The 72,089-nt window shown below is 38.6% G+C and overlaps 1 protein-coding gene across 2 annotated transcripts; it reads right to left on the bottom strand.

The window, feature by feature from the left end:
• Positions 1 to 14,600: 14,600 nt before the first annotated feature.
• ST8SIA4 (ST8 alpha-N-acetyl-neuraminide alpha-2,8-sialyltransferase 4) lies at positions 14,601 to 67,643 on the bottom strand. 2 transcript variants are annotated; one of them, XM_062628505.1, is made up of 5 exons: positions 67,163 to 67,643; positions 62,719 to 62,850; positions 53,109 to 53,366; positions 45,077 to 45,370; positions 14,601 to 18,577 (listed from the first exon to the last, which is right to left on the bottom strand). In XM_062628505.1, the coding sequence occupies exons 1-5, from the start codon at positions 67,273 to 67,275 to the stop codon at positions 18,298 to 18,300; spliced, it is 1,077 nt and encodes a 358-aa protein (XP_062484489.1). In that variant the 5' UTR covers positions 67,276 to 67,643; the 3' UTR covers positions 14,601 to 18,297. The 2 variants fall into 2 exon arrangements, with proteins under 2 accessions (XP_062484489.1, XP_062484490.1); XM_062628506.1 differs by lacking the exon at positions 67,163 to 67,643 and adding an exon at positions 66,942 to 66,991.
• Positions 67,644 to 72,089: the final 4,446 nt, after the last annotated feature.

Here is a 72,089-nt window from a genome sequence, read left to right as displayed (position 1 = left end):
TTTGTTAGCTAGAGCTAATAGCTGAGACAACTTGTGAAGCTTCTGATGTCCCAGGTTGCCTGGGCTCTTTTTTCAGGGATACAGTCACATATATCTTCTCTGATTTACCTCTCTGGCTGAATCACTATTGGGTATGTACATCTGGAATTGCATCACAGACCAGGTCAGACACCCATCCAAGCTGTGTCCTGTTAGGCAATGCAAGTTGCTCCAAAGCTCCAAAGCAGTAACCAGATGCTTTAGAACACCAGTCCCTAACTTCCAGTAACTTCTTCACAATAACAATGGTTATATAAAATATATATATATATCTTCACAATAACAATGGTTACATATATAAAATATGCCGTATTATTTAGTAAATCTAGCCTAAATCCATGTAATTTCATGATGACAGATCATTGCTGGAGGACTTTGGGTAACTGTTTTAAAAGAAAGGCCAAAACTGGGACACTGAAAAATAACAGAATTACCACCCATTTCTTCTTTATACATCAGACATGGTTGACAAAAAAGCACCACCAACAGAACCACCTTGTACCCTCACGTATACAGGGTGCAAAGGACGAACTGAGTTAAGTATGCTTCCTGAGAACTCTACAATGATGCTCAAGCCTTGTGCAAACAACTTTAAAAACTAGTCTGTGGTCCTAGCAGTTGTGGCATCCCTAATTAATGAATGCTACTTCTGTTCATTTGTGGCTCCATTGTTTTTCTTTTACCCCTTTATCTTTAACCTGCCTTTTATCTTCAATTGTCATCTTAAGTGGTTGTTCAACCAAAAATGGCATGTTTCATTATTACAAGTATTTTATGAAGTCAAGAGCATTTATTCTGTTCTCTCTTAAACAATGATTAATGCAACAAGAGAAATGTAAAAAGTAACCATCAACATCCTAACACCTTTGGTCAAAATTTTTTCTTGATACAGATTTATTGGAAATTTCCCACTAAATTAAAACACTGTACTTCCTTCCCTTACTCACCCCATGTTGATTTCAACAAGTACAACTTTGAAAGGCATTCAGATGTCTTGCTTTTTGCAATTCTAAGGTGAAATTTCTGTGGGAAAAAAAAAAAGGAGGAAGAGAAAACATTTCACAAATGTTAGGTCAGTGATGCTTTAGAGGCAAGATACCATAGGCTGCTGTTAAGCTCATAGCCATGCTGACTCCCAGTCGTGTGTGTAACCGTGTAGCCTGTGAAACCCTATTGCCATTGTTAGTAACAGGCCATACATTTCATACTGGGTCTGCAAGGCCATGGGACTGAGGCTTGACACAGGTTGGTCTGCACCTGAGTTTTCTTGACTTGCCTGAAGCTTTGTTTTGCCTGGTTTAGCAATTCCTCTAACTGACAAGCTATCTATGGCTAATTTGTTTTATTGTATTTCTTTATATGGCACCACAACATTTTTCATATTAATAGTAACAAGCAGTGATTCTTTGTAGCATGCTACTGTGCTGGCACATTGTGTAGAGAAGCACAGGTCTGGTACAACAGTGGAAACTTTGCAAAGCAGAGGCACAGGATGTTGTTACAGGAGACTGGGATGAGAGATGAGGCACAGGCTTGGTCCTGGAAACCCCACAACAATAAATAACCCTCCAGTAGCCTGTTAAAAATTGCAGACTTGTCACTGGAAATAAAATCTGATTTTAGGTAGCAAAGAAATGTTGTGTAACACACACAAAGACATCCGAACTAGGCATACGGTAAATTTGGGTGCAACATGGGGCTGCAGACTAATGAAAAAGAAAAATGTAAAGATTTGTTAGCAGACATAAAAATGACCCCAAGAGGATCCTAGAGTGAGAAAGAAATGACCAACATGAGCATCACATTTCTCTTGGGAAAAGACACTGGATATTGACAATTCTCTATAACTCACCATAAGCCATGAGAATGACCACATTGACATTAGGACTGAAAGAAGCAGACAAAGGATGAGATAGGACCAGTAAAAACCACAGAAACTAAGTCATTGTATTATGATTTCAATTCTATTGATACTTTTACCAAGCCTTTTTTAGCCCTGTATTCTAATTATTATTATTATACTGTAATGGTTAAATCTAAACCAATAATGGTTTTTAAATTACATTGTCCAGATTTTGATGATACTAACAATAAATTCTTGTATTTATATGTAAACTTTGTTTCTTCTTTGCCCAATTATAAGATTTTGAATGCAACTTACGTATTATGCTGACATTGTGCACCACAGCTGGGTGAAAATTAAGGAAATTCAGTCAGCAATGTAAGTGTCCCCAGGAGATTAGAAATGTTAGAACAATGAAATGGCAGCTACACAGGCAAACAAAAGAAAACAAAATTGTGGGAATCTCCAACTATGGCTAAGCCTTATTTTTTATTTCAATTTTCCTGTTTCTATATATACTGTGAGTTTTTTTTTTTTTCATACTATCAAGAAACATTTGAGTTTATGCTAAAAGGACCTTCTCAGAGCTGATAAATCAAAATTATGACTGTCATATGTTCTAGTTACGAGCACTAATAGGGGTTTACTGTCTCCTCAAACTCATAATCTGATCATAAAATTAATCTGAGCACTGAAATAGGCTTTTTTTTCTTTCTTTTTTTTTTTTTTTCTTGTGGGAATAAAATACAGACAATCAGAATGGAGAGCTGATGAAACAATCACCACAATCTAATTCAGTGCTTATTCTACACCATTGGCAAACAGCCTGACTGATAAATGGAGATTTAACATGTTGGCATCTAAAGTAGGTTAATGTGGACCGAAATATGTTTTAATGCTCTTCCTTTTTCAAGTATGTCCAAATCTGTAGCCCTCTAATTAAGTTCTTTTTTTCCTTTTTCTCTTCCCCAATACTTACAGCAAAAAATGCCATTGCTATCAGGTAAAAAATTTTTGTCACTGAGCTGACTATACTATATATATAATTATATGTATACTTTCTCTATATTTCAACATATCCACTATTAAAAAGGTACCTGGAGAATGAAGACTGATTTTTGTACCATTCACTTCGTGTCAGACTGATACGGACTACCAAACTATCCACAAGAAAACCTGAGCTCCTTTCCACCTCAAAGCTTTTGGCGGTACTGTGGTAATGTAAACCAGCTTCAGCATCATCTCTTGTACTTTAAGTCTGTGTATGAAATTATGTCATACAGTTTCATGCTGTGTTTCACAGAGCATGCAAGACTAGAAGTGGTTTTGGTTACCAGTTTTCTGATTTATTTCTATATTGTGGTCAATAGTGTTTTATTATTTAAAAATAATACCTGAGAAAGACCACAAGAAAGGGAGAAGCTGAACTTATGCTAGAACTTTTAGAGTCAAAGACAATGGTGCTCATGTTTAAAGAATTTTTTTTCTTGTACTTGAATTTTGCTTACACTAGTGTCCAGAAACATGGTAAAAATGAACTAAAATTACTGGTGCTGAACAAACTGCTTTTCCCCTCCCAGTAAGCATACATTCATTGGCTTAAAACAATTCAGGGTAGATAAATGGGCTAAGAGACATTTCCAGATAACACACAGTTCCAATATCCGAAAGCTCCTGTTTTTTCTTTAGAGACTCCTTCCTTAGTGAGGTGTTTGGTAGGTGCCTTGGTGGTACATGTTTACCCTCCTGCCAGAACAGCTTCTAATCATAGAATCACAGAATAGTTAGGGTTGGAAAGGATCATGGGGTCCTTTAATCATGGGGTAACTGTCAGGCAGCACTGACTGAACTGCTGGTACACTTGAGTGCAGTTTGCAGGCACTCCTGCACAGGTCCTGTCAAGGGTGGGAGCAGCACTGAAGGCTTACCTGGTTCTCTTTTGACCCATTCCAACTTCATGGCTCCTTTACCAAACTAAAGATACCTAACGCATCTCTTAATGAGCTCATGTGTTCATACGACACCGCAACAAAGCACTTTTTCCTCTTTAAAATATGGCAGTTTTGGACTAATTTCTGAAAAGTGGAAGAAGAGTAAAAGCAAAGGTCTTGTGACAGGCCTTTAGACCCTGCTTTAGTTCTTCTTCTCTCCCTACTAGATTCAGGAGGGTAGTTCCTCCTGAGAGGTCTTGCTCTTCACAGCTACCATGTTTATCCATCCGTAAGTGTATGTCAGACTACTTAAACATACTAAAATGGTATCAGTTATTTCCTTCTGGAATTCATCTTGCTTCAGTTCTGGTCACTGTTACCTCTCAAAAATGTTTTTCCACCTTAAGCTCTTGGCACTTTTCTAATGTATATGTATATATATACACAAGATGTTACCTCTTGTCCTGGGTTCAGCAGTAGCAGTCATGTTTCTCCTTCTTGGTAGCTGGTGCAGTGCTGTGTTTTGACTTTTGGCTCCGGAACAGAGCTGATAACAAGGATGTTTTGGTTTGGCCAAGGACTTTGTGAGCCTCATGCTTTGCTAGGGAGGAGGGGAAGCCAGGAGGAAGCAGAGACAGGACACCTGACCCAAACTGACCAAAGAGGTATTCCATACCACAGCACGTCATGCCCAGGATGGAACTGGGAGTTAGCCGGAAGGGGCTGGGAGACTGCAGGGTTGGAGGAGGTATGGGTCGGTGCTTGGTCGGGCCTGGGGAGTGAGTTATCGGTTGGCTGGTGGTGAGGTGTTGTATTCTCTTCCCTTGTTATTTCCTTTATCATTATTATTATTGGTGGTAGCAGTAGTGGTTTGTGTTATACCTTAGTTACTAAACTGTTCTTATCTCAACCCGTGGGAGTTGCATTCTTTTCGATTCTCCTCTCCGTCCCTGCAGGAGTAGGGGGAGGGAAAGAAGAGGGGGGAGTGAGTGAACGAGTTACCTGACTGGGTTTAAACCACGACACCTCTTAATTATTTCTGCGTCCTTCTGGGTTTTCATACTGGTAGGAGAAAACACAAGTACTCCTTTCCTTTTTCTCTGTTTAGCACATATAGCATCAGAAAACAATCTATCTCTTCCTGGCTTTGCTGTAGGAAAGCTTTTAAAGCAAGAGGAGAGCCTGACAGCAACTAGCAGTGACACAGAGGTAGCTGCTCACTTGCTTAAAGGTAGGTTTTGTTGAAAAAAAAAGAACAAACAACCAATTCCTGACAACATGTGGTAATACATGTAATATCTCATTAGAATCACCACTGTGCTTTGTCAGTGCTAGCTAATGCACAGACAAGTGTTTTCCTTGTTCTTTCATTTCAATACATCTGCATAACATTATGAGTTATAATTAGTGTAAGTGTTCAAGGACCAGTAAACTGAAGACAAAACCAGGAATCTTTATAAAGCTTCTGCAAGATGAATCTCATTTAAACAGCTTAAGATTCAGCCTGAGTATCTTAAATAAGATGAATGAGTATATTGTGCTGCTCTGGAGCACTCTCACCTGGATGGTATATTCTAGAAGCACTTTAAAAAGCCACTTGTCTTCACGCACCCCTGTGCCCTGCAATACCCTCAGATGAAAACGGAACAGCCCTGTCCCTTGCCTCACAGCCGCAAAGAGGCTCATGCAGCAGGGCTGTCCCAACTGCTTGAAGGGGACAATTGCACAGCTGATCACACTCCTGCTTACATACCATCAGCAACAGGGTCACAGCATTAACATCAGCTTTCTAAGCACACACTGCCTCTCCCTCTTATTATATTTAACAATGCTCATAATTTGTCCATTACCTCACTATTACTGATTGCTTTCCTGCACTAGGTTTCCTTTCATGTACTTATTTCTGCCAGTGGTTTCAGTCTTTATTCCAGAATGCCTTTCCTTAGGCAACAAAATCTCTATTCTTCAATTAAGAAAAAAATTGCAGGTATTACTACTCACAACACTGCATCCGTTTCCCATCCATACTCTAGCCTGACTGCAGCAAAGCAGCCACAGCAGTGAACATGTTCTAATTTCACTGTCTCTGGATAATAAATTCCTGCTGGAAGGAAATATTTCAGTTTACCCTACATACCACCAGAGACAAGCTGTATGTATACTGTTGGCCCAAACCAAATTTGGAAACAAAGTATGTTTTTCAAATATCCACACCTAGTGATGGGGGGGGTTGTGAGTGAAACAATACACTGAAAACTACTTTGATTAAGTGCTGAGGAAAACCTGGTTTTATCAAACACAATGCATTTTCAAACAGCTAAAATCTAAACTACTTCTCTGTACATATTTTACATGTTGTATTGAAGTATAAGCCAAGATGGTGACTTGGGTGGCCCTGAGGACTTAATCTTAAGTCAAGCAACAGAAGTCTAAGAGTCTTCAATACTACCTGAGCAAAAGAAATTGCGGGACAGCAATCTTGCCTACACAGTTATCAGAAAGTAACCTGGTCTTATGCAAATGCTGGTAGTATAAAGTAATCACACCTAGTGAGATTTTTGCTCTGCTGTCAGTGTAATATAGTATATTTTCTACCTGTCCTCCTTTTCACTTTAGATTGTATCTCCTTCATAAAAGAAGGAAAAGAAAAGCATTCGTTGCCAGCTGCATCATCAGCCACTTCAACAGCAAGGTCAGCAGGGAAAAAAAATCCATAGTTCTGAAAAAAAACCTTGTTAATGAGCTCAGTCTAAAGTCACATGTAGTATGGCTCTGTGCTGATTTACAGTGCAGTCTGCATTCAAAATTAACAAGTAAAAAGTAATTTATACCTTTTGCAAATAGAAGTTTGCTTAAAAAGTTTACCGATCAACTTTATTGCACCAAATGCATTTAAGTAATTTGGACGGTCAGCAATACTTCTATATTTCATAAATTAAGTAAACATCTACTTGTATGTTTTATCTATCCTACTCTGTAAAGTATTTGCTGGGGTTTTTAAGCAATTCAAGAAGAATGGGCTTGAATTAAAACCTGTATGCTTCTCTTCAACAGCTAAGCAGAAGAGTGCTACTGCAAAACAGATATTTTCAGAGCCTCAGTCCTCCCCATAATGTATTCTGCATAGGGTACTGTCATACCCTGTGAAGTCCAAAAGCTGATATAAACAACACCAAGTAATTTTCTGTAGATCTTCTACTATTTCTTTCATACAGCTTGCATATCTAACCTTTCTTTCTACGATTTTGACCTGAAAATAAGAAACTATGTCTAAATGGTCACTAATGGTTCATTGCTCACGGTTAATGGTTTCTTGCCACCATGCTACAGAATTTTCAAAGTGCTATGCTCCACCTCCCTAGGAAGGTGCAGCTGAGGACCTGAAGAGGTGACCTGTGAAGGACCAAGGGTTGTCTGCACAGGTGTTTTCCCAGTTTACAAGGCTTCTGCTCATTTCCCCTTCATGTTGGTGGGTATATATAGGATATAGAGCTTTTAGATTCTGTAGCAACTATCAGAGAAGCAGGTAAACAAGAACACTCTTAGAAGGAAACATCTTCCTTAAAACAGTGTTTTCTTAGGTAAAAAAAAAGATTAAAAAAGGACCCAAATCAACCAAACCAATGAACCACAAAACAACGAAAGAAAGAAACAAAACCCCAACAGAAACAAAAACCCACACAAGAAACTAAGAGCACCATCTTCAAAGTTTCCATGACAAATTTTAATCCGCTAGCAGTATTTCTATATGAGGTTAAATCCTCTGCTTAATGACCAACACAGCATTTAGATGTGCACTATATAAAATCAGGACATTCATTTTAACTTCATTACTTCTTTTCTGTCTGTTGACTTTCATTATGGGAGCAACTGAACTGAAAATGAAATTTATCAATGCTTTGCTGTATATTAGTTAAAAAAAAAAAAAGAAGTCAAGCAATTGCTAAGAAATACATTTTATACAAACTGTTTCCATGCCAAATAATTATAAACACATACTCTGCTGCTACATGCTAGTCAAACAAACCCCAAAATAAACAGGATACCGAGATGAAAAATCTTTCCTACTTTTAGAGAACTACTGGCTTTCAAAACACAAAGTTCTCTTTTTTGTGTAACTGGTTTCAACAGGAAGTTGGAGAAAATCCAAATCATTATCTTTTTTTAATGTAAGTGCCTGCCTGTAAGCCAGCTTCCAGATGTATTGGTCTACTTAGCTCTAAAAATAAAGATCAAAATGAAGGCATATGTTTCCAGCAGATTTTCCATTAACTATCACTTTTCCAAAATATGAGAGTAACCAATACACAAGTGTCTCTGGAATCACCTGCTTCATCACAGTCACCTAAAGATCTGCTTAAACCAGAAGCCATGTTAAGGATATATAAGTATAATATGGTCTAGTGAATCACAAGAATCTAGGAACAAAATTATCCTGGGCTTCATGGTAACTCTCTTATAGTTCTTCAAAAGCAAGTTACTTTTACTATTATGAATTCCACATAATCTTTCCAAAGTTTGTCATATGCTTCAGAGAAGCTACTCAAAATGAAAGGGAGACAATATTGTCTAAATTTCTACTCAAACTGCCTTTGTGTCACAACCGATACCCCCAGTGAGGGGGCTTGAAATACTAGCATTAGTAGTAAAGAGTGGGAACTAGGGTTTACATTAATTGAGAAAATAAATACACTAATTCTCTTCAGGTATTTTTTCAGTCCTATATACAGTCACATATTTCTGTGACTTACGGCTCACTTATAGTTCACTTCAGCCTGGTTTGTTAAGGCAGTAATGTTTCTATGCTGCTAATACTTGTCAGTTCATTCTAATAACTTAGCAAATGAGTACAACACAGGTCCATGAGGAAGTTTAAAGGACCAAAGGATATTTCATATGAGGCAAGGTGGAATGAGCTGGGGCTGTTTAACCTGGAGAAGGCTCAGGGAGGTCTAATCATCCTGATGGCTGTGAATGAAGAAAGGGAACAAGGCTCTTTTCAGTAATTCACACTGACAGGACAAGAGGCAATGAGCACAACTGAAAAAATGGAAATTGCATATGGACACGATAAAATGTTTTTTTTTTTTACTGTAAGAGTGGTCTAATACCTGACCAGGCTGCCCAGAGAAGTTGTGGAATCTCCATCATTGGAGACTTTAAAAACCCAGCATGGTCCTGGACAAAATGCTCTAGCTGACCCAGCTTGAGTAGGAGGATTTGGGCTGGATGATCTCAACGGGCCCTTTCCAAGCTAAGCAATTCTGTACTAACCCCTTGATCAAATTCAGCCATATTTGCTACAAGAGTAGCTATCTGATATATTTTGAATTTCTTCAAACCTTTTGGAAATAAGTTACAAGGAAAGGGAGAGTGAACAGCACTTTTGCTGTTGCAGGAAAAACAAGTAGCACTCTGCAGTCCCTCAGCAGCAATGTATCCACTCCCTAACATTATCTGTTAGCACGACCATATTAGCCCTTCCATAGCTGCAAACTGGCATCATAGGCTCGTTTACTTGCCTGGGTTGTGAGCATCTCCTGTCTTTGCAAAACAGGTCCTCTGTCCCACACTGCAAAGGTGAGTACTGGAAGGATGTAGGATTATTGAAGAGGAAGCAGCTCAGTGAGAGAGCTCTGGAAGACGCTGGAAGTGGAAAAGTGGAAGGTGGAAAAGCAGTGATGTAACTGTCATGGGAGGAGCTGTGGTTACTTCAGGACATAACTTGTGTAAAACCAGGCTTTACACATTGTACTACTCACAGGGTGACTTCTTTGATGAACAGAGTTAGACCTAGTACAGCGCTGAATGCTGCTCATGTTTCACATAGCATTCTTCTAGCGCTATATAATCAGAGCCAAAAGCATTGCCATGATGCGCAGCTCAGGCTTTGCTATCCTTCTTCTAAAAGAAGCAATTCATCTATGTGGAGTACCATATCGCAATAGCTATTCTTCTTCCAGGCTGGTGCATTGCTAAATGACACTACCTCAAGTTTCAAATAGTCTCTCCTCACACACAGATACAGGAATCAGCTTGCACTTGCCAATGTTGCAGGAGCAGTAAGAACAGACAGTTTGGAGAGCAAATGGACAACCACGGAGAGGAAAGGGAGAATGCCATACAGCTGGGGATTCAGGAGGTGGAAACTTGAAAGCACCTGCTCATATTTTGTTACTGATTGGATTTTTTCTTGCTATCTTTATACTATCACAATGTCATTACCTCTCACTTTGATTCTAGTTTTTCTGCAGTCAGAGGACTATGTAGGAAAACAATGTGGGAACTGGCCGCTTAGGCAGCTGTTCTTGAAGTTATCAGACCTGAAGCTGTTTCTTGTTAGTGCAACAAAGCAATGGATGGACACAAGGACTTGAATTCTCCAGAACAGCTGCTGAGTCATGAAAGTGGGTCTAAGAAACCTGATAGAAAAACCAGACAGTTTAGTCATATTTAATGGCAGCTGTCAATCTGCTAAAGAAACAGAAGCTACTGTGAACAGTTTTCATGAGATAACAGGGAAGCAAAAGGAACTTAAGAAAAAACTACTTGGAGAACACACCTAGCTCATCAAGAAGGGGTTTCTTGTTAAGGTACTATTGATTTGAATACAGGTGTGCACCAGTAAACACAGAGATGCTACCATCCAGTGAAACAGCCTGTTCCAGACCTTCTGTATTAGCAAAACACTTTGAGAGCATGATTTCCCTTTGCCAGGATTTCAGAAATTGATGGATTACTTAACTTCAGGCAAGACTAACTATAAAACACATACATCTTCTTAAAGCATTTGTTACACATTAATATTAAAGATGATGGTGACTATTTGGAAAGATTCCTTCTATGCATTGAGCATATCTTCAGACAGTCAGGCCTTGACTGACTCTTCATGCCTGTTCTGACACTGGAAATAATTACTTTCACAGCTTTACAGTGGTATGGAGCTTAATTCCTGGGTAGTATGCCAGAGATTTAATAGGCTTTCTTTTGGCAAGGGGATCCCCAGGAATGCTTTTGACTGTCCATTAGAAGAGGATTGTGTTTAAAGGCAGGAGCTTAACTTAACTTCATCAGACTTATAATTGTTTTGTATATGTTATCTGCACATTGACATAAGAGTAACACTTAAAGATGTTCAACCACAATAAAGAAAAAAAAATAAATAATAATGACCTACAAAATAGTCTAGTCCTAAGGAGAAATACAACAGTTCCATTTAAGCTATTCTGGAAGAACTGGATCATTGTTTTGTGGAACACATGAGTTCAGTGACAGACACACAATCAAAAATGCTATGGCTTAGGCAAAAATACTACTTTGTTAATTATTTTTCTCTGGAGAAAATAAAGAGCTGAGAAATTGGAAAAAAAAGAAAAAAGATTACACTATATTTGGAATTGTCTATATGTGTAGTTTTGGTATTTTGAGTCTTAGCACAGCAGCTTGCTGTTCCTGACTGGAAATGTTTTGGGGTTTAATGTTTGTCTGAGCTTTATAGGAGTTGTATTTTGGGCAGGTATCTGCCTCTCAGAATGGAGAAAAGTTATGAGATGCCTCCTGGCTCTTCAACAGAGGATACTCCTTGGTGCACCATAGAGTTGCTAGCCCATAAAAGAGAAAGGAGACAAAACTTCCCATCTAACTCTAGATGGTAGCACTTTAATAGCAAAAGACTGAAGCCTGTTTTTCTTCTCTGAATCTTCGATGTACAGGTAATATCTGAGATGTGCTTAGAGACATGTTTTTCCTCACTCTTTCAAAAGACTAAATACTATTTAATTTTAAAGACATTCTGCACTAAATGGAATCAATTCCACTCTTTCCACTCAAATTCTGACAATGCAAAATCAGTGGTAAAGATGAGAATACCTCAAGTATGTCTACAACAGCATAGAGACAATATAATGATGTGAGAAGACCTGAGTCCCAACTTTAATAAACAAGACATATTTTAAGGGGAGATGTTTCCTGGTTGCTCTAAAACAATTGAAGAGCACTAAGACTCAAACAGTGATGTCTCCTTTAGAGGAGGCCTGTCTCGTTTCATGTTTGCCGTTTTATGTTTCTCATTTCACTTCCTTTGGAATATATTTTAGCCCCCAGGAAAAAAGTTGGCTAGCTCTGTTATCACCTCAATGACATAACTAAACTGTGGAAATTACATTTCCTTTGGCTGTACTCCTTCCTTTGAGAAACTGTCTTTCATATTGATAATCATATTTTGTAAAGCTTAGAGGCAGCACTTGAATCACATCAAATATCTTTACAGTTTTGCAGCAAGAAAACGGTGAAAACATCTCCTTCACTTATAAATGTATTTATTTTGGGACATAAAAAAACCAGAAGGTAAGAAGGTATAAACTGAATACAGAAAGGCAGAGCTCACAAGGTCATTGTTAAAGGCTACAAGAGAAAGCACATATGAATACTGCCAATGCAAGCAGGTCTTCATCACAGTGCAGGATTTTTTCATGGACAAAGTAATTGATTATCAATTACATGGTTACGTTTTTGCTGTAGTAAGTAACAAAACCCACTTTTCCAATAAAAATGAAGAGTCATACAGAGTTATAAGCAAGATTCAGCAAAATATGGCCTCTTGCACCTGTGCCATGAAAAAGAACACAGCTCAGCAAATCACTGACTGCCAGACCAGTTTCAAATACACACAAACTTAAGACCAAATCTGCCATTAAAGAATAAAAATATCAAATTCATTATGAAAAAGGTTGGGAATTTTTTCTAGTTTCTATAGCCAGCATGGAGTTGTGCATTAGCCTTTGCAGCATGGCCAGTAAAGGTTTAGAAATCTGTTATTCCTCGAAACATGATACTGATTGATCTAATAGGCTTTAAAGTACTGTGTATGAGTTCTACAAGCTATTTTTTTCATATTATTTTGAATTCTGAAGTGCATACTTCAGAATGAAGATTAATTCTGGCCATCATTGAGTATGTTTTGCACATATGTAAACCACTTCAAACATTTGAAAACAAATCGTATTAATGGGACATTATAAGCTGCTGTGTCCTCCAGCTGCTCCAGCCCAGGCCCTCTTCTGCCCAGCCTGATTCCTGGCTCAGGGATGAGGGTGACATTTTCCCATTTGCAGAAGTGAAGCTGAGCCAGCGTCCCTGTGACACACAGCAGAAGACACTGACACAGCTGGCACAAAGGATTCTCTGCCTCCTCAGCACCCCAGAGAGGTCTTGCACAGCCACAGGGCAGACAGCCCAGACCCTCCTCCTCTGGGCATGGCACAGGCAGAAGGTCACCAGTGCAGTGCACACGGGGCAGACACTCTCCAAGGTCACAAGCACACGGATGTTCACAGATCCCCTGAGTACCAGCACAGACCCTCTGCTGCCCGGCACCCTGCCCCTAGCCAGGGTCTCCTGCTTGCTGGTTGGTCCAGATTGGAGTTCACTGGTGATTTCACATGCTCACCCCATATGATCCAGGTTTGGGAAGGAAACACACACCCACCCCTTAGCAGTGACACCAGGCAGCACATGGACTGTGACCTGTGGTCCTGTGCTAGTCACCAGCCCTGAGCCCCTCACTTGTCTCACACTCATGCTGGTGACTGGTGACTTCCAGAATGGCAGTTTTGGGAACATATATCCTTCCCAGCCTAGAGTGGGAAGCTCAAAGTTAAAGACCAGCTTCATCGGCTGGCACTGAATCACTGAGTCAGAAAATCATTTAGGTTGCAGAAGATCTTTAAGATCCAACTGTTAAGTCCAACTGTTACTCTGGAACTGCCAAGTCCACCACTAAACCATGTCACTAAGTGCCATACCTACATTTTTTAAGACCTGAAGGTCCTTTAAATATCTTCAGGGATGGTGTCTCAAATACTGATCTGGGCAGCCTGCTCCAGTGCTTAGTAACTGTTTTAGCCAAGAAACACTCCTAATATCCAAACTAAAACTTCCCTGGCACAACTTCAGGCTGTTTCTTCTCATTCTGTCACATGTAATTTGGAAGAAGTGTTCCAACACCTCACTACAACCTCCTTTCAGGTAGTTATAGAGCAACTGAGACCTCTGACTCATGCCAACAGCAGACCTCACAGACCAGTGGTACTCACAGCCTGGTCTGACTTTGGCCTCCTCTCCTCTCACAATCGTCCCCAGCAGCTAGCACGGAGTCCTTGCAGAACTCACACATGTAGTACAGAGTGAGATTATGCAGACAGCTAGTTAAAAAAAGGGAGTTAGGACAGACTGTGTCAATCAGGCGCAGGGCTCAGCCAGACAAGCGTTCTTACCAGCCACAGTTTACACGAAACTGACCCCTTTTCTGTCTATTCCTCTTTTCTTTCTCACCTGAACATTGCTTCATCAACTTGCACAGGTCCACCAATACCCCTGCAGCCCTCAAGACCTCAAGGTTTGGAGATGTCAGGTCTGTGTCTTAGTATACTTTGTCCTTTCCCCTCTTCCTCAGTATTCCCTTTGACAAGCTCCTTGATCAGATAATCTTATGGGAATAAACATTCCTACACTTCACATACCTTTACCAGTTAGTGCGACTGACCAGCTTCATCTCATCAGTGATGACTGATCTCATCACTGCCTCCCTCATAATTTCTTGGACAGTTTTGTGTCTGTGTTCTCGTTTATGGCCTCCTCCTTTTCTTAATATCCCCTTTTGTGCTGAGAAAGTCCTTGACCACACAACTTAAAGGAGCAGACATTCTCCTTCCATATTATCTTTCCAATTAGCACATAACTGAAAAATATTATCACAACTGTGTTACAAAGGAATATAGTTCAGAATATAGCAGAAAAATGAAAAAAAAAAACCTTTATTTTACAGTTATACAAATAAAAAACAATCCCCATAGCTGTACTTGAAATAATATTAACAGTGTCAACCATGAAAATCCTTACAGAATACATATCAATACTTTAAAGCACAAAAAACTGTATTACATACGCTCAGTAGCAATAGTACTGTGCAAGAATGAAGCTCTCTGTAAACGCTCTTCCTTTATTTTATTTACAACAATTGTGCTTTTCGCTACACAAAGTAACAGTGCTCTTAAAAATAAATAATGTGCAATTTCAGGGTTATATCCTGAAATATGCTAATCTGGATCCCCATCTACATCCTGGACATGTCTTACCCAGGAAAGTCGTTGTAAAGAGTGCTCAGCACTTTGCTAGATTAAACACAAAAAAAAAGGTTACTGAACCCACACTTGTTTTTCTTCAAATTGTAGTCAATTAGAGAAAAAGTGATGATCTCAAGCACATGTTGTTTATATTATTTAAGAAAAAAAATGGTAGAGTCTTTATTACACATTAGATTGTGTTAACCAGACAAGGTTTGAAAGGTTCAGTAGATCTTATGTCTGGAGAGCAGATCAGAGCTCTGGGAGACAGAACTGTCCCAAAGCTGAAAACTTAACAATCAAATATAAGCATCTATTATTTTATGTAATATGAAAGACTCTCTCTGCAGAAACATTAACATGTACACTAATAAACAATTCACAATAAATTGATCAGAATTAAATGATGTTGTTCAGTATAAAGCTGCCATAAGAACTGGAAAAATATACACTGCTGTCTTGATAGTAGCTCCCAGTTCTTATTTGTAAGATGAGTTTTGGAAATTCAGCTGGCAATTGATATGACTGATACGAGGATCAATTTGAGGAAGACTGAACTGATGGGCACTCCTCAGATGGGCACTCCTCACCAGGGCAGATATCATCATGACATTAAGGATCCTTCTTTTTATCCTATCTAGCTCGGTATTACTTGTTGAGACTATTAGATGATAAAAGTGGTAATTGTAATAAATCCTGCTTATCTGATCTGTGCTGCAGGCAACACGGGAGGTGTGAATATATTTAAACAACAGAAACTATCCAAGGCAGCTATGAAGGTTTAAGATGTTGCCCACTGAAGAGCCACAAGGTGACATTTATTCCACTGCAAAGTACCTATACAGCAGCTAAGCCTTTGGTGCTATGCTCCAGGTCACCTTTAGGGAAAAAGAGTCACATGGTGGAAGTATTCTGGTTTTTCATTCATGACTTGGGGTGCCTCAACAAAAATACACAAATTGCCCAGGGCAATACAAAGCCAGGAGGTATACATGAAAGGGTGAAAAAGATCACCTGTCAGTTAATATTTCAGTCTACTTGAATTTGCTTCCTGTTGATGGCCTGACACTAGAGAGAAGAAAAGACATTCCCAGAAGAAAAGATAAAAGCTAAACAGATGCTCCTTTGAGCTACTGTGAGACTGGCATTTGTGAATTCTTTATCTCAATAGAAATTCTGTCGATGTATATGAAATAAGTTCTGAAAGATAATAGCAGCAAAACCCTAACAGAAAGAACAGGAACATTCTCACCTTTCATCAAGGAAATAACCTTGTCCTAAGCTCTTAAGTATACACAGTGTACAAATAACACACTCTGGCTTACCAAAATCCAACTAAACACATTCAAATCTGTATTGCTGTTCAGACTCTCATGATGCCTTGGTTTCAGTGGTGATCATGTTAGGGTCACAGCCTACACCTTAGCATATAGCCAAAGTAAACTGTCCTGGGTGAGAAAGATTGGTGAATTAGGAAAGATGCTACTGTGTTTTAGATACAGCAAAATAACTTTCTGTTTCCCAAAACCTTTTTGAAAAACTGTCTGCAAGGCAGTAATTTAGCTACTACATTTACATAATCAGAGAACTTTAGTCATGCATACGAAATACAGGTGAACTTTAGTGGAAAACTGGGTAATAAATGGCACTTTTAGCTAGTCAATGCTTGAGAGTGTTGTGCTACATATGAAATTGCTCAAGTTATTTCAAAATTCAACAGGTATAGGGAAGATCATATTTGGAGATGAGGGCCTATCGTAGAGCTAAGAACATAAAAGAAAACACCCATACATTTTACCTGCATGCTTTCTCCTTAGCCTAGCCTGACATGAAAATAGTGGAATCATGGTGTTCTTCATTTGCCAGCTCCATTAGGACTAAAACATATCATATGCAGACAGGTTTTTTATGTTAGTATATGCTGCATTGACACTTTACCCTCTCTCACCTTCCTGTAATTTCTTATTCTCTTTTTTGAAATAAGAGAGTGGTTTCATGGATAAACAGGAATGATGCTCAGAAAAATCACTGTGAGATAATGCAGCTCTGTTATTTCAATTACACATCAGAACATCAAGTTGATACAAACAAGTAGTACCTTCAACACTTTTAGAAATCTAAGTTTTAAAAGAACTGTTTGATCTACATTTCTTTTCTTTTCCATTTAATTGGCTAGGTCTCCTATATTTGTTTTCTTTAGACATGTTCTGATGTCACCCGAGTTCCTTTAGACTTTGTATTTTCCTTTAAAATCAGGAACAAAAATTGTGAATGTATATATGTATTTGAATGTATGAAATAATTTCTTTACTCCTGCAGATTTTTTTGAAGAATAAAATTCTATATGCAAAGCCAGAAAAGAAGCTTTGCTTTGAGATGCTTAATGAAAAAATTTAAACAACAAAAAGAATATGCTCCCTTCAGCAGCAAAGAAACATCATAATAAATCTACACTCTTTCTTCAAGGAAAAGAAATAATGTGCATAAAAGTAATCTTTGGTACCAAAAATAAGGGCACCTTCTCATATGTTTTCATATCTGAACACAACAGAAAAACTACTCTTTAAAAATGGATCAAAATGACCTCTGACTGGCTCCATGTAGTGGGCATTGACAGTGGTAGCCAGGAAAACAATTGGGATGTTACAGGTTGTGTGACAGCAAGATGCATCACAATAACGATAAAATATTTGATTTTTGATTGACATTTCCCTCCACCCTCCCACCCTTATGATTTTTTTTTTCCTAAGACAATTCCATAAGATACATACTTACATTCTCAAAATCCTTTAAGGGCTCAAATACTTAAAAGCAACAAAACCCAACCAACAGCAGTAAGAAAAACAGCAACAAAAGCTGAGATTATACTACAAGATCATAAGCAGTCCCATGACTGAAGGCATTTACCGATTTGTTTGATCTTATGGACTTCACTCTACTCAATTCCATCATGATCTTTTTGCTAATGTCTCATTTAATTGCTTAAGAAATATTCCATTCACTGGGGATTTCTTCTGAGGGCTGCCTGACCACAGAAGCAAGTCAGCAGTAAACAGGTTGTATTTTGCTTCTTTAGTTCATGATCAACGTGTCACTGCAATCTGTAAACACTACTGAGCATACACTCAAGCTTTGTTCTTAGTGAAAGTGGCACTTACTTGAACCCTTGCAGTCAAGATAGCTTAGTTATATAGCACTTTACAGGTATAATAGCTGGTTATGTACTTCTGGTAAAATTCCTTTTTCTGATGGCTTAGTGGGTATTGAAATGTATCTTCACTGGGATCTGATTGCCATTCCACAACATCTTTATGACAAGGTGTGCATACTGTACTTCTTGTTGTACTTTACATGAGCTTTATTACTGTATGCATTTCCCTGTTGTTAATTTAAGTGCTCCTCTGTTATGTAATACATACAATGTCTTAAACTCTAATGGCATCCTATGAGGACTGGCATTAGAAAAGTACCGGTACTTCAGATCATCATAATAATGGTACTTGACTGGTTTCCCATGTAAATCCTTTGGGAATGGCCAAAATCCATACAGGTGAATTTCATCACAAAATCTGGTGGCAAGCGTATACATGAGAAGACCAGTGCTGGGTCGTTTAATGTGGACCTTGTTTGTCAGCCAATAGCTGCAAAGAAAGAAAAAGTACATTAAGAAACTCTCATACAACTTCATGTGAATAAATCCTGTAAACTTATTTTACCTGTAATGCATTTATTTTACACTATAATAGAAGCAAAAGTTTCATTCTTCTCTCTAAACTGAAATTATAGATGACAACACCGGTTTGGCACACCTTCATTCCACCTAGAAGAAGAGAAGTGAAACTTGACACCAAGCTGAAGAAAACCTGGCCAACTAAGGTTCTTAATTCAAGCTTTAACCCTAACAAGAAATCACAATGCCTGCAAATGCTAGAAAACTGTAGCTAAAATCCTCAACCAGATCAGGGAACAGACTCTTGCTATAAATTTTGACCTCTTGCTATAAACTTTGACCTCTTGCAGCATCCAATTCACCTTATCAAGTCAGTCCTACATGGAATATCTGATTGTGATTACTTACAGGTTGCTTGCTAAATAGAAAGTAAACGGAAATAATACATGTAACACTTTAAGAATGTGATTTTCAGAAGTAAACAGAAGTGAAGCTTCAATTACTTTGTGATTAAGTACTCAAAGCTTCCTGCCTGCTAACAGCAGTCTCCAGAAAAGCAAAAGCTGGTGCTAATAATTTTGAAAAGGTTTTGTTTTGTACTCAACAGTGCACAGATCTCATTGAAGCTATAGGACAGTTTTCCTAAGCAGGTAACAACATGTCTGGTTTGTCTCTTCAAAACATTGAATGGCATGAAATGGCAGTCAAATGGATCTGTGGGAAGTTACTTCCCCCACATTGTAACCTGTTATGCAGAAAATGTATGCACCCCAGATAAAATAAGTGTATCATGTTCCATGTCAGCCTGAAATTTCATGTCAGTCTGAAATGAAGGAAAGGCTAGTTCAGTGCTTAGCTATTTTAGGCAAGTTCATGTATTTAGTCTTTCCTTCATGACAAAAAGGTATGCTCAGCCAACTCAAGCAGTTCTAACTATACCCTTCTGCACCTGCTCCTTTCATCTGATATTATCGCATTTTACCTCAGCTCCTTGTCCCAAATTGAAGCCATCTTTGCCTCCAAAAGCTATCTGCCTCAGACATATTATATAGTTTGTCATGGCACAAACCTTTGACCTCTTTCATTCAGTCCAATATGGTTCTCCTTTCCACAATCCTTTATTTCTACTGAGCAGACACACTTCAAAGAGATCTCACATGATTTTAAAATTTAAACAGTAATCATCTACATGTTTCACTGTTACACACAAAAGTGAAAATAGTCAAAGATATCTTTTAGTATTTGTTAAGACTGGAGATAAGTATTGTCAATAAATGGTTTGTATCAGGAATATTTTAATACTTTCTGGTTCTTTAGGCTTAAAGAAAATCTTACAGCCTGTTCCACGGCTCTGCCACCCTCAACGTAAAAAGTTCCAACTCATGTGGAGGTGAAACTTAGTATGTTTTAGTTTATGCCCATTTCTCCTTGTCCTGTGGTTGGGCACCACTGAAAAGAGTCTGGCATTATCCTCCTGGCACCTGCCTTTGAGGTATTGATATGCATTAAATACATCCCCTCTCAGTCATGGCCTCTCAGGCCCAGCTCCTGCAATCTCTGCTCAGAGAGATGCTCCAGATACCAGATCATCCTTGTGGTCTCCACTGGACTCTCTTCAGTAGCTCCTTGTCTTTCTTGTACCAAGGACACAGTTCTCCAGATGTGGCCTCACCAGAGTCCAGCAGAGTGAGGATCACCTCCTTTGATCTGCTGGTCATGCTCCTCCCGAGGTACCCCAGGACATTCTTGTCCCTCCTGGCCACAAGGGCAGACTGCCAGCTCAAGGTCAACTTGTCATCCACCAATACTCCAAGGTCCTTCTCAGCTGAACAACTCTTTAGTAGATCAGCCCCAACCTGCACTGACACTTGGGGTTCTTCCTCCCCAGGTGCAGTACCCTATAGTGGCCCTCACTGAACGCCATTAGGTTTCTCTTTGCCCAATTCTCCAGCCTATCAAGGTCCCGCTGATGTCCAGGTTCCTTCCAACAGAGCTCATCCTTGCCACTCAGTCAGCCCCTAGCCTGTGCTGCTGCAAGTGTTAACTCATTCCCAGGCGCAGACCTCTGTATTTGTCCTTACTGGATTTCCTAAGGCTCCCATTAGGCTATGCATCCAGCCCAATTGTTCAGCTAGACTTTGACCCACTTAGTAATCCAGTCATTCACAGTACAGCATCATAACCTGGATAGAAGAATACTGGGGGAGACAGTGCCAAAAACTTTGCTTCCAGTCAGGTATATGACATGAAGCGTTCTCCCCTCGTACACAATGTACAGGATGTTTACAGAATGTTCTGTTATTTTACCATTTTAAAAGGGACTTACCTTTGCCAGATAAATCACATTCTGTTCTTATTCACACTGACAACAAACAATAAATTCTAATTCCTAGTGTTAGAAACAAAAATATTTTAACATTTTCTTGTGGAAGATTGTTTTCCTACAACTTAAAGCAAGCTAAAACCCATGACTTTGTGGTAAAATATTATTTTCTTACTACCTGGGAGAAAAACTGGTTTGAAACCTATAATCAATCACTGAGGGTAAGAATGAAAATTCAAAGTAAACCTGACAGATTTGAGAAAAAAGAAATCCACAACAATTTAACAAACAGGAAATTTAAGTTATACAGAGAATTGCCTGCAAATGCTGGCAAAATATCTTAAAGTGGTACTTCTTCAGACATGGTTGTGGAGGTTAGAACTGGTCTTAAAACTGCATAAGAGTTAACAGGGCAAACCACAGATACTTATATTATAACGTGTTCGACGTATTTGCATGCCAATTTTTGCCATCCCAGAAGCAGTAAGAAGGCTTTCTACTCCAAGTAAAGAAGCAGAAAATGGAAAACTTCTATGAGGAACCTCCAGTCACACATGTGCTGTACCTCCACTGGAATCAATGGGATTACACTGGCAAGTAAAAATTTAAGAGTTTGTTTCTGTTGAGGTCAACAAACTCTCATTCGAGCTCTGGAATTCTAAATATACATTTGAGAATATTTCTTTTCTTTGTAACATTTTACTTTCTTTCAGTCCTCACAAACATTCATCTTTTCTTAACCCCAGCTGACCTGAAACTTCTTAATTCAACCTTGCATGAAGGAAATTTGAAATAAAGTGAAATAAATAAAAACCATGGTGTGAACAGAATGTGATATAAAACATCCCTTCTTTGCTCAGAAGTAACCTTCCGGCAAAACGATTGCCCTCAGTTACTGGCTACAACACTTCAATAATTGTAACTAATTTTTGCCACTGGGCTCAGTTACAATGCAGTACAAGTTACAAATTACTGTACATTGGTGTTAAGCCTTGTAAGTGAGCAGTAAATTGATATGATTTGTAATGGTCTGGAAAAATGAAAGGAACCATAAAAGAAAGGAATATGAGAGGAAAAAATCTTCCAACACCTGAAAACTGAAGTGAAGTAATTAAAACGTAAAAGTCTGCCCTGAGATAAATCGATTTTTTACACCCTTAATCACTGTTAAAAGATTGCTTTGACACTGACGTTTGTCTTCAGTGTTTACAGAACCTCAATATTTTGGCCTTTAAAAATATTGAATCTCTTTCTGCCAAATCAAAATATCTCCTACGGTTTAACCAACAGACAAAACCACCACACTTTCACCCATACCTAGCAAGATATTTTTACATTTATAAGAATGAAATGCACTACTATCAGCATGTTTGCAGAAGAACTGTTAATTGCATAGCATGTTGCTGGCAGATAATGACTTCTTGCAGCTACTGACAAAAATTAAATTCAAATAAACACATAAAAAACATAGACATCTGTTTTAAAGATAATGTTAAAATGATCTTCTGACAGGACTCTATTACAATGACTAATACATGCAACACCTCGTGCTGATTGTCATTACATTAAATGGACACTGGGGAATTCTAACGACAACTCTTACTACTGTGGAATAGATGGCTTCTGACTATTCTAAAACATGAGACATGCGTTCCAAGGTCACTTGGAGTATTGTGTACGGTACTGGTGTCCTCAACATAAAAAGGACATGGAACTGTTGGAACAAGTCCAGAGGAGGGCCACGAGGATGATCAGGGGACTGGAGCACCTCCTGTATGAAGACAGGCTGAGAAAGTTGGGGCTGTGGAGACCTCATAGCAGCCTTCCAGTATCTGAAGGGGGCCTATAAGGATGCTGGGGAGGGACTCTTCATTATGGACTGTAGTGACAGGACAAGGGGTAATGGGTTAAAACTTAAACAGGGGAAGTTCAGGTTAGATATAAGGAAGAAGTTCTTTATTGTGAGGGTGGTGAGGCACTGGAATGGGTTGCCCAAGGAAGTTGTGAATGCTCCATCCCTGGTGGTGTTCAAGGCCAGGTTGGACAGTGCCTTGGGTGACATGATTTAGTGTGAGGTGTCCCTGCCCACGGCAGGGGGGTGGGAACTAGATGATCTTAAGGTTCTTTCCAATCCTAATTATTCTATGATTCTATTCAGAATTACATGTGTCATGTAAGACAAGGAAAACTTGATATGATCAGCTACATTCAAATGTCAGACAAGCCAGCATATTTAACCTCTTTATTTGCCATACCTACAAATTTGACAGGATTTCTAGGTATAAATGAACTAAGAATTTGGTTGTGACATATTTCAAAAGATTTTTAACTCCTTTCTCTGGACAAGACTGAAACTGAGGAAACATACATGTTATAACCTGAATAGCTCCGAAGGTTATATATACCAAGCTCTGTTCATTGCGGGGCATGCTGATCTCCAAGCAAACTCAATCATACACACTTGCCTGTCACTGAAATTCTGTTCCTTTCAGAGCTGTTACATGGAGGGAATATTTCAAGAAGAGTCTTCTGAGAAATCTTACATGATATTTAAAAGGTTAAAATGCTAGTATAAATAAGAAGGTAGAAGCAAAACACTGTGAGAAAAAAGACAAAACATTCCAGTGTTACTCGAGTGTCTCTGTCAGTGGAAGAAGACAGATGATGTATGTTGTCTTGAAAAAAATACTTCCTCAAAAAATATTGTAAAACAGGACAACAAAGAGAAAAGTGACATAGGTTGTCACAACAATAAAATAACTTCTTTGTTGGAGGAGATAAACATAACTTCTTTGTTGTATGAGAGGAGATAAAACTGAGTAGCTTGACACAGAGACAACTAAGAAGGGATGTGGCAAAGAGCTCCAAAATCATCTAGTGTGTAAAGGTGGCAAACAGGGATCCAATTACTACTTTAACCAGCACTGCAACATAAAAAATATGGACCTGGTGGAGTCATTCAATAATAGGTCTGAAATAAACAGATGGAAGTTCTTTTTTATACAATATGCCATTGAACAGTGGCATTCACTGCAACAGAATATTTTGGATGACCGAAATGGCCAACTGACTAAAAAGACACATATTGCTACAATTCACAAACACAGTGGTGCAGATGAAGCTCCTTCTCAAGGAGAAGCTGCTTCATCTTCAAGCTGCTGACCATGAAAGTACTCATCACAGAGTAAACACTTGACATTTCCTCTCTTTCTAATAAGCCTCTGTGCTGGCACCTGGCACTGCTAAGACCACAGGCTACAGACAGATCCACTCAAACTGACATTTTTATGTTCTTGGACCAGCATCTGCTTTCTCTAGAAGGTGTTAGCTCAAAGAACTTCCTTACGCTGAGAAAGAATAAAGACTTTGCTTGTGTTTTCATGTCTTCAGTGGGATTAATCACATAAATCATACAAAGAGTCCTTCAGCTCCCTATGAATTTATGTAAACGTATGAATAAAAACGCATAATTTTCCTTTTCTGACTGAGATATGCCTTGGACAGGAAGCTGAACAAGGACTCTAGATTGTGAAAGAATTAAGTGTTAACAGTAACACTGGGAGTGTGACACCCAGCACAGAAACACTGCTCAATGTTTGCATGCACAGTAGCTTTCCATGTACAATATTTTGAAATAGCATACACAAGAGCCATTTCATTAAAAGGAATAATGTACATTATCAGGAGCGGAAATACTCCCCAAACTTGTAATCTGCTTAATTCACTACTTTAACATTCACTCCTTTAACTTTTTAAATTCTACTTTAATTCACTATTTTAACTTAATTCACTAATGTTAAATAAAGCAGATATCAAGGACAACCTGAGCGAAAGAGTGGTCTGCCTGGCAATCTTCCTTAGAAAAAGAAAGAAAATACCAAGATATCAATAGTGAACACAGTCATGTTACATACCTTGCATTGCCACAGATAAATAAGAGCATGGCCAGTAGACTGCCATTCAGTGTCACCACCACTGCAGAGAATTTTAACACAGTCTATACCAGCTATGGAAAAATAAGAACATATTAAAGCTCACTTTTACCTGTCTTAAAATAAAACAGTTAGCTTCCCTGGTGTAGGAAACTATTTTGCTTTGCATCACTGCTCTAGCATGATCTGCACCTAGAGATGCTTTAATCAGCTTCTGGATAATCACCTCAATAGGAAAAGGATCTGCTAAGGATAAAGAAGTTTCAAAATACAGCATAACACTGCCCTTCTGTTGCCAGTGATTTAAGAAACACTCGCTAAAATGAACACCAGTTAAGCCCATGAAATCCTTCCTCATACTTAAAAAGATTTTGGTGTAACAACTGCAATCTTCTGCAGACATAAGCCACATGCCCTATATAATATTTGAAAGGATGGGGCAGTAAGGCCTATATATGAAAGAGAAAACCTTGAGGACTAATTAACAGGATACGGGAACATGCCTCAACTTCTGCAATATCTCCAGGTGAACGGAATACTTTTATTTGAACCCATATTAGCTCTTTCAGTTTTCATCTTAAAAACAAATAAATAAGCTAATAAATAAGTATTATTGACTTAGATTTATAAGGAAATCATAGGATGAATAAACCTCTTTAACCATTTGATAAAAGCATTCATGCAAAGGAAAAGAGCCATATTTCAAACCTTGACAAACAAATGACAATATTTTTGCATGTTAACCCACCATTAGTTTCAAAATATAAAATGCCCATGCTTCAGAGTCCTTGATTCTTCCTTCATAAACAAGGACTTTCAAAATTCCCCCCTTTTCTGGTTTTCAAGTAGAAGCATTCCAGCAGGACAGGCAGATGACATCTCCTTCCCCAGAAAAGCTCCCAATACGAGATAGAGCACGACTGCAGAAAACATGGGCCTCAACCTGGTCAGATGGTGGAAGAGGCAAGTTTGAGCCTTAGGAAGTGCTGTATACCCAAGCTGCAGTAGAAAAGGAGAATGAGAGCCATTGTGTCCCACCTGCTTGAGTAACTTCTGGAAGAAAACAGCACCATATCTCCGTGAAAGCTGAGTTTTAAGAGGCACAAAACCACTTCTGAGCACACCTACAAGACCAAGCTCTTCTTACAGGGCTGTGAGAAGATCAAGCTATTCACACCTCTGCAAAGTTTAGCAATGAGGTACCTGGCACCCTGCTCACTGCTGTCATGACCAAGGCACTCCAGAACATGAACAAAAGTTAAACCATATGACCAAAATTTTAAATTTATAAACCACCAAGCTGTTTCCGTAAACACTTATGCCAGTATGCAAAACTGCTTTCACATAGTAAATCTCAGCTGATTCTAGATCACCACTTGTGAAACTCTGGTAAATGCTGGAGAACTGGGTTGGATCACTAGAGAAGCTTGCAGAATGGAAGTTTTTATAACACAACACTATTATTAACAGACTGGGCTTGATCTACTCCACACTGATTACTGGTTGAAGGATCATCATGACCACATTTCCTCTATTCACTTCAAAATAACCATCTTCTCATAGCTTACTGGCTAAGCTGGAATGCATAGACATCCCCTAATGTTGACATATTATTTTTAAGACCAACTTAGAAAGTTCTGGTGTGCATTTGGTCCATTCAAAATTTCCTTAATTGCTTCCAGAAGGCAAAGTCACTTTCATGGTTGAGTTTTGGTATGAGTTTTTTTTCCTGCTTATCACTGGTCTTTCAGATCATTTATTCAGTCTCATCTATGATTAGCCACACAATATTTTTTCAGCTGTAAGGAAAGATGCATCTTCTCTTTATTTTCATGCTTTTCTCACCATGCAGATCACATTCATGACAACTTTTAAAATAAGTTTGCTGAGCAAACCTGTTGCTGACATCTGTGGGACACCTTTGTCTTCACATTCTTACACAGAAACACCTGAACGGGCCTTTTCACAGCTTCTTTTCACTTCCTCCTTTCTCCAAGTGTTCAAGCTTCTGGGACATAACTTCGATCACTTCTCTTTTCACAGTGACTTTTAAGCCACAGAAATGATTCACTTGTATCCACTACACAAGGCTGCACTCATTACTTCTGCAACATGCTGTGATCTCTGTGCACCGGTCAGTATTCCCTACTGCTCCAAAATAGTGGAGTTTGCCCAGACTGTTGTTTTCCTCCAGCTCTCAAAACATGCTGGAAAACACTCATCTGCTGCTTGGGTAGTTAGAGCTATTCTTTGTGATACATCACATTACAGAAGAGAAAGTAGAGGCTACTTACTTAGGTAGCTCCTGAAAATTGCAAAGAATACACATAAAAATATTTTTCAAAGTAATTTCAGCTCTTCAGAAAACATTTATGCCAAAAAGAGCACTGAATCTTTTGACAGTAAAAGTGGTTAGTCTTCTATTGCACAGCAATGCAGACACTTAGCCTTGCTTCAGAATCATGGAAGTCAGCAGCTGACACTCATTCTAGCACTGCTGAAAAGCGTTGCTCCCTCATGAACATAACCATTTTTAAGAGCAAAAAATACTTTCATTATAGAAGAAGCTAGTTGTAAATAATTTATTTAGAGATCACAGATGCACTAGATGTGCACACAGGTGCATAGCAAAGTTGCAGCAAAACAGACCTAGAGTACATTTTACAGACTACGAAAACTAATAGATTTCTGGAGAGAAGGTTTTCATTTCTGGCAAATCAGCTCTTTCCTGAGGTTTCCTGAAAGGAGATACATCTCTCAGAGTGGTGTTCCATATCTACCTTATTTCTGTGACATACTTAGACAATACATAATCTTGCAATACAGATAAGGGGGCAAAATACAAAATTCAATGAATTACAGACCGTTTGGGTTGGGAAGGACATTTAAAGATCACCTAGTCTTATCCCACCTGCTATGGGCAGGGACACCTTCCACTAGACCAGGTTGCTCAAATACCTATCAAACCTGGCCTTGAACACTTCCAAGGATGGGGAATGCAGAACTTCCCTGGGCAACCTGTGCCAGTGCCTCACCACACTCATCATAAAGCATTGCTCTGTTCAATTTAAACCTATCTTCTTTCAGTTCAAAACCACAGTCCCTTGGTACTTTCACTAGGGACCCTGGAAAAAATTCTCTCTCTGCCTTTCTTATAAGTCCCTTTCAAATACTGAAATGAACAATAAGGTCTCCTTGCAGCCCTCTCTAGGCAGCCCTCTCCTGCTACTCTCTAGGCTGAATAATTATACTTCTCTCTGACCTTCTTCATAGGAGAGGTGTTCCAGTCTTCTGACCATTTTTGTGTCACTCCTCTGGACTCATTCCAGCAAGTCTATGCCCTTCTTGTACTGGGGGCCCCAGAGCTGGATGCACTACTCCAGGTAGGGTCTCATAAGAGTGGAGTAGAGGGGCAGAATCACCTCCCTCGACCTGCTAGCTACATTTGTTTTTATGCAGAAGTCTGCCTTTCTGGGCTGCAAGTGTGTATTGCCAGCTCATGTACAAAGATATGAAGATATGTTAATGTTTCTTTGGGTTTTATTCACATAATCAAACACGAATCTTTCCTCATATCACCTTTTCATTAATGCCATGCCTTCCTGTTACACAAGTATCTCCCCATTTCCTACAACACAATTGGTAAGAAATACCTCGTTGGAACCTCATAAACTATGTTTGTGTATAATCTAGAAGACAGTTCAGCTCTATCCTTTCTGTGCTATTCAGGTTTTGTGCGGAAGTCCAAGCTTTCACTATCTGGTCACCTTTTATGACGAAGCAGGAAGGCACAAAGTACCAAGCAAAGCTTTTCTGAGCAAGACATTTTGTTGACTGGAAGGATGCTTCTACCATATAGTCTTACAGACCTACCCAATAGATAGTGATAACATCAACAGTCCTCTGGCACTCATGACTGAAGAGAGCAATATATTCAGAAAATTTGAGAATGCTAATGCTCATGATCATTGATTCATATGTGAATATGCTAAGCACAGTGAGGGAAAGGCACTGAGCTGCTTTGCTTATGGAGTTGTGCTGATGTGCTTCAATCTAAAGCATATCTCTGCTTTTCCAGATGAACACACTTCTTCAGACCAGTGACTTATAAGTACTGAGCTGGGCAGTTTTCCTTCATGATTAGACATACATTAGGGAATATGTAAACATCTCTAAACTCATTGTAATGGGTTAAGCAAATCAGACTTCTATACAAACCTTTAGATACTGAAGACTAGACCACCATTATGTCTTCAGTCCCAAATCAATAGTTCAACACAAGCAAATAATACTTACAAAAGTTAAGCATACTGACAGTGCAAACAAAAAACTTTGGCAGGAAAAGGACTGCTGGATTTCCATTCCGGAAAGCCCACAGGGACCAATCCTAACAAAACAGTTATAAAAATAAGCAATAGAAAGGAACTGCACTTTATGTAAATGGGGCTAGAAATTTAAGTATGTTTTAGAGAGAGTCAATTGTTTTTTTTCCTCTCATATATATTCAAAATACTGCTTATTTCCTTCTCTAAAAAGATTATTTGCATTAGTTGGAATTAAACAGAAGTTATTAAGCAAAGAGATGAATGGCAGGAGCGTAAAAATCACATTTAGATTGGAGATGGCACAAGAATATTTTATTGGGTTTAGAGAAGGAACTACCTTTGCCTTCACAACTCATTTTCTATTCAGTAAAATACGACTACCTACCAAACTTTTTCACACACAGAAACATATATATGTATGTAAAGGTGGGGGCAAATAAGGCAAAACAGAAATTAGAAGTACAGCAAAGTGACAGACAAAAGAAAGCACGTAGTGTATAGAAAAAAAAAAAACAAAAAACAACAACAACAAAAAAAAACAACCAGGATTTGGCATTCATAGAAAACCAGTATTTTACTTCACTAAGATTTTCAAGTTATTAGGATGCTTATAGCCTAAGCTTGTGTTTTGACTTACATCATGTTCAGTCCGGGTTTGAAAAAGAACTTCTTCCTCCGCTGAAGGAAAAGCTTTGCCTCAAATGGTAACCACTGTTGGAAAATCCTTCCTCTCCACTCATCCTCTCTGGCTCTCTCCCCGTTCAGAGGAGGCACAAAAGGCAGCACCACTGCTCCCTGCAGCTGGCACACTTCATGGACCTAGGTGTTAATCCAGACCAACTGTGATGGTGGGCTAGCTTCCTAGGAGAATGTTTGGTCTGGCATCAGCAGGGTTGATACCAGAGGTCAGCCTCAAGCTAAAGGACAGAGACACAAGCCCATATTAGGATGTCTTGTATTGCCGGAGGTGAAACTGAGAAATGGAACGCAAGAGTGTGTCTGATTCCACATGGCCCACAGGGTCAATTTTAACAGAAATTGAGCAGTGTGATAAATAAGCAGTCTACTTTCTACCAGTCCTATTCCTTTCCTGAAAGAGCCTTTATTTATATGTCTCAGAGTAGCTACTGAATTCTCAAAACAGCTATTGAAGCAGTTTCTTTGTAGAAAAACTCGATAATGATTTGGGTCATCACAGTTTCCATTGCCAAGAAATTAATTTGACCCATGTCCTGCACAGTAATGATGAATCCTCTAATAAATGCAAACCAATAATTTTACTATTACATAACTATTAAATATCTGTTACACGATGGCAATTACACAGATTATATTTCAGATATGAGAGAAATTAAGTAATTTTAGATTTCAGTTTCAACTGATGTAATACATACCCATGTCAGTGAAATAACATATAATACAACACAACCACATGCTCATGTTAATCTTGAACTTACATGATTCGTCAGACTCTGCCCTGGGGTTCTGACCTCTTCTGGGGATTGCTGAGGGCATGACAAAATGTTCATTAAAAATTACCACATGCAAAGCTATCTCCCATGTCAAACATGGGCAAATGGAGTGGAAAAAGAATTTGGTTTGGAACAAGAGAGGGACTGATTGCATAAACCTCTTCAAGCACATCAGTGAATGCCTCTTTGCGACAGCCACGTCAAATTAAGACAGGCAAAAATCTTTCGTTTAAACAAAGACAACAATTCAGCTGAAGGGAAAAAGTAAGGAGAAAAGAACAATTTAGTCTTACTGACAAGTTACAATAAAAGCTATGTGCAGCAGATTGACTGGACGACATTGCTAAGTGCTCTGAAATATACAGGTAACTTTGGTTCAGATTTATAAAAAAAAAAGCATGTTTCAAAAACTTTCAGAACTCTTGAAGTTTTATGAAAGCATTCCTACAGCTTACAACCGATCAGCATTTTTCCTATAGCAACTGCAGCAGAATGTTACTGGAGTGGTGTAATGAAAGCTAGAAACATGCATTAATTCTAGCTTTCACCATTAGATCTAGTCTTTCATACTGAGTTATCTGCTTTTACACTTATACCAGGTAAACATATTTCTGTTTAAAAAATCCAGATGAATTTTCTAGCTAATGATTTTTCTCTCTTTTCAAAACAATGCAAATGCTATCATGTTCGGAAAAAAAAAAAGGGGAATAAGAATAAAATGCAGTGTGTCCACTACGCATATTAAGGAACAAGGAACACAATAGTGGAAGGACCTACTCAAATTGTTAAATTCCTCTTTTTCAATTCAGAAAACCCTGGAACAATTTGTTTGTTCCCCAGAACATCTATTGCACAGGTCTGTATTCTTCAAAGCCCTTTTTCTAACAACTTCTATTACCTATTAAATCTTCTCTAAAAAAGACAAAAAGCCACAACTATGGGACATTCTGCTCCCTGCTATGGAATATTATATTCTGTATCCCTGCAATAGGGGGAAATTTATAAACATGACCCCACAATGAAAACTATGCCCTGTATCATGAAGCATTTAACGAATGGCACTGACACCGAAACTGATTTGAAAAATGTAGCCTGTGAACTTGAGAATACATTCAGGGTGCTCCTTGCCCACTGGATTGATGAACAGGTTAAAACTCCTCTCAACTTGTGATTAACTCCCCTTGATTTCTAACGTCAATAATATCTAACATCATCTCAGGTAGATAAAACATGTTCAATGCATGTTACTTGTTAGACTTACTTCAATTATACAGAAGAAAATCTGACCTCTTTTGATTTAATCAATACAATCTGAAGTCTCCCTTCTAGATATTATTATATAAAATGTGCATTACAGGCCCTTAAATTTGATCAATGCAATGAACCAGAGCAGATTAATGAGATATAAAAGCTATTGATTTTGCCATAATAAATCTCAAAGCCACCACTGAATTAACCAACCAGAAGAGCCAGACTTCATACGGGTAATAGCAAATGACTTCAGTAAAATAAGAAGGCAGAAGTTATTTCTCAGGATTGAAATTACACAAAACCTTTAAGCAGTAACAAAGCATTCCTTGAAGCACATGCAAGTGTTGAAGAATGTGACTGAACAGAAAAACACCTGCTGCATTACAACTTAATGTAGAGCTCAGAAATGAGAAATTGCCTTACAAAGTCCATTAAATATTAAAAGCACACTTAAACAATACACAGGAGTCCACACACTGAAATGCCAATGGAACAGCGCCTTTAAAGAAGGACTGTTGCTCCCTTTTCACATCCTCTTGAGCTCTAGCTCCACTGCAAACAATGCCAAACAAAATGCCAATTAGCAGCAATGATATGTGACCGGAGTTCTGCCAAGCTCACCAACCAGTTTCACAAGGACATGCAATACACCATGAAAAAACTGTTTCCAGTCACTGCTATACTTGGTCAGTAACAAATATACCATACCTGTGTGGGACGCTTAAGATCCCACTACTGATTTTACAAGCTGTAACTTCCCAAAAGAAATTGCTCTGGATTCCCTCCAGAAAGACTTCCTATCTTTAATTTGCTTTTCTCCAGGATTTGCTGATACAACAGCCTTCTGCATCAATTTCTCTTTCCTACTATAGATTTCAGAACTGAGTATAGGATCACAGAATCACAGACTGGTTTGGGTTGGAAAGGATCTTAAAGGATCATCCACTTCCAACCACCTGCCAAGGGAAGGGACACCTCACAGTAGACCAGGCTGCTCTAAGCCCTGCCCAATCCGCCCTTGAGCACTTCCAGGGATGGGGCAGCCACAGGTTCTCTGGGCAACTTGTGCCAGCCCCTCACAGGGAAGAACTTCTTCCTTATACCTAACCTAAATCTCCTGTTTAAGTTTAAACTTGTTACCTCTTGTCCTATTGCCACAGTCCCTGATGAAGAGTCCCTCTCTGGCATTCTCGTAGGCCAAATTCAGATACTGGAAGGCTGCTATAAGGTCTGTTTCTAGAGAAATCTGACAGAAGACTTTGTGATGATTAGCTAGTATTTGCCAAAAAAATTAGATATGAGTCCATTCCATTGCATAAGTGCTTTTATTTTCTTTCCACGGATTTCATGCACCTTTCATGCAATTGATGCATGAGGCATACAGCAGAAAAGTGTCTATTATAATTACTGCTGTTATAAATCCATTTTTTTTTAAAAAGTAATTATGATAATCCTGAACCAAATCATGTAACCAGTTCACTAAACTGTAAAATTACAATTAAAATAAAAAAAAAAAATCAAAGTCTGTGTAAATATAGTTAACTCATTTAAAAGAAAATTCTTGTTACTTTCTTCATTAAAGCCTTTAAGTAAAACCCGAACGTCTTACTGTTACTCAATATTATGCTAAAAGTCACAGTGTATTGCCAGTGGATTTACTAAATTACCATCAGCCATATAATTAACAGTAATTTGAAGTGAGATCCTCGGTCTGAATCCAAGCTACTCAACTTCAAGTCATCAATGTTATAGAAATGAAGCGTGTTTACACATTGGCACATTTCCCAGATATTTCATGCCTCGAACTTGCTTTGCTTGTTACAAACAAGTTTATAGAAATTGAAAAAATTGAAAACAAAACCAGAAAGAGAAGCTTCCTCTTACTTCTCACCTCTGCTCATCTGATCATTATGCCAACATCAGAGAGTTGAGATTTCCAGAGCCAATGGTTCCTCTACCCATATTCTCTCAAACATGTCCTCTCTTCCCAGAATTCATTCAGTTCACCAGCTAACTGACTTCATAGCCAGCTACTGTCATCTCTGAGGACCTGCTCCTACTATGAAATGTTCCTGGGGACTCAAGAGAAACCCACAAACTGCAACAAATCAATTCCCCTATGAAACCCCCTGACAAACCCCTTGCAGACAGCAGAAATCCCAATCGCCAAACAGGTCAAGCCCTGAGTTTTGTTTCCAGTGCTGGCATACAGTAATCATAGAATCATAGACTTACAGAATAGTTAGGGTTGGAAAGGACCTTAAGATCATCTAGTTCCAGCCCCCCTGCCATGGGGGCAGGGACACCTCACACTAAACCATGTCACTCAAGGCTCTGTCCAACCTCACCTTGAACACTGCCAGGGGATAACCTGCAGCCGGCTGTGCTACCTCAGCACACAGTCTCCCCAGTATAGCTCAAAGCTGTGCTTGTGAGGTTTCATGCAGCTATTCAACTTCCCAGCTGGTGCAGCTATGTGTACCTCACTTTAGAGAGGAGAACATGCTGCAGCACTGGGGGGGGGTCTGTCTTTATCAGCCCTCAGAGTTTTGCTCTGGGGTTTTAAAATGACTGCTAGCTCTGCAAAGTGAGATAAAAAGAAACTTTGAGACTGCTTTCTGAAAGCTTGCCGTCACTGAAGAGCTATGTTCTGTAGTCTACCTCCTTCTATACTCTATCCCTTACAGACTAAAGGTGAGAAAGGCTTCATCTGGAAAGTTCCTGCCAAATGTGAATCCTTCAAAGCCTGCAAAACCTACAGGTGGGTTTTACACTGTAGGAGCAGTCTGGAATAAACAGGATACTGCCCTTCTGTAAATTAAATTTAATGCAAAACTGAACATTCTTATATAAGCATAACATGTACCACCTGTTGGTTTCAGTATGACTCGAGAGACACTACTTCCTCTCTGCCAACACCTCTGAGTGTGCCCACCATTATACTGAAATAGAAAAAACTAGAAAAAAAAATAAAAAAAAATAAAAAAAAAAAAATCCCCTCATGAGCCTCCCAAATATTCTGAAACCAGCAGTTACATTTGTTCTCAATAGTATCTTATCTCAGATCCTTTTACAGGTCTTCTTTGCTTTCAAGTGGGAAGAAAAAATGATTACTCATTCTGCTGGGAAATTCCCCTATATCTCACTGATGCTAGCTAATACAGTGCAACTAAATTTGAAATGAGAAGGCAAGTTCTAGCAATAACTTTCTCTAAGTCAATTTTTTTTTACCACTTCACTAAATAGATGCTTCAAAAAATGCAAATGATGACCCTTTTTCCCACTAAATACAGAATGAAAAATGTAAATATGCTGTCTCCACAGTGTTCATGAGGTATAAACTATGTTTCAATATAGAAATATTAGTTAAAAAAAAAAATGGAAATAAAAGCAGTGGGGTTTTACATTTTAGAAGTAGTGGTTATTTTCTTAATTCTTTCTGTTGTCCATTAATTTACTTGTTGACGACCTGAAGGGCAAATTTCAAAAAAGGACTTCAATACAGTAACCTTTTCATATTAAACTTGTAATATAATCCACATACAATGTTGATCTGCCATTCATGTACAGACATGTCCTTACGTCTACACATGAGCATAAGGACAGTAGGACACCTAAGAACAGGATTCACAGGAACAAAGTCTACTGATGTGTAAGACAGAACGTCCAGAGGGGCAGAGACTTCAGTCTAGCCTGGGAAGGAAATGAGGATTGGTGAGAGATTTAAATCTCATTCCATCCAAAATACAGGCACCTAGCATCTAAGTCATCTGGTGTACCTCCTAACACCAAAGTAGCAGAATCCAGACCCGTCCCCTGATAAGCCAGCTATTTTATTTCAAAACATGATCTGTGCTTTAAAACATCATAAGGCATGACAGAGCTCACCTAATCACCTGGCCTCTTTACCTCCCACGTGCCTGAAATCATAGAATCAACTGGGTTGGAAGAGACCTTTAAGATCATCAAGTCCAATCGTTACTCCAGCACTGCCAAGTCCACTACTAAACCATGTCATTAAGAGCCTCGTCTATACGGCTTTTGAACGCTTCCAGGGACAGTGATGCGTATCTTGCTTCTCTCCACAGCTCAAGGAACTGGGTAGCTTTGTCGTACAATTGTGCCAAGTGCTACTGTAAGCCCATAAGCACCCTGAACTCCAACTGCCTTCATTGGAAACGGAAGGCTATGGAGCCTCTTGGAAGACAGACTTGGTATGCTCAAGTGTGCAGTCCTCACCCTTTTTCTTACTTAGTGTCTGAATTTTTCTTACTCAGTCTCTTAATTCTTTGATGCAAATCGGAACAGGCTAGTAGGCTTCCCTTAGTCTCTGAAAAGCCTACATTTGGCCTCTTTCACCCACACAGCTATTGTCTTGCTCCCTCTTCAGTGTCTTCAGTGGAGGGGGGAGGAAACAGGAAGAGCAAAAGCAAGAAAACTCATGGATCAAGACAAAGACAGCTTACTAGGTGAATGAACGAAGGGGGAAAAAAGGGCAATCACCCACCACCACCTGCAAGCAGACTGAAGCCCACCTGATCTCTCAGCAAGAGCCACCCTGGAAGAAAATACCCTGCCCTTCTTCTTCCACTATCACAGTTTTACTGCTTGCTGACCATAATGTAAATGACATGGCATTTCCCTGTGGTCAGTTCAGGTCAGCTGTCTTGGCTATGTCCCTTCTCAAATTTTTGCTGACTGCTAGCCTACTCATTGGTGCAGAGAGACTGAGACATGAAGAAAGCTTTGAGGCTATGCAAGCACTCTTCAGCAACAGCCAAACCATTGGCATGTTACCAACACTGCTCTACCTACAAATCCAAAACACAACACCTGTATTCTGGCCAATGACTTTAATGAAGAAAGTTAAGTACAACCCAGCCAGACCCAGTACACTTCAGAAAGAGGAATGAACAGGATCTTTTCTCCCACACAACTGAGAAATACATAGACTCCTTGTGTAAAAGGAAGAGATGGACAGATGTGTTTAGGAAGAAGGCAGCTACCAGCCTTGGCATTTGGTAACTTCAGACATAAAATGCCCAAATGCCAGTCAGTGCTTCTGACTCGAAACACTTAAAGTCTTTCTCCATATACAAACAAGAACCCAGGGACTTCAAACAAAGCTATTAAAGCATTTTTGAAGAAACTCATGTGAGCTAAAGAAGCAAAGCTACAGAAGATACTAAGCCAAACTCCTTCTTCCTATGCTGACACCACTGTATGTCTTGTCTCAGTGTATTATTTCGCTGACGGACTGGACTTCACAAACAACCCAGTGACCTGGAGTATAAGGTAACTGACAGGACCTGGTGGAGTCATCTTTCATCTGTCATGGTCATTGATGCAGAAAGAAATGCCATCCATACTGCTCTTGACCTAGCTCTGCTAACTCCAATGTGGCAGCTAGAAGTGTAATACAGAAGAATTATAAAAGGATCTATCACAGGCATGTGTATCCATTTTCATCTTCTCTGTATTGGTTTGGTTTGGGCTTTTTCTTTTGTTCCTTCCCTTACCCCCCTGAAAACATGTAACAAAGATCAAAACATAAAAATAAGCTGTCCTTTAATCTCAGTTTTCTTATTATGTTTTTTTTTTAATTCCAGATAAAGGGATCAAATCAGAGAAGAAGATTAATAAACACATTTAGAACCTGTAGAATTTGTCATATGATCACATGGCATCACAACTCTCCACTTTTACAGGAAGGTTCAGATACAAAGGCATTTTTAGTCATATGGTACTGGGCAAAAAGCTGGCAAGGGACACAGCCAGGACAGCTGACATGAACTAACCAAAGGGACACGCCGTACCATATAGCATATAAAGCTATAGCTTTGTTTGCTTATTTCCACATTACCTCAGTAATTTACTAAGAATTTGAAGAAATCTGTTACTGCCTGGATGCTCAATACAACTGCTTCTCATCACAAAAGCTCAATAAGATCAAAGCTAGATATACATGCCTTTGAAAACTCCTGGCAGACATTACAGTAAAAACAAAAAATAACAGAATTATTATTACTCTGTTTTACCTTACAAATATCACTTCAAAATAGAGGAAAACTTGACAGAACTTCCTCATGCAAACATGTGTCATACAGAATCAACAGATAGCTCACCTCTCTCATAAAAAGAAAAAGAGAAGTTCCTCTCCATCCTATTTATACTACTTGCACAGCTATAATTTTTGTTACAGAAGTATATGATCAAATTAGAGTTAATTAATTTTGCACCATTTTATAATTTTCAGAAGCATAGAAATGAGCACATTTTATGCAAGAGAAATTAAATAAAAAATAATTGAAGAATAAAAATAATACAGTAGAAAAGCAGCTGTCAAAATGAATATAAATTCGCAAATACACGGTATGAATAAACTGCAATTTCCTGCTTAGCTGCTAGTTAGCATTAGATATAGCGCTGTTGCTCACGGTAGATAAACTAAGCAGCAAAACTTGAAAATAGGTGATTCCATTATCATTTTTTTATAAGTAATTCTGTTTCTCTCCTCTAGCTGAAATCAGAAATTCAGCCTTAGAAGAGTAAGTTTTACAGGTCTTGCTGATAATCAGGAACAAAGCAGCTGCCACAGCAAAAGGAATGAAAAAAAACCAACCCCCCCCCAACCCCCCCCCCCCCAAAACCCACCAAACCAGAAACCTACAGAATTTTATTATCAAAAGGCAAGTAAAAATAACGGTTTTCTCCCTACAATCATGACTCGTCTTTTCATAGCATTCATTGTCATTCTTTCTGGAATGGACCACACAATGAAAAATATAAAAAGCAGACAGTTTAGGGCACATTCAGCTTCCCCTTTATGTCCTCCTCTACTTCAACTGTGTTTGCCCACATTGAAAAACCTCTCCTTTTCCCCACAGCAAAGTGACATATCTCTTAACAGGCCCCACTAAATCTTCCTGAAACACAATAAAATAGGAGATCTGTGCAAAGGAAATAAAAGCTCATCCTGAGAAACCTTTAAACAGGTAAGGAAGCACCCTCATGAGGTGCAGAGGCCTTGCAGCCATGGTAACTAGCTGGTAGGCTGAAAGAACAGCCCTGGAGTGTCTCCGAAGAACAACTTCACACAACAAATCAAGTCCTGAAAACCTAAACTAACTGGCATCACATTTGTTTGTGTAAGTTACCTACAAATCCAGCTCTGCTGGTATGTCACACAGGGGCCCAAGGGTACAGTAATAAGGAACTCCTATTTTAACATTCACATATATGAAAAAGGTATTGTCTGCTGCAAAGTAGGAAAATGTGTCATATTTTTTTTCCCTAATATTCTTAATATTTGTATGACGATGCTAAAGATGCAGTCATTTTATATTGAATATAGCATTGTATTTTTAGCTTAACACCCATTTTTTAGGGTTTTTTTTGTTTTCTGCAGTGGTTATTTATTGAGTCATGTACTCGAAAGTGGCTTAAGAATTACATTTTAGTGTTAAAGAAAAACGTCAGTTAGCAGTAAGAAAAGAAACAGAAGTGTTTACGATATGGATTGCTCCCAGAAATTGCTTCTTTACTAGCACAGAGCTGCCAGCGACTATTTGGTTTTGGCATGTTTAAGTTTCTCTAAGTATTTCTTTCTGTAATTCCCACAGTAAAGGACTCTGGATCCATGTCAAAGTTGTGAGAAAGGTCACTACATTCAAACAACAGCTGTTTGCTCTCACTAATAAAAGAAAAAAAGACTCTAATGAAAAGTGATCATAAATAGGCACAGCATTCTCTTTACACAGGCAAACCACAGCGGGAACTCTGCCATGTTTAATACAAGATCAAATCTAACGCAGCTCTTTCACAGGCAGTATCATGGAGGAAATAAGCTGAGCTTAGGCAAATCCCACAGGATGTCCACACGATTGTTCCGTACCCAAAAGACAGGAAGGAATCTTTTGTGAAGCAATTTCAGCACTATTACTGCAGAGTGACTAATAGTTTGTGGGATCACTCCAACAAAAAAAAAAGCCAAGAAAACATTCTTACACATGAAGATGAGCTTGAGAATTTTGTTCTGTGGAGATGGAAGAGAAAATGTAAGAAGAAAATTCTAAGAAAACTACTGTACTATAAAAGATTGTATTACTTGGTGGGGGTGGTGGTGTTCTGCTTCTTTAGCAGATGTCTTCAGATATTCACTAGAAACAGGTGAAGACCTGTGCAAGTCACTGGAATTTTACTCTGGCCTCCACCTAATGTACTAGCAACATTCTTAGTCTCAGGAGCCATCTCTACTCTCTCCAGGGAACTGCAAGGCAAGATCCATAGCAGAAAGCATCTGCTGATACTACTTTCAGGTTTGGTTGTCTGCCACCACTGGAATTAAACAAGACCTGGACTCTAATCCCAGGAGGCTCTGTTCCTGTTTACCTGCTGTTTAATGCATATTCCATTAGAGCTCTGCTACTGAGCCCAGACCCTATATAGACACCTGTCCACATCTTAAAGACTATCACCTTACTTGGAAAATACCATTAAAAATAATACTAATGAAAGAGTTCAGCATTAAATCTCAGGCATATTAATAAATCAAGTTTCTGAAATTAGTTGTTATATTAAATTTTAAAAAAATGTTGCTCTGTTTTTTCATGATTAGTTACTTTGTAATTAACCTTCTTGGCAGCGGCATTCTAGAGCAAACAGATCCTTTTAATCAGTTAAGGTCTTCATTTATAGATTCTACTTCTATCTTGAACTCTGTTATGCACTGATTATCTCAATTATTTTGTCAATAAGATATGCACAATCGCATTCAAAGTTCCATAAAACAGCCTTTAGAAACATTTGGTGAAGAAATCGTGCAATGATTTCCAAATCCATTATTCTAACTTGAAGTACAAACTTGCTTATCAAGAAGTACAAAACAAAACAGAGAAAATAATTTATCACATGAAACCACTTGATCTATATCTACTGAAGTAAAAAATCTGACTCCAACAGCTATTTAAAATATACTACTGATTAAAAAAGTAATTATCATGATGGACTTAGTATTTGCACCATCTGGTTTTCTTATTTTGAATCCCTTTGAGATTTTGGAGGAGTTGCCATAATTTGCTGAAGTTTAATATGGAAGAGATCTGCAAAAAAAGTAATTTCTTTTTCCAACACCATATTACTCTTTTATGACCCAAAATAGTGCACAAATGGACAGGAGAAAATAGTTTTTCAAAATTATCCTAGAATGCAGTCATTATTTTACTATCTGATTGATCAACTGCAACTCCCAAATATTATGTTCTGCTCAGGAAGTTACTTTCATTAAAAGAGAATGAAAAATAGGAGCAAGATTTTCATCTCATAATCATCTCATTCATCTCATCATCATTTTTTCAGTTGCATGTGACTGCAGCAAAACTGCCCTATTATGGAAAACAATACAGGATTTGGCTTCACTAGATCAGAAGTCTAAGAAAGGTAATGTTCTGTCTTTAGAAAGTGCCTGTGCCTTATGCTTTAAAGACTGATGAAGGAAATACACACAAAAAGGAATAGAGACAATATTTTCCAGACTTCCTGGTTGCCAGCCTGTACCCTTCAGCAATAAGCACCTCTATTAGTACTTGCATGTCAGGTTGGAATTATGAACTTTATGGATAATTAGTTAGTTACTAAACTACTTAGCACACAAAACATTATGTTTTAATAATTTGATTTGCATTAAATCAATGAACTCTTGATATCTATTTAAATTTACACTGAAAACTTGTTTTTTCAAAAGAAAAGATGATTTTATAATTGTACTTTTATAATTGTACTTTTCATGCCAGTTACCTTTTTTTAGGCAGTTTTCAGCCCTGTAGCAGTGTTTTATATAGTTGGATTATGAAGATAAGCAGTTGCAATATAATACATTAAAGTTTCAAATACAAGCTGCATTTCAACCCACTGAATGATATGAATATGCTACAGACCTTTGCTATCAATATCATCTACATGTTTTTTCTATACAGGAAAAACAGCATGGGTGCATAAGTGGTCTGAAACAGGTTAATGGAACCTTTTAGCTTATTAAACATAAAATTCCACCTTTTATACGCTTTCAAGTTGAGGACAGCTCTTCAGCAGGCCCTCCTAGCATGACGTCTTTGGCATGGTCTAACAAAAATCTTAAGTAGTTAAAAATCTGGGAGGTTTTCAAGATACAAAAAGCAACACAACACCCACACTGAATTTCTTTACTGATTTTCTTATCTTCAAAGCCTAATTTAGAACAGCTCCTACTAGCTTCATATGAATAATTATTTATTGCAAAATAGACATACTCAAATCAAGAGTAAAGCCAGAACACTTTGGAATTACCAAGACAAGAAACTGGAAATAAAAGAAGTGAATAGTTACATTTATGGAGGTTGAGGAGTTTGGAGGTGTTCTAAATATCAATACAGTACAGTGATTGAAAATTTCCATTTGTCTGCTCTAAACTTCGGTAGCCTTCAGTGAAATTCATTGAGCTACATTTGATCTATTTGAACTATTTCACAACCTACTAAACAAAGGCTGCAGATGAAAGTAGTTTCCTTGTGAAGTAAGAGTCTACGAAAACTGCTTCTTGCAGTTCAGCTTTCCTTATTGTGCTTTCAGCAAATGGCATCTCCTTCCTGCAGCTTAAAAGGCACATAGCATAAGCCAGGCATTTACAGTCTTGTATATATATTTAGGCACTTTACAAGGAAATCTGATGCTCTGCACAGGTCTTACTGTGTGTTTTAAGATGCACATTTTGTCGGTAGATTTCCTATTTTTGCTTTTCACAAAGTAAAAGCAATCTTCACACTATTTAGTTCACCCTTTTTTTTTGCAGCACCACAGACTGTCACTAGGTCATAACTGTTAACTCGGTCACAAAAGACATAAAGTTGCAAGTGAAGAGTTTGCAAAAGCATCAAATATAAATGTCTCAAATCAAAACAAACACACAAAAATAGTTGAGATTCATAAAACAAGGAGTTCCTTCTAGGTAGTGTCTCTTCACAGGCTCACAGATCATCAGTTTACATTGAATTTGACATAATCATGAACTTAATAGACAGAATACACTATCACAAAGATTCTTCTTAAAACTAATTAAGTTGCACACACTGTTTTAAATGGCAGCAGACTCAGTTGTCCATTAGTTTCAACCTGAAGTTAGCAGTTGTAACTTGCTTAAACTTTCCCAAATGTTACTGCTCAAAATGGACTGATTTGATAAGCAGGTTATGCAGCTTTACATTTTAATTTATTTTTCACGTTATTTTACTTATTTGTAGAAAATACAAATTTTTAGCTTAGGACCCATTTAATTTGAGAACCATTTTTAGTTATTAATTTCTCATACTAACATGGTATGCCATTTGACATATAAACCCAACAGAACTTGGAGATATGTAATTTGACATTTAAAGAGACAATTCTCTTCCCCTAGATTTAACTGCTGTAATACAAACCTTATTATTATGGGATGCTGTCTAAGAAATCTAAAGAATATTTTTCCAAGCATTTTACTGCTACTGAACCACTTCCAAACTTGACTCACAAAGATGTATTTACCTCATGCATCTCACTTTGTAAAGTCAAGAGCTAGACCAAAGATAAATTTGACTTCCTGCTTTGTTCTTACTCAGATAAAAAAAAAAAAAAAAAAAGTAAAGAACACATGATTATGTTTGGTTACTTCCTACATGAAAAAAAAAAGGGAAAGCAAGGTGATTAAACAAAAAGGCTTGAAGTGGGGGACCTAAGCTTTAGAGCACAGAATCAACAATCTGACAGATTTGTGCAGTCATTTCAGATGACACTGATAGGTATAATATGAAATGAAGTCTAAATCCCCAGCATCAATTCTGGTGGCAAAGTTTTTGCTGCCTTTCTTCCACAGACACCATGTAGGTGCTAACTCTTTTTTTGAAGACAAAGCCCCCTAAAGGACCTTGAAGTTGGTCACCTGAAAGACTGCACATCCTGAATTACCGTTTACCTTCGATAATTTTGCCCAGATTTAGCAAATGGAAATAAGAACAACTGTTTGTAAACTGGAAGTAATCTTATTCAGATTTATACACACACAAAGCCTACTACACCTGTAACCCATGTATTACAGACATTTTGATTACTTGAAAATTCAACACATTCAAGGCCCATAAATAGCTGAAGTTTAACTGTGCAACAGAACAACTATCCAGTAACTATGGAAATGGAGCAACACAATAAAAAAATAAAGAATTTTCAAAGGATTCCCAAATTCCAAAGGGAAGAGATTATTTTTTCCCTATGCCAGAAGTGTACACATGAAGAATACAGCAGTTAATCTATCTGAGACACGGCAGAAGCAGAAAAGTCTCATTCAAAGTCCTATATTCAGAAGTCCTAACATCCTGAAGAACAACATATTTCGAAACATTCTTCTCCTACTCTTACACTAGATTTTGGTAGTATTTTAAACATCTCTTCTGATCTTACCTCTGCTGCTTTAACAGTATCAACTTTTTAGGCCAATACATAATCAGTAACTGGTATACAAGCCAATACCAATACGTTAGGGCATCTCCAAAACCAAAAATCTCACAGAAAGCATAGTTCAAGGAACACAAGCTGAATTTATTTATTTATTTTTTTTTTTTTAACAACTTGCTGCATTAATGTTTTCAGTCATTCTGATCATGTTTTTGAACTGCCCAAGCATCTGGCCAAATTCAAAAGGAGAAAGATTGCTACAAAACCCTAGACATTTTAGGAAGGGCATCATTATTTTCAGATCTGCTAGGCTTCATTATTTACATGGCTGTAACCTTACCCCTTATTTAAATTCTCCTTTTCATCTCCAAAATCCTGCCCCCAAAACCCCTATGTAGCACTTTGACTGTCCCCTGATTCAGTAACTCACAAATATCCTCTGAATTCAGACTATTTTTTCAATAATTTATCACTATAATGATCATAAATTTTTTTATACATTAAACTGAAAGTGTTTGCATTACAGCAGGCTAAATGGGTGGAATACACTTACTACCAAACAAATTTATTGTATCATAAATGCAATCTATTACAACAATAACAAAAATATAAGCCTTTTAACATTTTACTTGAGATTTTTCCTGCCAGGTAGGAATTTTAGTTACAAGCTTCATTGTTCCACGGACAGACCAGTCTTTGCCAGACACTTACCCTCTGACAGCATGAATAAGTCTCAGTGATGGATAGGCAGTTCGCACTTTCAATTTATTCTTAAGGATTAATGCATTAACCCACTCCACGTGCTTCTCTCCACCTTTGACCATGAAAGCAGGAATCCAAAGGACACTCTCATTCAGCATGGATAGCCTATGCACAAATTTTTCTCTGTCACTCTCATTTCGAAAGCCTCCAAATGCTCTTTGTACAACTGATGGGTTCATGGTGATAAAATCAGATTTAGTTCCCACATCAGCAGCAAACTCCACCACAGGAGCTAGATTGCACCTGAAGAGGAAGAAATTAATGGAAAAATGAAAATAAGTATGAAACATTAACTCAGAAAAAAGTGTGCATGAAAGGAAAGCTGAAAATGAACATGCAAGCCCATTTCAATTTAACATGAGAAAAAAATAGCAGTGATTTTATCCACCATTATATGAGCATTTTATCCGATTTAGATAATTATTCAATGCACTTTTTTTAAAGCACTCAACGTACATAATGCTGTGAGAAAAAAAAAGTTCTTTGTACATTTGAAAACCACGTTGTCATGCTTTCAAATGCATCAACAGCTTGAGTAGCACTTATGTATAAGAGCATGTTTTCTAACACCTGATATCTTTCCTGAGGGTTTGCTTGTCATCATGTTACCAACAGTTCAAACTCTTAAAGGAAGCTGAGACAGCCACTTAAGGTCTAATTTATATAGGCTAGTCATTGCCCTTTTTTTTGTTTTTACAATACAGTATTTAAATATGATTTTCAAATGAACTTTACTCCATGTTAAATGAATGTTCAGTGTTTTGGTGTCTAGTTTTGTCACTGCAGCTGATTGGATGTTTTGACATTTATTATTTCCATTTAATTTAGAAATTATTGTTTTGAAAATATTAATATTTCCAATTTTCCCTCAATGTCTCATCTTCAAATCTTGTTTAGTTTTGAAGTAGCTTTATACTCTTTTCTAAACTTGAGAAACAGAACTCATTAGGCCTTTGTTCAGCAGGTTTTTACTTCAGTTGTATAAATACATATATATGTATTCACACAGAGGCAGCATTCTCCCTCGGCAGCACTGGATACAGGTGACAAAATGCAATTAAGAAATTAACTGTGATTTCAGTGACTGGTGTGATCCAAGTGAAACTAATCACCTCCAAAACATCCTCAGTGAAACAGCCTGTAGCTGGCATGCCCCAAATACGTACCTTGATAGCTACTTTCACAATTTAGCAAACTGTTCTGTTGAGGTGAAGGATTCTAAGAAGCAATGTCAGAAGCAGGTCCTTCAAAACATTTGCTGATTATTATATTCCTTATATAAGTAGTATTCTATTAGTTCTAATGCCTGCTTACCTTGAATGTCATTACTGCCTAATCAACAGTATACTTAATATCAAATACTGCACAATTTCAGTAATAAGCAATTCAAATGTGCTCAGTAACAATGGTTTTTTCTATGAATAGTTATTTACTGTATCAGTCATATTTTTCAAATCTTACTATCTCAGAATAGATACCTGATTATAATATTAGAGGTAGGCAAGGCATTTTGATTTCCAAATGCTGAGCACCTCTAAACCTTTGATTTTTTTAAAAATTCAGTTCTATAAATTTGAATTAGCAGCAGTGCTGAAGTTTGAAATAATGTAATAAATAAATCTGCGGTTTTGAAAAGCTCTGTTTCCAAAGAACTAGCTGCTGTTAGCAGTACAATAAGATTGTTATTTTAGTAGAACATGAATGCAAGACTAGCTCTACATGAGTTTTTGGCTCTTTAAAGAAAATAAACATTACTAAATGAGTTGTAGTTCACCAAGTTATAAAAATATTACCCTATTAAGCTCCTTCTCATTTTCTTAGTGATTACTTCCTTCAAGGAAGGATTTTACTGCTCATTAAATGAGAATTGTATTTACTCCATAGTTATCCACAAAGTCAGAAAATATAAAACACCTGCTAAACCCCATTAATTAAAATCAGCACATTCTTCAGCAGGGATTAAATGCAGCAGTTACATCAGAAGTTTTTCCATGTGAGTTCAGGAGTTTATGTGCTAGTGATGAACTGTAACATCCTCAACTGCTAGTACCAAGTAATTTATATTTACAGATGAGTTCAAGAAAATGTTATAGAAAGGTATCATAAAATCACAGCACAGTTTCAGTTAGAAGGAACCTTCAAAAGGTCATCAACCCCCTGCAGTGCGCAGGGACACCTTCCACTACTAGAATAGATTGGTCAGGTCCAACCTCACCTTGAATGTTTCCAGGGATGGAGCATCTACCACCTCTCCAGGCAACATGTTTCAGTATTTTACCACTCACAGTAAAAAACGTTTTCCTTACATAAAGCCTGAATCTCCCCTCTTTTAGTTTAAAACCATTACTGCTTGTCCTATCACAACAGGCCCTGCTAAAAAGTTTGTCCCCAGCTTTATTATGTATTTCAGGTCTAATAAAACTAGCTATTGTGTATTTGTATATAGTCTTGAGTACTATATGTAAATATGTAAATAGCTTTTGTTACCTCAGAGATTTTTACCTTAACCTCTAATGCATTCTTATGCTATGCCACAGTTTCATGCAGTTGTTGGAATTTTTATGTTTGATAGCAGACATCAATGATCTCCTGTCAATTCTCAGGACCCTTTCAAGAAAGCGTCGGAGACACACATAAACACATACTTATTTTCTTCTAAGTCAAACTATGAAGACTATTAACGGAACAACTTTGTAATAAGCACTTCAGTACCCTTAGCTTGTTATATTCCTTAATTCTAGCTTATCTGTAGTAACACACAGAACAAGGTATTGACAACTAATGATGAGGAGCTTGCACCACAAACTTTACCTTTATGTGCCTAGGAATTTATACACAACAAATGAAACCCTTTTTTGTTTTTGTTTTTTTTTTTTGGAAGGGGGCAATAATATGCAAGGTACCTCAAATTAATGCTGCAGTCCGTGTTCTTCCCATGACATCAGCCCAGACCATATCCAAACCTCAGTGCAACCTACTATCAAGCAGCAATTATACGATTTAGGTAATGAGTAAGTTTACAGGGCCACCTAATTTACACAGTATTTGTGTATAATCACGATACTGAAAGGTAAATATATGTAAAAAACATTCACAGTAAAAATGCAGAGGTTCCCAAAACAAGCTTTCAGTGTGATAGCAGAAGATTTTCAACAAGAACACGCACTGCAATGCTATTATTAAGAAGAGATCTGAGATGAAAGTGAAATATCACTACCTGTCTGAAGCATCACATGGTTTTTGGGTATCTGAAGAATAACTTAGATCCTAAGATATACAGACTTAGTGATTGAAATTCTGCTTCTTCCACATCTCTCTGTTGCATATACGGATTACACTGGTATATATTAAGAAAAATTTGGGAGAAAATAACCAAACTGCCAGTGGCTAGAGTTGCATGCCATAAGAAAAGACTGAAGAATGGAGTATGTGCTACTATATCACACATCAAAGTAATCAGCTCTGGGTTTACTGTGACCCCTTTATGGCCCAAACACACATCCATAATATGCTTTTATATCCCAGGGTTTAACAAAGAAAATAATAATAAAATCATATCCACAGAAGTAAGCTCAAATGATATGTCAGTTATTCCACAGAGATTCTCAGTTGAACTAGCTTGGTTATTAATAAAACTAATAAATTCCATGTATATGCATGCAAATGTCCAATACATAATATTCATGGCCCATATACCAGCATTTTCATGTTAATTTTAAATAAAACTCATGAAAATTTGTTTGAGTTAAAGTGATAACTATTTCCATTTTATTTGACATTGAGAACATATTCTTCATACAGTAATAATACAAGAACTGGGCATGAATCTGTACACTTGTTAATCTTTTCACAATCTGTGCACATGAGGTTTATCGGTTGAAATAAATATTTAGAAACCACTCTAAAGCCCAAGTTGCACAAAATTGCTGCAGAAACATGCCTTGTTTCATTAATATCTCCTCCTCGTCCAAAGCCAAAAATATCCATCACACAATACTAATCACATACACTCTGAGAAACCAAAACATTAAAATTAGATTGTGGCTGGAGAACATAATATTAAACTTTTCTGAAACATAAGGCATTACTTAAAATAGTACTGATAACGCACACACCTTCTTGAATAGTCTGCAAGCGTTTATATTCAGGTTCATATCTAGATTCCTCTAAGAATCAAAATTGCAACCTTGAATTCAAAGATTCTTGACATTTTAAAACCAAATTGCATCCAGTTCTTCAAACAAAGGTGTGCAGCAGCAAAGCACCGTAGTACCTTTCACACACATCTACCCCTAAAAAGGTAGATTTACAAAAAAAATCCAGGCACAAACCTCCAATTTCCCCCTGCTGAATCTAACAATTAGTAAAAGGTATGGATTCTCACATGCTCTGTATACTTGTTTGGCTTCTGATAAAACTACAGGGTTTTTTTAAGCCTTCTAAACTTCTGTCCTTACATCTTCACCCACATCATCTACTTAAGAATCAACTTCCCTTTAAAGAAAAGGAAGATGCACCAAAGTTGGAATTATAAATTCTTACAGAAGGTACCCATTACTGCGGTCTACCAGCGTTAAGTAGCACCAGGTGCTACCTAGTAACTGAGGAAAAGATTGACTTTGTAAGAAGACATTTCTGTATCATCTTTCACTCCACAGTGGGCTGCCTGGAGTAGTGGTCATGCAAGGACCCTTTCAGCAGCTGAAGAAGGGGTGAGGTGAAGCCAAAAAGGGAAAATGTAGCCACAAGAAGTCAGGCCTTCTCCAAGTTTCTCCTGAGGTGGAAGCCACCCATGTCTAACTTGACAGGAAACACCAAACAGCTACACTGGTGCTCCCCTCTTCTCAGGCACCTTAATGGCTGTGCAAGAACATGTGAAGACAATGGCTTTCTTCTGCTGTCATTTAATATTTCAATGTAGTGTAATAATTTGTAGGAATAGAGTTGCCACAGTTGAGAGCTGAAAAAGGTCTAATGAGCTAGCCATGATATACTGAAATGTTATTTTGAAGGAAAGAATCATGCTTTAAAATAAGTCTGTTACGGCAACTTTGCTTTCAAGGTATATGCAGGCTCCACTGACGCAATGCTTATGATCCAAGAAATGTGTATTAAATACTTGAACATAAAAGCTGAAACAAGTTACAGAAACAGAAGTTCCAGAATATAAATACATTAATATCCTAAATCTTTTAACACTGACAAATTTATGACTGTTTTCCGCTATCAGCTAAAGAAACAATAGAGAAGAAAGAAGCTACTATCACTCTTTGCTCATGTATTACTATTAGTAGAAGAATTTAAATTGTTCCCTTTAGATGAGCAATCATGGCTTCATGATATGGTTAGAAGATCTGACTTTTCTGCTTCCGAACAGATACCCTGTCTTCTGCTCATATCACAATTACTTTCCCACAAAACCAAGGCATCAAAGAGGAAGTCAGATTACCTTCCCTTTTGCACAGGATAAACCAACAAATTTATTTATTAACAAGGGGAGAGAAAACAGTGGCACATGGATGCCTGAAGAACAATTGCACTGTTTTATTTGCAAAATTTGCTGGCAGAATTGTATGTTGGCTTGCAGGCATACTTACTGACTCTAGTTTAGGTGCCTATCTTTAAACATTTTTCATAATAGGTGTATTCTAATTATCCGGTGTCTCTACTTGATCAATGTTCTTTGAAAGACATTGTTCTATAGAAGGCACTGAATAGGCATGGATGTATAAAAGGTAGATAGACAGTTACCAGAACTTTGGATTAGTTTCAAAGACATTGACAGATACAATCAAACAAATTCCTTTAAGTACTGGGTAGTGACAATCTTCTTTACCCTTAATAAACCATGTATTCTGTGTCTTTATCAGTCATTGCTAACATCTTCATACCACCTTTATAGGAGCATTAAAATTCAGGATATTGAGTCTATTGTACTGTAATGCACATACTGCTGGATGCCTATTGTGCCCTCTTCACTTTCTCAGATGTTCTCTATCAGTTTTCTATTAAATTAATGGTATTGTTAGTGTTAGAACTAACATTAGAACTACTGCTTTAACAAACAACTCTCTCAAAACCACATTCTTTTGTTTCAGATCTCAAAAAGAACATACAGTACTATTAAAATCAACTGTATGACATATTTAACAAAAACAGTATGACATACTTGTGACAGCACATAGGCATAATGCACTCGGCACCAGGAGATTCTACAATAATGTTGCTCACCTAGCTGCATGCAGTACAGACAGCAACTGCTTTTCAGAACAGCCTCAGGTGGTGAGTAGAATAAGTGCATTTTACTTCTAGAGAAATCAGCTGAAAGCAAAGAAGCTAACAGAGTATCATGGTGTATTTTGATACCATAATCCTAATATCATACAGTTTAACCTATGAGATAATCTGTGAATTTCTAAAATGTTTTAACTTTGATTTGTAAATCAAAAAATTTCACTGTATTAAAATTCTCTATGGGCCACAGTGTCAAGAACTCTATTCCTTATCTGACCCAGTCTATTATCCACTGTATCATCAGCCTAGTTATACTGATCATTTTATTAGTTACACCCCATATAAGATGTTCCTCCAGTCTAAATAACTGACCGGCAACAATAACTTCCTAATGTTTCTATTAAGCTTCACCATTCTTTTATTCATACACTAATCTTTAAGAATATCTTTACTCCACATGGCTTGAATTAGTTAAAATCCCCTATGGGGGGATTCATGGCTAGTTAAAATATAAGAAAAAGCATGGAGATGACTTCAAAGAAATTCAGCACATGACTTAAGTAAAAACATGTTGCTTGCCTTTTGAAAGAAAATTTTCGTCTGGAAAACCTAGTTATCTAAATTTTTCTGTAGTCCTGTTAAATGAATCACATTTAATCTCTGAAAGAGTATAAACCATGTCATAGGCTAAATGTGGTTTAAAAATGTGGTATGCATTTGGGGATTTCTTCTGTAATAAGGATGCTAATTTTAAAGACTAGTGGTACAAGCAAAACAAGTAAGGAAAATGAAAGAGTGGTGTGTTACTGTTTCAGTTCCACTTGCTAGTACACTTTCCAAATGCAACTTTTATGCGTATATCCTGTTTTGATTTATGTAGTGAAAAACTATTATTTTTCTTTTCCATAGCCTTTTGATATTTTTTTGCCACCATCCTCCCTCAACATGAGAAAAGGAAAAGCAAATTACTCACAATGATAACTATTTCTATACTGTTTTCTGTCACTGCCCCTCTGTTTTCTGCTCTTTCACCCTTCCTCAAACCAAACCAATCAAAACTTCTGCTTCAAAAGCAAAAGAACCCATCTTCTGTCCAATTTTCTCTATATAAATATAATGCCAGGCTGTCAAATTAGGCCAGGCATTCCTCTTTATTTCCTGTTAATATGTGAAGTCCAAAGGCATTCCATTGTGTGTGTTTGAAGAATGAATTAACAAGTGAAGCGTAACATTTTTCCCCAAACTGCAGGGATACATTTTTAGAGCAATGTGAAAGGATTTAGATGTGTGACTTCCAATTACCTTAACGGCAGCCATCTGCTTCAACATCAATACATCATGCTGAAATTTTACCCCATGCTGCACATAAGTAATGTAGTACTTTACGATAGGCCATCTTTATCAGTCAAGATCTAAGAAAGAGTATTTTTTAAAGATAAAACATTTTGCATTTGTTCTACCAAGGCCTCCATAAGAATATTATTTATTTTGTCTGGAATAAAACCAACAAACAGCAAAAGTAAGTAGCACAAACCTCTCTCCTCTGCTGCCTGTTTTATTTTCACTGTAAAAATAATCCTCTTGTCAACAGTATGAGCACGTATTTAAATTTGCAGAATCACACAGTAAAGGATACCATTTCAGATTAGTTTCAAATACTGCCTGAAATCTGAGACTAAAACACTTCTCCCAGCTTTTCTCCAATAAACATAGCAGGCTATACCTTCAACAGCAGATGAAAACTCACCTTATTACAAAGTCATGGCTATCAATCTCTTTTCCACATCCACTATCCAGAAGGATACCAGAATTCCCAACAACTGCACAGGTTTTAAATCGGCGATTCTTCATTGGGGAAACTTCAGGGAGAAGGCTGTGCAAATCCTGAGAAATGTTAAGGGTGCGACGTCTGTCCAGTACATAATGGATTACATCTCCTGGCTTGAAACTGCTTTTGACCACTGATATATCTCTTTCAGCATCCAAGAATCGAAGAATGTTTTTTCTGGGTTGATAGAAAAATGCAGAGATAAAAGACAGCACTCACTGCTCATGTGGAGTCTATCTATTAAGTAATACTATTAAGTAATACAGACTGTTCAGTGCGAACAAGGTAAAGCAGAGGGCAGACAGTGTCAGACAGACTAAGGAGTAATTTCCCATGCTCTAGGATGGAGTTAGAGCAAAGCTGTCAGGACAGAGCTGAAATCTTTGTTACACTATGACATATAAATACTACAGTGATAGAGCTTAATGACCTTCTATAAAGGCACTGAGAGACCAAGGGAAGACAATTTTGGAAATTGGAAGGCATACTATTTTTGAGTATTCTCCAAAACTTTGGAATAAACACATATTTGAAATAAAATCAGAAACATAGTTAAATATATGAGGTATTCATGATTTAAGAAATAAATGCTTCACTACCATCACATCTCTCAAAAATCAGCTTGGTTTAGGAATACCCATGTTTTCTTATAGATTCTTATTTTACCACAAGAAAACATTCAGTTTAGTGTAAACTTGATCCTAATTAACTGAAGTTCAGCCAAAGTTATCCTAATTAACTTGAAATACGAACACCCACAGTCTTTTGTGCCAATTTAAGCAAAATTAGCTTAAAAACATGCTGCAAATTAAACTACTGCAGCTCAAGGTCTAGTCAAGCTGTTAACTGAACTCACAGAAACACTTATGAACTCCGTCATTGCTTTAATGATCAGGTTAGCCCACCTTTTATCTTTCTTCTCTGCAATTAATTAACTATTAGTTGGGTTCAGACAAGATGAAGGTTTAACAAGCTACCATGGGTCAAGAGAACTACAGTAATGAAACAGTTGTATACTATCAGCACACAGCAAGTAACAGATGAAGAATGTCTGCTTAAATGTCAGCTGAAAAAGTTACAGTAATAGTACGTGCTTACGGGGGGCGGGGTGGGGGAGGGAAGGGGGACGACATGGGTCTAAAAACCCACACACACTAAATTGAAAAAAGACACTTTTAATGACTGCAACTGTATAATGACTGATACTTGCGCTGGTCATGTTGAGCAGCTTTCAGTACACACTTATCCTTGCTGTAAAAAGCTTAAAAGGAATACAGGTCAGAGTTGAGCCACAGCTAGCTCAGGGTTGCAAATAAGCTAAACCTTACAGGCTGGTGTTAATCCCTGCTCTGCAAAGCATGTTTGTTTGTGAAGACACATAAAGACCACATGTGAACTGAAGCACATACTGAAGCAGAATAAACGTAAGGAAGAGATGGGGAGTGCTGAGCTGGGGCAGGGTTCACTATGTGTTAATTCAAACAGAACTTCTGCCTCTGCAACTCTAACAAGACAAGCAGAAAAACAAGAACTTTGTATTTTCCACAGCTGTCAGCAGGTGAGATGAATTTAAAACAGAACAGACATTTGGTTGAGTAAGAGAATGCTATTTTTACGTAATAAGCTTCTACAGCAGAACTTCCTTAGAGGAGATCAAAACAGGAAAAGATAACTAGAGATGTCACTAGCAGTTGCAACACTGACTCAGAGACATAAAGGGGAAATAATCCCTCACAAGTAAAAAAGGATGAACTATCGGAACACTATCCTCATAAACCATTGTGTCATTGCTTCAAGACGAAAGAATATGTCTGAATCTTGCAACCAGTGATACAAAATACTTACCCTGAAACTGATCTTATAAGCCACAGAGGAAGTGAAAGATGCTAAAAATATTTTTTCAAGTATATCCTCTCGTTTATCAAACTTTGACCAAAAAAAAAAAAGAGCAAAAGAAAGGAGGCTGCCTGGGTCTGTCTGTTATACCTGTCATATATGAATGAAGCTGCTTCAGACCAAAGACAGCTTGTGCTGAAGCATATGAGGGACTTAATGGAGAAGGATAAACAGTCTTAAAATCCTGAGTGTCTAAAGCTTTTGGTAATACCAGGCAAAAGGAAGATGAAGACTTCACTTCAGCCTGTAAGTTGAAAGACTCTCCATGGGTTTGTGTTAAGCTTCATTTTGTGGATAATTTGCAACAGATACAGAAATTAATACAAAATGGTAAAGAGCAAGAAAAAAAGGAACTGGCCAATCTAGAAGTATTACAAATCACTAAAATGATTCATGACATAAGAACAGAGCTAAAAGAGCTGTGACAGTAAAGGACAAGATGAAGGCATCAAAAGTTAGCATCTGCTGAATATCCAGACTCACTTCATATGCACTCTGACATGAGAAGGGGTGACCACAAATGAGACTCAAAAAGCCAAAGAAACCATGAAATGCACAGGATCCTTGGGCTCTGCATAAAAAAAGTCACATGTGATCACCAGAAGATTCACTTTAATAATCTTAAGCACCCATTCCTGATACCTAGAATGAATAGTCCTAATACTGTTTCTGTTAGTAAACAAATAAAATCATAGAATAGTTAGGGTTGGAAAGGACCTTAAGATCATTTAGTTCCAACCCCACTGCCATGGGCAGGGACACCTGACACTAGACCATGTCACCCAAGTCTCTATCCAACCTGGCCTTGAACACCAGAAGGGATGGAGCATTCACAACTTCCCTGGGCAACTCATTCCAGTGCCTCACCACCCCAACAGTAAATAGCAACATTTGTGCATGAAATCTTGTGTATTATTTTAAAGCATAAGTGGAAGGCAGTGAAGCTATGCAAACAGTGCCAAGAAAATAAAAGTGCCTTGGCTTCCACTATTAATTTGGTTACTTACAGTAAAAGCTTAATTATCTATGTGCTCACACATGCTCATATAAGTCCTCCAAAGGGTTTCAAGTGGATCTGAATTAATTAGACACTTATTTAAGAGCACTGAAATTTCCAGATGTCTAAGGAACTTATTTTTCAATAAAATATTGAGATGAGCAAAAGTCACCGAATCTTAGTATCTTCTCATCTGTTTTCTTACCTAAAGTCGTCAGTAGCGCATTCAATTAAATGTATGCACAGGTATTACAGTATACATAAGAGTCCTTGTATAGGACATGCAAAATAATGCTGGCATGAAAATATTTTAATTGATTAATTTGACTGTATCCAGATATCTTTTAATAATGAAAAAATATATAATTAAGAATGCAGACTTCATGCTATTGTTTTAAGTTCCTCTGTGGTACTGACTCATCTGTACCATGGGGATAGAAGTACTTCCCATTTTCATTTAAGTGCTGAGACAAAAAAAAAACACCAAGGGATATGACAAAACCTGAAAGTACATACATGAGTGTCTCAGTCAGTCTTGATCCTGGCTAATAATAAGAACTTGTTTAAACCTCTGTTCTGTCCCACAAAGAGCATTGGAAATAGCATAACAAGGTTATTCTGATTAAATAGACCTGACAAAATAATTTAAAATAAGTGCTAACCCATACCAGCTGCATATAAAATTAAAAAGTAAGCGGCGTTAGAAGAAGAAAAAAAATGATTTTTAATAAACCCTGAAGCAGAGGTGTTCTGCAACCTTAAGCTAAAATGCGTAAAGAAGTTGTTTTCTTTGAATTGGTCTTCAAGCTTTGTTTTGATAAATAAAACTGTATTAAGGGTGTTGCCTGAACCCTCTGTGGGCAGGAGACGCAGATGTGGCTCCCCCAAGCAGATGTGTGCAACATCTTTATGTGACTCTCAAAAACACAGTGTCACTATCTGTGGTTGACCTAAGGTTCTGCTTTTGTAACCAGAAACAGATGTTCATAATATTTGAATACCAACTACAACTCCCAGTTATCTGATAAAGTACATGTAACAGACAGCGTTGAAAATGCTCTGAAAGCTTTCCAAATGCTGTAAATACGTATTGCTCTGGGGTAACATGGTGACATTCTTCTGTTTATGTGCATTTTCCTGGTTTTATTTTGTACTATAGCCTTTGACCTACACAACTATTATATATGGGTAAACTCTCCCTCACCTGCCTCACGTGTGTGGATTAAGGAAAGAAACTAAATCACTTAAACATTTAACAAGTAAATGTATCATTTTTATACATTGTCAAGAACACTGAAATATGACCTTCAACACTTTCCCTGGGAAAATAATTCCTTTTGAACAAGATAATGCCACACATCCCTGCTGCTGGGGCATCTGGACTTGTCTGGACCCCACCCATGAGGGGACACCCCTGAAGTACATCCACTGTACCCAGGAAGCTGGGCTAACTCGCAAGCAACCACATTATGGAAACAGAGGACTATGTGATTACCCAGTCTACACTCTGCCCCCACTGAGTATGTTCCTTTATCTATATACACAGGCCAGGTTGGAAGGGGCTTTGAGCAACCTGGTATAGCAGAAAGTGTGCCTGTCAATGGCAGGGAGCTGGAACTGGATGAGCTGTAAGGTCCCTTCCAACCCAAACCATTATATGATTCCATAATCCTATAATACATCAACCCCAGTCTATGTCTATCTAATATACTCCTAACAACCTCCTGTGGCGGGGACTCAGCAAACTCTGCATGAAGTCTATGTCAATGCTTCCCTAGCCCTACCAGCAGCACCATACTGCTCATGCTAGCTCTGGTCTTTCCCACAGCAAATGAAGACTGTTCTTGTGCCTTATACCTTGCCTTTGGAGGACAGACTATTCTACTGTTGGCAGTACTCTTCATTTACTTGATGCTAAGAAGCCATCCATTTTCATTCTTTTCTTTACTGGATAAGTCATGTGTTGTAGGTCTCTACTGCTCTAGTTGCTCTCCTGCAGGCTTCCTCTGACTGATTCACATAGGTCTTTAAGCAATTTGACTTTTTAACCCTAGCAAGCCTGGACACTGCTTTGTACTCCCAAACTGGAAACTCTCATCCTTTGAAATCACCAAGAACTACAACCTGGGTAAAGCATACCTTTAGCCAGCTGAATCAGTTTAATTAAAAAAAACCAAACAAAAGAACAAACTGTGGTAACACAAGGTCACAGCCTGCCCTTGAAGACGGCTGGCTTTAACCTGATGGACAGGGAGTTTTAAGAATATCCCTTCAAGGGAAGCAGCATTTAGAATCATAAAATAGTTTGGGTTCGAAGGGGACTTAAAAGGTAATCTAGTCCAACTGCCATTTTGGATTAGTTAAAAAAAAATGCCTAACTTCAGCTAACTGTGGAAAAGTTCCTGGTATTCCTTAGCCCACGGAGGACCCCACAAACATAAGTTCCCGTTCCAGCCCTCTTCATGCCCTTTAGGGCACCCCATTCTCCCTTGATCAGAAAGGTCATTAACTGAAGCAACTACTAGCACAAACCTTCAGTGGGGATGCAAAATGAAAAGAGGGCTTTTAAAAAGAGCATGACTCAACTACTTCTTGCCATATGAAGGGCAGCTGTATGTCACTTTTTCATGAAATTAAGCAATTTAGAGTCAAAAGAAAGGCATCAAAAGTGTTAATTACTCCAACTTGCAGTGAACATTGACCTTTCAGTTGAGGAAAGGGTCTAAAGAGGCAAAAACCCCTTAAGGTTTACTGTAACTAAGAAAGGCCCAGTCTTAAAGACAAGAAGCCCTGAAGGAAACAATGCAAGTGGCCCCAAAGTGTTGTTTCAAAAGCTTCACAGCAATTGCACTGCTCCAACACCACTTCAGCATTTACTGCTTACACTTCAGGGAGTTATCATAGCTGGTTTATATTAACTTGAAAGACAAACAGTGATAATAATCTGAACTTTTCTGAGGAGGAAGTTGCACTTTTTTTCTGATGCTGTTAACATCTCAGGAGTTCTGACCCTTTTCTGAAAGGAAAATTCCACTCACTTGAGTTGTCTGTTACACTACAAAGCGATTAAATGCATCCTCAACGCTTTTTTTTTCTTCTTTTTTTTTTTGCCTTTCCCTGCGATTCAAAACCTTCATCTGCTTCTTCCAACATAAATGCCCACATTAAATCAAAAATAAGGCGAAGAAGAAAGTCATATACTGAAACATCACAGATGTGCTGGCATTAGTCCTGTGGGAAAGACCTCCTCAGACATGTTTATAGTATCTCAGCCAAATGTCTCCTTTCTGACAGTACAGCCTTCCATACAACTGAAATGTCCTGATTTCCATAACTGGAAAACCTTCACATTGCCACAGAAAGTAGAAAGGACTTTAGACACAAAACCTTGCAGGTAGCAGATTCTCTCGCCTTTTCATGACTGAAATAATTCAGACAGAAAGGGAGCCAAACAAGAAGTCTTGTGCCTTCCCTTAGGCACAGGCATTACTAATTTTTCTTTAAAGTTGTTGTCAAGCAGAATGTTTAGAAAAATTACAAGACAAATCATGATTGGCAAGGCAGCAAATCTGTTACAGTCTCAAGTAATTAATAATACCTATAATTTCCCCCTGAATCAAAGAAATTCTATCTCTTTCTTCTAAAGCCTGCTTAAAATCCTTAAGAGCCTGCTGCCCTCTCAAAATCGTTGCTACATTCTGTAGGCTGACACTAATGGCTGCAAGGTCACAAAGAACATCTTGTGACCTATGAAAGCTACTCATCCCCTCCAAGGGATCCTGATGAATCATAGAACAGTTAGGGTTGAAAAGGACCTTAAGATCATCTAGATCCAACCCCCCCTGCCATGAAGGAGTTTTTCCACTCATTGACTCCTACCTGAGCCTGACCTCGTCAAGAATTCATAGGACTTTTGAGGCTGATAGACTGGTCATTAACCTGAACAAAAATAAGATGGCCAGAGATGATGCCCATGGTCAACAAAGCAAATAGCAAAGCATAATATTCCAGCTGCCAGGCAAGGAGGTACAGACATAACAGTGACCAACAGTTCTTGCACAAAGCAAAACTATCAAATATCTTCTATGTTTTAAAATTGCTAACGTGGGTGTCAAACTGACATAAGACTCAAAACCAGCTGCCATTTATGCAATTTATAGTAAGTTTTATGAAATGTGTTTATGCTGTACACTAATGGTTTTACAAATTACTTCTCCACTGCTAAGAATCACTACATTTTTGTATATTATTCAACAGGCACTAGGGTTTTTTTGTTTCACTCTTACTGTTATTTGCTGTTGTCAACCTTACACCACCAGAACATCACTGTTCACATTTACAGTTCCAATAATAGAGTATGAATCATCTTCACAGTCTACACAGTGCATGTAATGTACTTTGGAGAGCTGAACAGTTAGTTTAACCATGAGAACACTCTAAGAGACTGCTAGACACAATGGAAGTTAGTTCTGATGGTACATCTCTAAGTGTAAAAGTATTTACAGCTAAGATGCTTCTTACTGCTGTGACAAGGAACAAAGGTGTACAGTAAACTGCCTGTAAAAGTGAAAGAATGCATATCAATTAGTCAATATCAGAATGCAAAAATTATCATAGGGGACTGCTTTCTCAGGGAAAAGTATGCCAAACTTTCCTTCCTCAATGCTGAGTACCGTAACTGAGTATACTATGCACACTATCAAAAAGGATTTCTGGAAAGAATAGTATTCTCTGGTAGCAGTGATTCTTTTCATATAGTTCATGTAAAATTCTGGCCTCTGTCACATACTCTAAAATCTTTTACTGGTTCAGTGAAAATGCCTGCTCTCTGCCCCAGTGTTCATGATGGTATAGCTATTTCATCTCAAAACAAGACTAGCAACGTGGACATCTAAATAACCTCAGCATTATGCTTTCTACTGTACAGAAGAATCATTATGCTGATAAAGTGAAAGCTTGACTGCTTAAACCAGTGTACAAGACATACGCTTTATTTCATTGTTCTACAGAGACAAAAAAAAAAACAAAGAAGCCTTCACTGTAAAATTCTGAAAAAATACCACATAATCACATCATTTGTCTGAGAACATGTTAGTGATTTATAAAATGAGAAAACTTTCCCCAATCCAACAATAAGGGAAAAAAAGTAGTTTTGAAACTCATTATTTTAGCAGATTGAGATGATACACATGTTGTAACGGGCTTAGAAAAATCTAAAGCATTCTCTACTGGTTTGCCTCTTTGTCTGTATTTTGCTTTTGGATCAGGTGAAAAATGAACAAAACCCAAGCTTCATTTTCTCTCAATTATAATCAAAAAGTAATTGCAATATTTTTACTTGTTTGATGTTTGTCTTGAGTAGAATTATGAATTGTCATGATTCTGAAATATGACAATTTTTCAACAAAACAACTGAAAAGGTTTATATGTCTCTACCTATAGTCACTCAATGGTTTCCAAATCAATTTACTTCACAAGTAAATTCACAGCATGCTATTTTCTTCTACTTGTCAGAACCATAACCTATGATCTGGAATTTCAGCGGTATTATTCTGAACTTACTCTGTATTTCTCCAACTTAAACTGGCAGTTAAGTGCATACAAATTTTGAATATTGTTACCGATACAGAAAATCTGCTTATCTTTCCTGGACTACCTTGGAGCAGAACTTAGCCTTTATGGAACAGGCTGCATCAGAAGGGACGGTCCTGGAAGAAACAACATTACTGAGCTGCATTTTAGGGCAACCACCAGGCCTTCACCAGTAGGAAACCCAGGTTTGGGGAGCAGCCATGTGCCTGATTTCTGCCAAAAATATATATTTTCTATTGTTTTTCACAGAATGTGATGTTCCTGGCTCTTCACACTGCCAACCCATGCTCCATAAATTTCTCTTACTGGCCATCCTCCCAAATAAGACAGGGAAAATATAATTATGCTTAAAAACACTAGAGGCTGCTGCTTCTCAGGCCCCAAGGTGAGTAGACCCACTGTAACTACTAAGACACACCAGAACTCATGTTAACTCTGCTACTGCTCCTTCCCACCTCAGCATTACCTTAAGGCTCTTTTCACCCTCTAAAAATTTAGAAAAAAAATCTGCATAAGATATGGCCACTGTCAACATGAGAACTTATGATTTGGGCCAGCCACAGATAGGGTTGGATTTGCAGCACCTGATATCCTAGCTCTTGACTCCTTAAGCTCCCTTCGTAGTTAAGCAAGAAAAATTGGTATGTTCAGGGTACTTCCATCTGTTCTATTGCAGACCTTCAGGATGAAAGGAAATCACATCCTGAAAGGGCTAGTTTCACACCTCTGACTGTAAGAGTCTTCTAGAGAGTTCTAGAGAATTCAAATGTGACATGCATCATATAGATACTGACTGCAAGGGTCTGATTGACATGGCCAGATAAAAACATTTTATTTATTCTTATGAAGGATGATTGACTTTGGAGTCTAATGAAGTTTATTTGCATTTAACACTGAACTCTGAACTCTGTATACAGTTATATAACATCTACCTGCAGCCATAAATCAAACAACTGTTTTCCAGAACTCAGGAATTACAGGCATTATGAAATGAAAAGAATTACAGATAATACGTAATGAACTGCTTTTATCTAGAACACTCACCTTATTTCCATGACCAAAGAAGAATTGATTCTCCAACCTTCTACAGCACGGTGGAAGATTGAGGAGCCACTCTTTCGAACTGTCTTATCAGAGCTATTGATCATTGATCTACTCAAACTCAATTCACCATCTCTGCAATGCAATATAGAAAAGACAGAATTACATCAAGGCTGAGTCTGGTTATAAGAAATTTATGTCACAAGCACCAGTGATACATACATTTATTCACAACAAAAAGAAAGAATTGCCTCTCTGTTTGCCAAAGCAAATAAACTATACCTGTGAGAAATGTATGGGACATCTGTAACTAATACTTGAATATGCAATTTAAGAGCTTATTTATATTTATATTTATAATGAAATAGGTGTAATAATAAAGTCCAAATTGTGACATTTGACCCAAACTTTACTATGTTTGTGAGACATTTTCTGAACTTCCATATTCCAGTACTAAACTAAGAATTAAGTGTTAACTTTCAAGCCTTTGACCAGCAATACAGCATACAAACTACAAAATTGCCTCAAGGCTTCCTGAAACTTTCGTATGCATACATCTAAGCAACCCCAGCTGTCTTATCCTCTTCATCAGTCTTAACATAGTCATAAATTTTGGTAAGGTAAGCTTAAAAAAATACAGTAAGCTGTGGGTGATGATCACTGAATATGTGATAAGGTATCACAGTTTTAGCAGAGAAGCTAGAACAACACAAGCACAACTGAAGGTGTTAGGTCTAAAATCTGATTTTAGCTCCATAGGTTTCTATTGCCTTCCATATTGTTCCCATTTGGATGCCAGAGCAACATTCAGCTGAGGTCAGACATACCTGTTAATCATTCTACCACACAGAACACATTGTAACAGTCACGCAGAATAGTAACAGTAACATATAGAAATCTCTTTACCTGTTAAATATGCATGCTCCAAAATACTGCCAATAACAGTAACTTCACTTAGTTTGCATACAGAACTTTTGACCAGCCACTCAAACAGCAAAATGGAAAAGATGTGAGTCTGTAAGCTTTCTAGGGAATCACTGACCCTTGCTTCCGTGTGACTGTAAATTCTTAAAACAATTGGATCCTTGCCCTTAGAAAGAGCTATTATTGTGTATACATATATATATATATATATATATATATATGAAGTAATAATATTTGCTAAATTATACAGCAAACTAAATTCAAACTAACCTGAAATGGGACATTAATTAAGCTAAATTAACAAAACTGGCAACCTAGTCATTTTCAAAAATTGCTGTGATTGCAAAAGCCCTGTAACTAATAAACTAATATTCTACACCCCATTAAAAACAAGCCAGCATTACTAGCAAAGCACTCCCTCCCTCACCCTCTTTACGCCAACGCTCTGAAGATTGACATTGCACAGGCTCGTGGGTAAGACTGCCACCTACCGAAAATCTTATACCTACGTTACCTGAAGTTGTAAGATCTGTATGTAAATTACATAAATCACTAACTTGAGGATATGGAAGGATGCTGCACAAGTCCCTGAATTCAAAAAAACAGAATGTAGGTAATGCTTTTTGCTATTTTAAAGTGGTTTTTTTTTCCTTAAGAAAATTCAATAATGGTTGTAACTATATTTATTACTTATATTTTCCAGCATAGAGTTGACACATCTAAAAGATTACCAAAATACTTCCAGGCAAAGCACTCAGTCTAGAAGCACTACAGAGGTGTCTCCATTTTATGCTGGGTTAAACAATATCCAGTAAGCACTTGAACAGTAACACAGTTGACAAAACTTGACAACAAAACATGTTGACAACACCTAAAGCACCTCAGGCTTTGAAATATGGTTGTCTTCCATATTCATAATTTAAATCTGCAGTGACCTACAGAATATGCAGTAAAACCACATTAAATTATGTGATCAGGAAGTAAAAGGAGTTCCTAGGCACTTTGTGTTAAAGTTCTACAATGAACACAAAGGTGTTCACTTACAGGATCCTTTCCCTTTTATTGGGAAATTTTATTTAATTGTCACCTAAAGTAATATTGAATAAACTAACAGATAAAAAATTAAATTTACTCCACTTCATTGTGTAAACAACTGTGAAATAAATTCGGGCTACTTTGTATCTTCTAGGATCACTGCAAATCCTCTCTGATGTAAAGGAAAGGCTGCCAAAGTGTGACAGCAACTTGTGGCTGACAAGTATCAACCACTTGGAATTACATTGCCTCAGTGACCAATCAGACAAGTATTATAAGACTATATCTTCTCATAAAGACAGTTCATTAAATACAAATAACTGTTTTCAAGCATATGCCACATCAGCAGCAGATTACACGCATTCCACGCAGTAAGTATGTTTCACTACTTAACTTTTAAAGGGACATTACTATCTAGAAGGGCATGCTTTCACAATTGCTGTCCTAGCACACTTGCTACAAGAACACAGTGCATACTTTGGAATTGCACATTGCCCATTTTTGAACGTCTGGGATTCACCTGGGATTAGTGTCACTAATAATAACCACCTCACACATTCACGATTCTATGTTGCTAGTACTTCTGGAAGTAAAAAAAATCCCACAGAAAACTGACTTTGCTTGCTCATGTGGCCAGTCAAAAATAACCAAATGGCATGAGCCCTTCCCTCAGGAGAAAGGCAAGTGTGACATCTGTAGTGGCAGCAGACACTGGTAATGCAATTGGGGGTCTTTTTCCTACTTCATTCAGTAATAGATGGGACGAGAAGCTGGGAAAAGAAGCTAGATTCCAGTATCTTTAGCCAAAGCACGAGACTGCATAAGAAGTCCCATACCAAAGTAGAGATATCACTAAATGACCCGGCAGAAGTACATTACAGCTATGTTTCAAGCTGTGTTGTTAAGGATATACATATTTATGACTAAATATACTTATTTTCTTTCTTTTCATATTAAATCATTAGTTCATTTTAGTACCTTTTAGATCATGAAAACAACATCGCAAACTGAAGAAGGCTTTTCTGTTTCTGCAAATATATGGGTTCTACCTAGCGACTAATTTCTGAATCATTTTAGTAGCTACCTCTAGTCTGACAAGAAGGAGTACATATTAAAATATATGGGTATCTTTAATGCTGAATGTCCCTTACACTTATTTCCACACGTATTTTTGCACACCTACGACCCCAAAACTTACGTACATCTTGTAAGCGTGCTAATACCACAGCATCACGGCAGGAACTAGGCTTACAACCAGGCTTAGCAAGAGGGAGTTAGCAGCAAGTTCTGAACATCTTTTAACACCAAGGGAAGTAACCATCGCATCATTAGCAATGCAGCCCGACAGGCGAGGCAGCCCCTGCTCCGGGGAGGTGCCGGGGAAACTGCCGCACAGCTGTCCCCAGCTGGGCCCTGCTGCCCACACCCTGCTCTGGCAAAGCTGGGGAAAAGAAATGCAATTTCTGCCTTTAATACTGGGAACCGCAGGGCACGAAGTAGGTTGTAACTGTCCCAGGTTTCTTCAGGCCCGTACACACACTTACAACCTCTTTATTCCTCTTCTCCAAATTAAGGCACGGGCTTACACCAAGGAAGAATCTCCCCCACAATCAGTCTGCACAAGCAAACAAAGTGTGAGCCTCTTCCCCGTGTTTGCTGATTTCACCAAGCCACCGCGGAATTTATGCACCCCTTCTGCAAAAACGAAAGAAAATTACACCCCTCCAAGGGAAAACAGGCTCAGCTGTAAACACAGCATCTTCACACGGCAGCTGCAAGTTGGGAGAAAACTGGAGAATACAGGCAAGCACGTACACAAACATAACCTGCAACACAACTGAGATGCAAACGAAAACACGGAAAGGGACTTTCCGCCTTTTATTTTCAACAGAAGACAGGTAGGAGAGTGAAAATACTTACCAGGGTCTCGGCGACAGACCAAGAGTTTCCAGCGGAGGGGCCTCGGGAACTAAGGAGGATGTCCCGCAAACATCCCCAAGGAGCACCTAAGTTAAGCACAGCTCCCAGGCAAACTTTAAGGACAGAGAGGCAGGAGCACCTGGAACTGCCAGCGGCCACGCACCTCGGCGCGCTGTCCCCTAAAGGCTCCCAAAGCAGGAAACGAGGCACAACGCGCTCCGGCAGCCGCCACCGTTGCTCTATCACGCCCGACCCTCGGAGAGCAGCCTCGGGCAAGCGAATTCCGCGGTTCTATAACCAGGGCTGGGTGGGAGCAGCACCGGGCATCCCCCGCCCGTCCCCCTCACCTCTAGCCGCTGGTCTCCGACACCTCAACTCGCTCGTAACCCGTCCCGCAGCGGTACCCTGTGCCGCACAACACCCTCTCCCCACATGCTTTCCCCCAGCGCGACCTGTGACCAGCCACAGCCGGGGGAACCTGAAGAGACCGCCGTGGGGCTACGGAGAGGACCTTAGACAGCGACACCGACCCTCGGGGAGCCCTCCCAGCTCGGCGCCCCACAATTACCCGGCGAGAGCTGCCTCCTGACGCTCCTCGGTCCTCGCTATTTCTTTTGTCTTATAAAAGATGAGGAGGAGACTTATCGTGCACACAGTCCACCTCTTCCTGACTGAACGCATGTCTTCTGCGAAACGCGGCGGTCCCCCTCCCCCTTTTCCTTTGTTTGTCAGGGGTGTGCGGAAAAACAACTCCACAGGCGGCACGGATCGCCGAAAACACAGTAATATTTCTTTTCTTCTTCTTTTTTTTTTTTTTTTTCAGAAACTGTTAAAGGAAATAAAAATAAACCCCAAGGCGGGCGCGGGAGCCTGGGGCTGCTCGCAGCTAAGTTTGTCTTTCACCCTGCTCTCCCCTGATCAAGCAGCCGGGCTCGCAGGCGGAGGCTCGCCGTCTTCGGCCGGGGGCACGGGTGTGTCGTGCCGCTGCCAAGACGCGCTCCTCCCTCTCCCGCCGCCGCTGCCCTTGCCGCCGCCGCCGCCGCTGCTGCTACCGCTGACGCCCCGGCTCCGCTGCGGCCCCCTCGCGACCGCGGCGGCGGCCCGGGGGCGACGCTAGCACCGCCCTTCCCACGAAGGGGCTGTGGCGGCCGGAGCGCGGCCAATGGGCGCCGCGCGGGGCGGGCACCCAGCGCTGGGCACAGGCAGCGGCCACGGGCGGTGCCGGGTCCGAGCTGAGAGAGACCCGAGACTGGAGCTCAGCTCCTGTTGCGTCCCCGCTGTGTTTGGGGAGCGGCCGCCTGGGGCACCTTGTACCGCGTCCTCTGCTGAGCATCGGAAACTTTGATCAGGGACCGGCTCTGCCGGTGCCACTAAAGGAGCATCACACTTCCTTTCCTGAGGTGGTTTATGGTGTTGTTAATTTTATATTTAGTTACTTATTTACTCAGCCCTGATGGAGCTTGAATGTTGGGTGACGTTTTCCCATGCCCGACACCCAGAGGGAGAATGCGGGGCCAGGGGGAGAGAAAAGGAGGAAGCGGCCGCCTCTGGACACACTCCCCGGGAGGTTAACCCCAACCCCGGTCAAACCTGCCGCCCAGCCCTCGCTCGCCGTTCCGTTTACACGGTGTCAATATGACCATTGCTTTCCCACTTGTAGCACGGTTTCCCTGAAAAGCAGCAAGAAAACCCCAAGAAAAACCAACCCCTTCATCCCACCCCCACCCCAGCCAAAAAAAAACACGAAGCCCCAGAACAAATCCCCTTTTAAATGTATAATGCAACATAAAAAAGAAATGATGAGTTATATGCACTTTTCTTTGCCCTCCTTGAAGTGTCTGGGATGTCCTGAACTACCTTCATTTGATGTGACGAGCATCTGCCCCCAGCCCTTAAGTTTGCTTTTATAGAGCAAGCTTCAACACCAACATCACTCTCCCACAGGGATCCAGGAAGGGTTTGTGACAAATCTGATGTGACTCCTCTCCTAGTTTATTAAGAGCAGGAGCTCTTCTATGCCAAGGAGACAGAATCTTCCCGGGGTCTGTTTAGTCTGATAAGGTATCTGCGACACTGTTTGGTTAACAGACATTTCACAGCAAGATGCAAACAGATTTGGAGATAAACATGTTTTTCTTTTCCTCAGAGAATATTCCCTCACAGGCATTAAAAGTGAAGAAAGGTTAGAGAAATCCTTGAGAAAGTCAGGGCTGCTAATAGTCGTTATGTTCTAAAAATCGTTTTTTTTTTTAATAGGAGAGGTTTAATTCAGCTTCGGTGGAATGGAATGGAAACTTTGCAATTTTCCACGCAAGCCAGAGCAAGCTGTTTTCTGTGCTCTTCTCTGCTGTGACTTTGATAACCTAGTCTCAGGAAGTGATCTCTAAATAGCATCAGCAGCAAAAGGAGAAAAACCCATTCTATCTGTGAGCATGAACTTTAAATTTCACTTGGTATAATTCATACCAGATAGTCGCTTCTGGAAAATAAAAAAGTGTATTTAATGTAAAACCCTATTTAATACCATTGTAAAAACTGCATCACTTGTTCAGCTTAAAAGCCAGTATTCCATCTGTCTTGTTAGCCCTGATGAACATCTGTAGTGTTCTTTTTTTATACATTACATTATTTTTGTATATTAGATTGCTTTTATAATTAGGCTCATCAGCAACAGATAATTGAAAATGTATACAGCACATCCTAAATTCACCCATCTTCAGTGGTGGTTTTACTCCATTCCACCCACAGGTACCAATGGCAGCTTACAATATTTGTTAGCCACAGCAGCTCTCATGCTAGGCCATGTGCACATTCAGAAAGTAGTGTGTCTTCAGCTTCTTCTTCCCTGTCTTCTTCTGCATTCCCCTTGAAGTTTAAAGCCCATCTCCCCTCCTACTTTATATGGACTAATCCTCACTCCACACAAGGAATCCCTGCTTGCATCCAAGAGACTTGAGGACTGATGGTGATGGGTGTCATGAGGTGCCTTGTCCAGCAGTGCCCTTTTTAGTTTGCGCTCAGTGCACTTGCAACCAGTCTGACTGAAAAGTAATCTTCACCATCTGCAAAGACCAAAAAAGTTGACTCCGCATGACTCTATGTACAGGTAGCCACTGCAGTCTCATCCAGGCAAATAGATGCTTTCAGGGCTTTTTTATACCTGTGTGTTTGAAGTACCACCAGCAGTACCAGCATCTGCTATATGATGCTCCCAGCACCCTGACTAATATTGTAACTACAAGCTCTAAATAGTTAAAACTCCAAAACTTTTATTCAGTTATTAAAATGTAAAACTGTCAGTTTACACTTGAGTAAAATACAAAGAAAAACACTTCTCCAAAATCACACATTAACAATCTGTGGCCATTTTCCTGAAAAATGAGGCCATTGCCATGCCTTTCATTCTACTAGCATAAAAACATATTGCTGGATCAGAAGAGGACTATGGGATTCTGAGAGGTAACCCAGCATATCCCCTGTCACACGTCAGGATTTGGGATATCACTTAAGTACCTGACTCAGTGTTTTAAGATCAGATGGTAACTCAGCACCACGCAGCTGCTCGCTCAGCCCCCTCTTTCCCTTCCCTGGGCAGGGTGGGGAGGAGAATTGAAAGAATGTTAAAACCCATGGGTTGAGATAAGAACAGTTTAATAACTAAAATAAAGTAAAATATAGTGATAATACAAAGAATACCAACAACAATTATAATAGTAACAATAGGGAATGGCAATTAAAAAAAAAATATTTCAGAAAACACAAGTGATGCACAATACAATTGCTCACTGCTGATCAATACCTAGCCTGACCCAAGAAGTGATTGGTCCCTTCCAGGTAACTCCCCCCAGTTTACATACTGGGCATGTTCTGTGGTATGAATACCCCTTTGGCTAGTTAGGTCAGGTGTCCTGTCTCTGATCCCTCCTCACTGGCAGACCATCAGAGAGTGAAAAGTCCTTGATCAGCAAGGACTTAGCAACTTAGCAACAACTGAAAACATTGGTGTGTTATCAGCATTGTTCTCAGATTAAAGCCAAAACACAGCACAGCGCCAGCTACTAGGAAGAAAAATAACTCTCCCAGCTAAGCCAGGAAAGTATCCACTCCTTATTCCATACCATTATACATCATTCTAAGGTCCCACAGTTCCCAATATACTATCACTTTTTCTGTGTCTATAGATATAGATAGATACAGATATAGATATAGATATATAGATATATAAATACATACAGACAGATATCATTGCTGAGTTCATGGGTCATCCGTATAAAAGTTTGTTGAGTTATTCAGTCCATTACATTGGGCTTCATATGTCTTTCAAGGCAGAAGAGATGGTGTTTGATGCTGAATCGTTGCCTGTTGACGCCAGTTCTGATTTTATCACCGCTGCAGTTGTCCAGTTTCATCAAAGTTCATGCTTTGTTAGTATGATAATCAAAAGAAAGTTGGGTTCAGTCAGTGGTGATCTGAGCTCCCTGCTTCTGGGGACAGTACTGGGAGATTCCTGCTGCCGCTGCTACCTAACCTGTTCTTCAAGAGTTCTGCTGTTAGCAACTCCACCACCTGTTGTCTTGATTGATTTGATCCTGCAGTGATTCACTGTCTTTGTCTTCTGTGCATCCTATTATTCTAAGCTCCATGGTTGTCTATGTAGCAGGTTCCAAGAGTCAAAGGATTCACCTAAAAGTTGATCCAGGGTAAATTCCAAACTTGTTTAGTGCTCTTCCAAATCAGTCCTGGTCCTCCCTGTTTCAAAAATAGCCTTACAGCTGTGATTGCAGCAAGGAAGACTCATCTCATGGCATTTCTGACAAGGTTTCCCTCCTAGTCTTATTCTCTAGCTCTCTAATGTACACATGTAATATATAGGTACAGAACATGTGTATAACATAATTGAGCCAGGTGGTACATTTCCTTTGCAATGACAAAGTTTATTAAAACACAAAATGAGATTACTCTATAGAGAATTTAAACATTCATATCTAGTACTTCACCAATTCCTTTAATTGCCTTTCTTTAATTTATCATCAACAGCACTTCATAACTCTAACAAGCTACCTAAATTATGCCTTGAAATTATTTCCTCCTTCTCATACAATCTAATGATATTTAAATAATGAGTAGAGTTTATATCAAATAGTATGATTTATTTTACATGAATTTAAGGGATGGTTTAGCTCTGTGACCCAGAAACATGTTCAGTAAATCATATTTCATGGCAGCTGGTGATGACAGCAAAATTTCTTTCATGAAGACTACTGAAGGAGCAAAAATGTGAATAATACAACTAACCATGCGTTTAAGCATTTCAAATTTCAGAGTGCTAATTAGGTCCTACAGCAAAGAGTTCTTGAAAGAAAGCAATTTATGCTGAAGAAAGTAGCTTGAAACATTTACATTTGTTAAAATACATCACTCCTTTTTTCATTAAGAGTATTTCATGTTGTGTGTGGGCGCCTAGAAATATCTTCTGACTTAATTCAGCCCTTGCT

The sequence above is a fragment of the Pezoporus occidentalis genome, unplaced genomic scaffold (genome assembly GCF_034315485.1).
Source record: "Pezoporus occidentalis ecotype Australia unplaced genomic scaffold, CSIRO_AGI_Poc_V1 ctg319, whole genome shotgun sequence".
In the NCBI taxonomy this organism is placed as follows: domain Eukaryota; kingdom Metazoa; phylum Chordata; class Aves; order Psittaciformes; family Psittacidae; genus Pezoporus; species Pezoporus occidentalis.
The sequence above is the reverse complement of the archived record's forward strand: the minus strand, read 5'-3'. Positions and strand labels throughout refer to the sequence as shown.

Coding starts and splice junctions, on each gene's coding strand:
- ST8SIA4 (XM_062628505.1), bottom strand. CDS start 67,275: ATGCGTTCAGTCAGGAAGAGGTGGACTGTGTGCACGATAAGTCTCCTC. Junction 62,851..67,162: donor CAGGAGGCAGCTCTCGCCGG/GTAATTGTGGGG, acceptor ATTGCATTGCAG/AGATGGTGAATTGAGTTTGA. Junction 18,578..45,076: donor CTTATTCATGCTGTCAGAGG/GTAAGTGTCTGG, acceptor CTTTCTTTGCAG/CTATTGGCTGACAAACAAGG.